This window comes from Ostrinia furnacalis, unplaced genomic scaffold (assembly GCF_004193835.3).
Source record: "Ostrinia furnacalis isolate ACB-3 unplaced genomic scaffold, ASM419383v2 OfSCF6825, whole genome shotgun sequence".
Taxonomy (NCBI): Eukaryota; Metazoa; Arthropoda; class Insecta; order Lepidoptera; family Crambidae; genus Ostrinia; species Ostrinia furnacalis.
Window position 1 is genome coordinate 1,258 of NW_021137064.1, and position 72,089 is coordinate 73,346.

The following is a 72,089-nucleotide window of genomic DNA, read 5'->3' on the forward strand; positions in this document are numbered from 1 at the left end:
CTTGCGCATACTGTACCTACTTACTTATCAATATGTACTCCATTTAAAAAAAATAGGTGGCAGTAGCGGCGCGGCGCCCCTATTGTCTTGGCGCCTGTGTGCGCCGCACACATCGCACACAGGGGCGGCGCGGCCCTGCATATCGGAAGCATGATCAGATAGTGCCAATAATAAAAAGTCTATTTTTTATTATCTAGTAGATATATTAACTACCTGACGGTATTTTTGATCTCAATTTTAATTAAATTTTTGGATGTTCAGAAAAAAGTACATATTACCAAATAACACCTTTGTTGATGAAACGAATTTAGTGTATTTTATTGTTAATCAATTTAAACTATTATGACATAAATTTAACTACATAAATATTATTATTTACAGTAAAAATGTAAAACTGTCACATCCGTGTCATGCAGTGTCACAGCCGTGTTTACGTAGGCTATTTTGTTTCCTTTCCGAGGGCTTTAAGGTTGTCCATATACATCAAAAGTAGAGATGAAACGGATAGTTGTTTGGCCGGATACCGGATACCGGATATCCGGCCAGCTGCTAGGCCGGATAGCCGGATATCCGGCGGCCGGATAGTTGGCCCATTGTCTCGTTGCATGTCGTGACGAGTTTAGCGCCGTACAGGTGCTTCGAACGCGATCAGTGGGTCTATTAATAGACTAGACTAGTCACACTTTTCGAAAATCGAATCAGTCTGAATATAATGTCAGATTTTGCCACTTGTGTAAGGGGCAGATCAATTCGGGCGATTTCGGGTGCCATCGTGAGTGTGTGATTGAACAGCGAAAATTAAATTACTTTACTTGCTGCGCAATGATATTATTATACAGGGTGACTGGAACTGAACCCGCCATAGCTAATACGCGTATAGAGGAGGTCATTTGCTAATTATTGAACCTTACTTTCTATGGCTAAAGTTTTATAGTTTAGGAGATAATAATATGTCAATTTTTATACTTTTTTCAGATTTTTCCGAAATTAGACCTAAAAACTGCTTTTATTTTTTGTCTCGCGTGATTTCAACAGTTTTTTTATTTGATATTAATATCGAATATGTCTTTATTCAAATAAAATAAATTTCTGATCCAGATAGTGATTGAATAGCTAGTTACGAGCCGTTAAAGTCTAACAAAAGTACAAACGACGATAAAAAATTATACTTCGAATTCGATTGAAACAAAAATTAATGGTGAAAATGGATTGCCAATAATCTTAAAAATATCTCTTGCTTCTCTTCTTTCCAATGATATATCACACGTTGTAATTAGATATTTAAATTTGTCAAAAAATCAAAGTATATGGAAGAAAATGGAGTAATAATACAAAAATTATCCATACAAAGTTGATTTTGAATTTTTTTAAACTCTTTTCTTCATAATTTGTGATTATTATTTCAAATTCATTTTTCAAAAAACACACAAAAATAGTTATGAAAAGGAGTATAGCAGAAAATATGAGATGTTTGAAGAAACTTTGTATGGATAATTTTCGTATTATTACTCCATTTTCTTCCATAAACTTTGAATTTTTAATAAATTTCAATATCTAATTACTACGTGTGATATATCATTGGAAAGAAGAGAAGCTAGAGATATTTTTAAGATCATTGGCAATCCATTATCACCATTAGTTTTTTTTTAAATCGAATTCGAACTTGAATTTTTTATCGTGGTTTGTACTTTTGTTGAACTTTGGCGGCTCGTAACTAGTTATTGAATCATTATCTAGACCTGAAATTTATTTTATTTAACTAAAGGTTTATTCGATATTAGTATCAAATAAAAAAATCGGTTAAAATCATGCGAGAAAAAAAAATAAGCAGTCTTTAGGTCAAATTTCGGAAAAATCTGAAAAAAGTATAAAAATTGACATATCTTCTGAACTATAAAACTTTAGCCATAGAAAGTAAGGTTCAATAATTAGCAAATGACCTCCTCTATACGCGTATTAGCTATGGCGGGTTCAGTTCCAGTCACCCTGTATAATATCATTGTTGCTGCGTAATCTGACTGAACTGCATCATGACATCAGACCAGGCCAGAGCCCCGATTACGGTAACTTTTAACGTCTACAATCCAGACACGCTTCTCGATTCTGCGATACGATTGGTCGTTCAACAGCGTACGTCAGCTGTTTTGACCAATCGTATCGCAGAATCAGAAACGCGTCTGGATTGTAGACGTTAATAAAAGTTACCGTAATCGGGGCTCTGTTCATCTCCGCGAGTTTACATCGAAAACAAAACACGCACGATGGCCCACCTACAGGATACTATTCGACATGGCCTCACATACGAGCGAACATTGACTCACGCACGCGTATTCTTGTGTATGATGGAAGAAAATAAAGAAAATGGTGTTCTAAATACTGTGCAGTATTTAACTGCCTAAATAATAATAAAAACACATAATGTACTTTTTTAAGTTGCCTCAAGACACTGAGAGNCCTTACTTATTATTATTCTGTGATCAGACCATCAGTGAAAAAAAAATCGCCTATTTTATTTGTCAAATTTCGACATTAACAGATATCTACTATTTATGTATTCGTCATTATAGTGAATAGCCCAGAAAAAGAAATTAGTTTTTTTAAAAGCCTTAATATGGCTTTTTTGTAACTTTTTGGACTTTAAATAAAAGCCGTCATTATTATAAGCCATTTTATTGATGTTTACCTCAAAGATTAATGTATTTCATTGTATTAATAGGAAATTGTCGTAGTTTTTTAATATCCGGTATCCGGCCGGATAGTGAGTTACTATCCGGTATTCGGCCGGATAGTAAATTTAGGCCGGATATCCGGCCTACCGGATAGTTACCGGATATCCGTTTCATCTCTAATCAAAAGTATGCTTTTGGTTTATACTTTCGATACACATCGCAAAAAGTAAAAAAAAAAATCTTTATTTTAAAAAAAAAAATGGCACAAATTTAAGAATGGCCCTTAAGGTACTTTAAGGTCTGCACCAAAGCTTGAATGCACAAAAAATTTAACATGTGTTTTTTCGTCATTTTTTTTTTTCAAAAATGTTCGCACCGACTTCTGCTGCTAGTCTATTATCTAACCAAGTGACCCCATAGAAGGTAGCAGAAGCCGCTTGACTTAGGCCGCTACCGGCCAATCTGGGAATCATGGTCTATGTTTAGCAGTGTTCGTCCTACAACTGAAACGCTGATGATGATGATGATGATCTAAGCCAGTGGTTCCCAAACTTTTTTAGTCTACTGCCCACTTAGAGAATGAATTATTTTTAGCGCCCCCCATTTTTGTAGTCAAGAGTCGAGCTCAGTCGATGTCTAAGAGTCCTCCTAGTAGATGACGCCTCCCAAGCCTCTACACAAAGTCCCGATTTTTTTTCAGGGTCTCTTACCGCCCCCCTTTAAGCCTGCAGCGCCCACAAGGGGGCGTTATCGCCCACTTTGGGAAAGACTGATCTAAGCATACTAACCTGCTGTAGGAGGCACGGACACAGCCGCTATGCTCTGGAACATTCGCACGAGTCCGTACGACGACGCGATGCGAGCGGTGCCGAACGCGTCGGCCAATAGCACTGGTACGAGGAGGAACCAGCAGCCGAGGCACAATCCGTATGCCGCTGGGAACACAAATAATATGTTTTTGACGCTATGAACCAATATGAGTACCTAATCTTTATGAGATCGAATCAGAGATGAGGAGATCCGTAAACGAACTAAAGTCGCTGACATAGCCCGACGGATTAGCAAGCTGAAGTGGCAGTGGGCAGGGCACATAGTACGCAGAACTGACGGCCGATGGGGCAGCAAGGTTCAGGAGTGGAGGCCACGTATTGGAAAGCGCAGCGTAGGACGTCCATCCACAAGGTGGACCGACGGCCTCATAAAGGTAGTAGGAAGGAGCTGGGTGTAGGCCGCTACCAACCGACTTTTGTGGAAATCATTAAGGGAGGCCTATGTTCAACAGTGGACGTCCTATGTCTGAAATGATGAAGATAATGAACCAATAATCCCCGGTTTCCACCAAAGCGGAGCGGTGCAGAGAAGTGTGTGGAATACATAACCAAGCGTCGCCGCCGCTGTCAAATTGTTTAAAGAAAAATTTTACGCCCCGTCACTTCTCCGCTCCGCTCCGCTCCACTTTGGTGGAAACCGGGCCTAATTCCAACTCGTTGACCAGACGATCTAGTGAAACTCGCGGGAAGCAACTATGTAAGTAAGTATTCGCATTTATGAAAATGTTATTGAAATTTTTGAATATTTAAATAACCAGAACTTATTTATTATTGGGGAACTATAGTTACCTGAAGCAATCGCAAGTGCCCACCAGGATGTGAAGCTAGGAAGAGTCAGAACTGCTATACCGGCCACTAGGATACTGGAAAAAACAAGACACATTACAAAACAATGCTAGAGCCTTCCTTGTTATGTAGGTACAGTATTTAAAAATCCTCTCTGTTTCAAAGGGAGTATATCATCATCAGAGGTGGAATTGTGTAAAGCAATCGTAATCATTTGACAGTTCATAACGTACGATAAAGTCAGTTAAACAAAGCGTTTGACAGAATATTCGTACGTTGCTTTACACAATTCCACCTCTGGTAATTTAGTCTCCAATGCAGTTGGGCGATTATACCACTGCACCGCGCTCCGCCGCGGTACGCGGGACGACAGATTTAATCATTATATTTTATGCAAGTACCTCAGTTTGTATAGAAAACACGCGCGGCACTTCACACTGACAACGCGTTTGCGCGCGGGATTTTTTATAAATGTCGCCACGCGGACCGCGGCGGAGCGCGGTGCAGTGTGATAATCGCTTTGCATGACCCTTTCTTCTCAACAATATTCAGTGTCAAATAGTTCGTTTCGTGACACCCAATGTAGCCAATAAGTTCGCAACACGTCTTTGTTGCAACAGGATTCAGGTCAAGTTTTGTCAACTTTTGGCCACTTTGGGTGTCCCAAATTATTTGACAATGACTGTACAAGCGGACTACAAACCCGGCGTTGGCCAGAGAGACCTGATGTTCGCATCGATTAGTCGCCTCTTACGATATCCACGGGAAGAGTCATTGTTTCGTACCGAAATATATTTATTAGTTTCTTAATTTTAGTTTAAGATAAAACAACACAAACTGGAAGGAATTTGCTCTTTTCTTAATTGCATTTTTTAATCACAAACTGGCAACATTCTTTCCAATCCTATGGAGCTAGGCTCGCGATTGCGATTGCGACGCCCCCCAGTGACGCAAGAGTTTTGAGTTCGGAAGGACGCCCGTGCGCAACAGCGGTGTGTTCTTTAATTCGGCAACCACATAAGCGTTTGTCAATTTCCAAAATCAAGTGAATCTAATGAGTGCGGGATCCAGCCCCTATGGAACTATGGTCTTTTTCATCAATATGTGCTAATACTTCACAAGCAAACTGCATTTCGGAGATACGCCGGGCCCGGCTAAGCACGCGGCTGGCACTGTGGAAAAGAGGTTTGTTCGCCGTTTGTTTGAAAATTTAGTATAGCTAACATATTATTTGTTGGTCCTTCGAGCCGAATTTTCATTTTCCTTCCAATTGTGTAGTTTTATCGTAATTTTAGCGTACATACGTACCACATTTTTCATTCCACGTGCGACCATCTTTGTAACGCAAAATGGCGCAATCGAAAGTGGAAAATGATTCCAAGACCTCATTAGATTACAATAGCGAGAGTAGTAGTTCATGTGTTCAGGATATTTTCGAGCGAGATTTAATTTTAGACGATTTAAAGAGAACATTACAGTTTGCAACTACAGATATTCAAAAATTCATTTCACGTACCAAAGATTTGTCAGCTCTTCAAAGAAAGTTTAGCAAATTGCAAACTAAAGTCGAAAAGTCTCTCATTAAATCTAAATCATTCAATAAAGAGGAACAAATCAAAATTAGAAACGACTTCGACGATTCGTATTATGCAATTGTCACTCAAGTAGATAAATTAAAACAATGTCAGGAGCAAAGCAGACGAATGAGTCGTCCCTTTGCTAATTCAGAATTTTCTAGTAATGCTAAATTACCTACTTTGCCTTTGCCCAGTTTCTCTGGCGAAAGCACAGAATGGAATTCATNAAAATTTAGTATAGCTAACAGTCATGTTCATCCAATTTAGCTTCTTCTTCTTCCTGTCGTGTCGACAAACCTACACAGCGTCGGCCCAAAACTCCACCACAAGAAAGGCGTTGTCAGATGCCTTATTAAATCTTCCTGCGTGCAGTTGTTTGGGCACGCAGGGCACGACATCATGTGCTTCATCGACTGGGGAACAAAACCACACTTGCACTCCAAGTTTGATCCATCCAAGAATCCCCACCTAACAGATTGTGATAACCTAACACCTTACTGGGCCGACTTGCGTCCGAAATCTATTTAAAGATTTCCAGGTAGGCCAGGGGAGCTCATGTCCAGGTGGAGGACTCTCAGACATATGGACAAAAGGGCAGGGGAGATCAGCACTCTCGCGCCATAACCTGCATCTTTCTTTTGACCGATCGTCATGAAGGAGAGGACACACTTACAAAATTGTTTAAAAGTAAAAGTAAAAAGTAAAAAATGTTTTATTTGACGAAACAGAGCGACATCACATTTACATAAATTACATAAAGAAGATAAACATTGTGCCCTGCTGTCAAATAGGGGCCCGCTCAGCATTAATCGGGGCATGCCATGGGCATGCCTCGACACCGATTTTCAGCGGGTCCCTTGACGTTGCTGCGCCCTACCGCCGAAGGAGAAGCACTCCGTAAAGTACCTGTCCGTCGGCGGGAACACGCAATAAGGGGGCGGCAAAAATGTACCCATAAAAAACAAACACAAAAATCAAATAAAAAATCAAATAAAAAATAATAAAAACAAAACAACAAATCAACAAAACCAACATTTATGCAATCTACGACAAATCAGGGTGGCCATGACCATAAGTTTCGAGTTTAATTAATCCAATTAAGCTGCCTGAACCCATCAAAAGAGAGGATACAATGACTTTTGCCAGCGTGGAATATGAAGGTCAAATTCTCCATTTACCTCTGGTTTAAAGGTTTGTGCTCCTGTAGTGGAGACTAAATGACCTGATGATGATGAAATAAACAAAACAATCAACTCACCTGACGATGTAAGCCTTCCGTCTGCAGAAGAGATGCAGGTCGCAGAGGTACCCGAGTCCCAGTCTGCCGCAGAGGTCAAGCACAGCACTTATGGCTACCAGGTGACCTGCAAACAACATCATGGCTGATGGGTACCTATACATTGGGTTACTTTGTAACCAGTGACCAAATATTTCTTGAGTAAAGTCCGGTCGCGAAGCAAATAGAATTTCGTACAATGACCCCAAGCTGCCCATCCTTATCGCTCGCGCGTAATTATATTGCTGTCGCGCTCGTACACTCACTGCGGCCGCCCGTCGCACAGTCACGACGACAGCATTACTTATATTAAGCGAGTGATAACGATGGGTAGCTTGGAGTCATTGTACGAAATTCTATCTGCTCGGCGACCGGACTTTAGAACACTCATGATTCTGGTTATTCTGGACAATTTTTACAGTGGGATAAGCTAGGCAGTCTAGTCGGTTGGAGGTAATTAATTTTAGATTTGGTCTTGCCCTTTGGAGGAAGAAGCGCTTATAAGCAAAATTGGTGATCGGTAAGCGCTGTCACTGCTAAAAAATGAATGAATCACGTCACTATTGAAGTTGGCAAATGTTTAAATCAAACGTGTCCTCGCCAAAAACTGCCGTCACCCATTGATCCATTCTTTTGTCTTTTGTTTATCTGGCATGGGGCGTGTAGGATTAACTCCTCCATTTGTCTCTGGTAAATTATGTCGTGATCCTACAGTGATGATGATGATGATAATGAATCAAGTATACCTGCAGCAGACTTGCTGTGTCCCTTAGCCACGGTGTACGCCGGCAGGTAGTATAAAGCATAGGGGGAACCACAGGACATAAGCGCCACGGAACCGCATAGGAGGCCGAACCGCCAGTCTTTGAGCAAGGAGACGTCCAGGTACCTGTGGGAGACAAGTTATTATTATTATTTGAAATTGAAATTGAAATTGAAAAAAAATATTGTCAGACCGGGATCCATAATAATTATTGATTTTTGGGCCTTCATTTGCGCCATCTCGACCAGATCTATTGTGGCAGCCCTTGTGTTTAGAGTTCACTGCTTAGTCCCGTTGAGTCTATAAACCAGATTCTTTGGAGCGTGATATCTGCTATCTCATCCGGGTGCATGACGTGTCGCCCGAGATGGATACTTCGTTTGCTCATAAGCTACATTTAATGAGCGATTAGATATTATCACTGGAAGACGTAATGTGGGCAGGCTTCCCACTAGGTGGACCATAGAGATACCATCTAAGTAATGCGCTGAGTTCGAAACACAGTGTCGCATTAGAAATGCACACACACAAAGTAATCAAAATTATATGCTCATTATCCATTGCGGTATCAGTACTCAACGTTCGAATATAGTACTAAAGCCTGGTCCGTGAGCGAGCACGTAGAATTTTGTCCAATGACCCCAAGCTACCCATCCTTATCGCTCGCGCGTAATTATATTGCTGTCGCGACTGTGCGACGGGCGCCCGCAGTGAGTGTGCGAGCGCGACAGCAATATAATTACGCGCGAGCGATAAGGATGGGTAGCTTGGGGTCATTGGACAAAATTCTACGTATTCACGGACCGGGCTTTAGTAACAATAACCCTTACCTGGATATTTTCTCAATGCAGCTTCTCTTTGCTTTCTTGGGTTGTACGACGTCCACCTTCTGCGCTTCCTGCTCCTGCTTGATGATGACTGGTTCTGCCAACTTGTTCTGGATGAGCCGGCTGGGCAGCGGCGGCCGGATGTAGAGGGACCTAAAACAAATAAATTGACACTAGACACTAAATAAAAAAAAGCGTTAATTTTAGTCCTGGCAGGGTCGCCATGTAATTTGTGACGACCAGTCCTGCGTTGCCTGCATTGTGCTGTTTCCCGAGATCTTCACCAGATCGTCGGTCCACCTAGTGAGGGGCATGCCCACGCAACGTCTTCCAGCCCGTGGTCATCACTCGAGAACTTTTCTGCCCCAAAGGCCATCATCTCTATGAGCTTTAAGAAATTTTCTTTCTCGTAGGGATACAGTAATACTAACCTGCTGAGTTTTCTCCTGCTCGCTTTGTAAACGCAGGTGCTGTCTGTTGACAGGTCTTCCACAGAGTGCAGGATGGACGAAGACCTGGTTGGTCGGAGACGAAGCTTGGCGACTTCCCTGGGCAGACCTGGGCATGAAAAAAACTATTTGTATTTCCGTTTAAATTATTTGAAGTTATGGCGTCACCACAATAATGTAGCGGTCTATGGGGATCGAACTAGCGTTCTCCGAATCGGCAGCGTGACGAGACCAATAAGGTTGGGCTATAATAGTCGTTAGTGTAGTAGTAGGGTTGCACCATCTTACTTTACTTTGACAAACGTCAAAATTCTGTCAAACTCCATACAAAAAACACCAGTTAAAACTAAAGTTACGGTCAAAGTTAATCAGCCTTAAAAACGCATAATATAGGTATTTCAAATTCTAATATTTTATTTCTAAAACTATTCTTACTTACCAACTACACCCAGGACATCCATAACTTCAGAGTCTTCTGAATCTGACAAGTTTGACTGCAAGGGTGGACGAGCGACCTGCGAAAAAGACAAAGTACTATAGTTAATTAATTCAAGGAAAAAAAACATCAAGCCTCGCTGATGTGTTCGTAGCCAACTTCACACAGCAGCAGCAGACTTCGTGTCATCGCGACACTGCTGGTTTCTTGTATGTCTATGAAAAAGCATCTGATGCTATCGATACGTCTGAAAGTACCTAAGTATTTCATAGAAAGATACAAATCTGGACCGACGATTTGGTGAAGTTCGCAAGAAGTATAGCCTGACCAGGAACATAAAAACCCTGGCATAGAGGCGCGTCAATTGCATTTGATAGCGCAACACTGAGTACAGTCGTACCTGTGTTAAATTAATAGGCTAACTTTATGTATCAGGATTCAGGATTACGGGCTAATTTGATATTTTCATAAATTAACGAAAAAATATTATTATAGGTAACCTGGTTTAAATAAATTAAATGAAACCATCAATCGAGCTAGTAGGATTTATTTTATTATTCATCAATAATCAAATTCATAACTTGAATATTCAACTGCAATGTTTGCTCATGAACGCTTCAAACTCGGTACTTCTTTCCCATGTCCATAAAATTCAACACTTAGAAAGTGACAAAAAATTTTAAAATAGGTAGTTGAAACAAACCACAGCTAATTTTCATAGTGGACTGTACTATGCGATAAACATGTCAGTCAATTTGACAACCTTTGTCGGAAACATTATTCAATGAAAATATTGTCCGAACCCTTAGTATTTCTCTTCGACAAATACTTTAACACATTGTAAACCACTTTTCTTTCACGAATAGAAGGATTATAGCAATTTAATTCACAAAATCAATTGCGCACATTTAAAATAAAGTTTGTTTACACTTTGACAGCAATAGACTGACATGCAAGGTGACATGCCAATGAAGTTTTCAGTTACTGTTGCCATTAAAAGAAATTAGTACCATTAGTTTTCCGCAACATGGCGAGGGTTTTTATGTTCCTGGTCAGGCTATACCTGGATGCGGGAAACGCAGGACCGGTCGCTGAAGAAATCCTTGGGCTTTGTCCAGCAGTGGACGTCAGAACATAGAAATTAGGGTCTAATGATGATGATGGATTGACTCACTTCAATAAGGCTAGGATGGATGATCTCAGTGATGAGGTTGGTTCGCTTGGCTTCCTCAGTGAGGAGGGCGTTTTTCTGGTTGAGGGCAGACTCAGGGTCCAGTTCGAAGAGGCGCTGCAGGCGGTAGTCTTTGGAATCCATTTTACCTGAAATGGAAAAAAACTATATGACACCAAATTCATCATCATTAGGTACTAGCGTTAGTCTGCAGATTCGCGTGAGTTAACTCTGGAATATCTAGTTTAATTTCTCCATTGTTTTATCCCAAATACCCTCGGTGGTCTAGTGGTAAGAAGACCACTTCCCTCATGGGAGCATGTGCTCGGTTCGGTTGGTTCCTAATTCTTCTTACCTAAGTATGTCGCTTTAACAATTTATCAGCAGTTGGATGTAAGTCACTTCTGTGGTGGAGGAAAATCGGCCTAAATATCACTATTCATCAGGTTAGGTGCAGGCCAAGAGTTTCCTTGTTGTGGATAAAAAAGTACTTGCGAAATAACACTATTACCACTGCACAAAGAGTCTTCTTGGCAGGAATGCCAAACTTATATGGTAGTGGGCGGGGCATATAGCTCGTATAGCTGATGGGCGCTGGGGCAGAAAAGTCGAGTGGCGACCACAGGCCGGAAGACGTAGTGTGGTCAGGCCTCCCACTAGGTGGACCGACGACCTCATAAAGGTAGCAGGAAGGCGCTGGATGCAGGCCGCCGCTACCAACCGGTCATGGATATCTTTGGGGGGGGGGGCTGTGTTCAGCAGTGGATATTCTGTGGCTCATATGATGATGATGCTGACTCACACTCCTGTATGTCCTGCAGCAGCGTGGTGTTCTCTGTGGTGTAATATAATAAGTTGCCATCTCTCTCACACAAAGCGAGATGACAGCATGAGCGACGGTGACAAATAGACCAGAAACTAGGTACCTACTACTTTCTGTGCCGTGACAGCCCCTATCACCGCTCCACAAGGTCTGCCATACTCACACTTCTAGAATGCCATAGGTACTCATCACACTCCTATAAAATGTTCTTGCAAAACAGCTCCTATCACCGCTCCACAAGGTCTACTCTGGTCTACTCACACTCCTGTATGTCCTGCAGCAGCGTGGTGTTCTCAGTGGAGGTGGTGGCGGGGGTGGGGCTGCGCTCGCGGGGGGCGGGCGGCGCGCGGTACAGCGTCGCCGACACACACACGTGCAGCATGCCTCCGCCTGTACAAGAAAATAATAAGGGTATTTCTCATCGCCACGGTTCTCATCGTCACCTTCGTGGCGAATTTTATTTCTAACTTATTTCAACTGTTTGTAAACAAAAATTGTAGCGCTTGATGTGAAGATTGTATTCTCAATAAATCAGTCAAATAGTGAGTCTCGTTTGGAAGCTTTAACGTTTTGAATTTTTTGATGCCACGAAAGTGATTCTGTACTTCACAGCAATAATTTTTTTGAACTTTACTACTGTAAATGACTCTTAAGTGTTTATAAAACATATATTTTGTCTTATTTTCATAGATAAATAGCAATAACATAATATAAATAGGTACCTACTTAAATACAAGATAAAATTTTACCGATTACGTCACCTACTAAGTTACAAGATTCTACGCAATTGGTTTTAAGGGTGGGTGGCATTCTGAAATGCTAAGGAAGCAAAAAACGGATTATCAGTACCTCAATAAAAAAAGAACTCTAACTGATTTATCAGTCCCTCAACAAAAATATATTTTTTATTTAGGCCAGAGGGCACAACTTTTAACTCAAATTTCAGATTAAATTTATCTTACAAACAGATACACAGTCACATATACAGACAAACATACAGGCATACAGACAGACAACAAAAATACGAGGCCCTTATTTATTTATTGATGTATTGATCTCTACTTACCACGTATAATTTATTAGTTATTAAAATATTGTAAAAACATAAACACCAGTCACTATATTTTAAAATAAACCAAAGCAAGAAATCACTTTCGTGGCCTAAAATCACTTTCGTGTATAAAACACCACGAAGGTGATGCCACGAAGGTGACGAAAATTTTGGTTTTTTATGAATTATCCTTAAATTTGAATTTAACGGTTCACGTCGAATACTACACAAATAAGTCTAACATGTTAAGTTTTCAATGGCAAAGTTTCAATTAAATTGTTTAAATTTTAGAGGTAGAAAATATTTTTCAAGCAAGCGACGGTAAGTCTATGGATAATCACAAAAAGTTACGTATTTTTTTCGCGGAGCGACGATCGACCTATCTCACCTCCCCAATGGTCGAAGCGCGACTGACGTTAACCGAATACAACGCTGTGATTGGTTGCTGGTGTTCGGTTTAACGGCAATCTTGTATTAATACTCAAAATTTTAGGTACCTAAAATCGTGTGACCAACGTATTTCGCTTTCTCAATTCAAAATAATTATAAGAAGATATTTTTTTGACTATTGTGTGGAAAGTATATTTAATAACGATGATTTTAGTATATGCTACACACAAATTGAATGAAAATTGTGAATGCAGTAAACAAATGTTTCATTGCAACCGAAGGTGTGACACGATGAGAACGCGAAAAATGACCCCGTTTTTGATCGTTTCATGTGATTTTTTCGTATTATTTTTGCTTCTATTACGATAAAATTTATTTTGTATGTAGCTAAATAGATATTTTATCATCTAATTTCAAAGTTATTGTTCTAACTTATACCGTTTATGAACTATTATTGTGTGACCATCAAATTTGAGTGTAAATGAGAAGTACCCATAATCATCTCCATAGATCGTTTCATTCACGAAGACTGGTCTGTGAGCACGTAGAATTTTGTCCAATGACCCCAAGCTACCCATCCTTATCGCTCGCGCGTAATTATGTTGCTAACGCGCTCGCACACTCACTGCGGTCGGCCGTCGCACAGTCGCGACAGCAATATAATTACGCGCGAGCGATAAGGATGGGTACCTTAGGGTCATTGGACAAAATTCTACGTGCTCCCGGACCAGACTATAGTACCAAACTAAGCAAAGCTTGTACTATGGGCACTATAGACAACAGATATAAACATACTTAAATACTTTTTTTTTTTGTAAATACATACATACATAATATACATAGTAGCACCCAGACCCATCACAGAAATTAAAATTCATTATTTCAATTTCTGCCCTGCCGGGAATTGAACACGGGACCTCTCGGCATAGTAGTCCGTTCTGAACCACTACACCAAACAGCCGACCGATCATCTCTATAGATAGTTTCATTCCCGAAGACGCCACCATTCTTCCACTAATGTTTGAGTGTTATCGGTACACGCTAATCATCCATGAGTGCACACGCACACTACAGTAATGCCTTACGGATTGCTCGGACCACACTCCCCGCACCCCGCGCGACCGAGACCAAACATTGCTGGGGCGCGGCCGAGTGGATAAAACGATCTATACTCCGCTCCGCTTTGGTGGAAATGAATCGAGCGGAGAAGAGAGGAAAAACGTAGGGCGGACGAATTTTTTATACAATTTGAAAATGGCGGCGGCGCGGATCGTATAGTTCCAAAATACTGAACTGTCCTATGCATGACATTGACAGTGGGGCGCCACCGTCAATACCGGATCGCTAGTTCCGATTTTTGCCATGTTGGAAACCATATAGTTGAACGATGGTAGCGCCCCCCTGTCATTGAGTTTGGCGGGACAGTTCACCGTGGGTCATCTATAGCTTCATAGACGGCAAATGGCAATAGACTGACAGCTGACAGCTACGCGTAGCTCACACACCACTCGTCTCGTCTCCTCTATGCTCTTCTCAGTTCCGCTTTGGTGGAAACCGCTTGGATGCCATCAGCGCAGAACCCGTCGTTGTATAAGAAATCTTGGGCGAGGTCTTTGTCCAGCAGTGAACGTCTTTGGATTGAAATGTTTTATTTTTGATTTTTAACTTTTTTTTTATGTGACAGGAGGCAAACGAGCAGACGGATCACCTGATGGTAAGTGATTACCGTCGCCCATAGACACCCGCAGACCCAGGGGCGTTACAGGTGCGTTGCCGGCCTTTAAGGTGAAGATACGCTCTCTTCTTGAAAGCTTGCAGGTCGTATCTGTCCGGAAACACCGCAGACGACAGTCCATTCCACAGTTTGGTTGTACGGGGCAGGAAGTTTCTGGAGAATCGTACTGTTGTGGACTGCCAACCATCTAAGTGATGAGGATGGAAGTGCTGTCAGGTAGATCGGTGGCGAAAAGTGGCGGTAGGGATAAGTCCAGACAATTCTTCGGAGCACTCCCCGTGATAAATGCGATAGAAGATGCACAGTGAGGATACATCTCTACGCAGCGCCAAGGGGTCAAGCCGATCCGAAATGTCCTGGCAGTCAACGATTCGAGCTGCTCTCCTATTCAAGTTATGTTAATTTGTGTTGTTTTTGTTTTTGGTACCAAATACATAAATGCTTTTTCTTTATTTCTTTCTAATTCAATCTCACCCAGAAGAAGTACAGTCCCATGCAGTCCATACATATCCACCAGCTTCTCAATCAGCATGGGAAACACGAAACTGCCCGCAGCCGTCCCGCTCACGCATATACCGTTGGCTAACGCTCTGAAAGAGACAAAAATATTACCTAAATAGATGGAAAGATATACTTGATGAAGTTGACAAAGAAATGCCGCTATCTTTGCATCAAAAGGGAGTAAAAAGTGTCACGTTTCTTGTTCAATGAACTAACATACTTTGATACTTGTACAACTATAAATTATTATGTTGATAAATTAATATTCCTACATTAACCTCAGAATACAGTAATTCTGAGATATTAACATAAAATTGACTTTACCTGTGCTTATCAAAGTACTGGGAAACGATGACTATTCCAGGTGTAGTTGATAAGCCACCACCGATTCCTGTGGGAAAAATTTACATAGTAAGTATTTAAAAGATAAAAATTGGTCAATTCCAAATTACTTAGTTCTGTTTCTTCAGATTCTGTTCGCTCCTATAACTATTGAATCATGTCAGGCGTGTATGGTGCCTTTACTCGTATGTACCATTTCTCGTCTCTAAGCCGTGTGGCTCCGGCAAAGTTGAATAGAACCACCTCCACTCTTCTCGTGGATGTGAAGAGTCGACTAAGGGATAAACATGAGAACATGTCGCCTCCCCAATCCGTCAGGCCATAGTGAAGTGTTAACCAAATCCTCCACTTGCCTCTGGTCATGTTTCCTGAAGTGGAGACTAAAAGACCTGATGACTACACAAATATATTATGCAAATGTCAAGCCGCTACCATCCGTCTGGCAAGTGTCGGGAGTGCCCATATTCCATAATTCCATAGCAGTGTGTACCTATGTGTTGTTTTATTATTTAGAGAACTGGTTAATACTCGTACCCAGTATCTAGTAAACCCTCAATAGGATTTAACACACTAATGTACGAAAAAAATACATAGTTCATAAGATTGTAATTAAAAACCTGCCTGAACCTGGTAATGATAATGATAATGAAGATTACCAGTCATAACTCCAAAGCTGAGCAGCAGATGGAGGAGTCCAGTGCTGAAGTAGGATAGCGCGAGACCAGTCGCACAGAACAGGCCTCCGATGAACACCACGAGCCGGCAGGAGTACTTCTCGCAGAGGGCCGACGAGAGAGGAGCTGGGGGGAAAATCTGTTGTTAATGGGCTAACGGTTAACTTCGAACTCCTCTTATGTTCTTCTGATTAATTTCGTTGCGGGTTCAATGACAGTTTAACTTTCCCCCGGGACAAACTTGGCCTTCACTGGTTGGGTTATTGCCGGTCAAGCTGTAGATCCTGGCTACACAGGAGTTGCAGTGGTGGGAAAGAGAGGTGGGAATAGTCCCGTTTTCAAATTCATTCTAGCCCTAAAACCCTTTTATTTTCAAGCAGCTGAATATAAATTGTTACTAGTTTTATAGACCGGTTAGAACTTGATGTAATCCTGCCACTTCGAAAATCTTTGCTCTCTGCGCACCACGCAAAAAACTCCGAAAGTTTGAGTACTTAACTAAAACTTTCTAACAACAGGCCTGTGAGGCCTCCCTAATCTGTCTAGCCAGCGTGGGAAGTATAAGCTAAATCCTCCATACGTCTTTATTATCAGAGAGGGTTGTCCTCCTGCACTTCCTGCAGTGAAGACCAAATGACCCAACAACTTTATCAAAATTTTCGCATATTACCCGTGGTTAATTTGTCAAAGATATTACCCTCCCTTTCCTGCAAAGCTAGATGAGCCACAGTGATTATAGACCCGAAACTACAAAAATAGCGTAATGAAGTAATTTAGCTCTATTTTGACTCTTATGTAGGCCTAAGATGCGCGCTGTGATAACTTTTATCGACGTCAAAATGTATGGGCAAAATCGATAAAATGGCGTGATAACCGCTTATCGCGGCGTGCATCTTAGGCCTACTGATCAATCTTTTTTGAGTCTTCAGATGTGATTTTATAATTGGCCGTAGACATTCAGACCTTGAGTTTAAATTCAGGTATTCCCACATCGGATTCCCTAACTTCTACCTTAATGAGCGAACGCAAGCGTCCTTGGATATACAGAAGAAAGAAAGAAGAATTCATGTGATTGGTCCAGTAAAACTCACCCAATGCCAAGCAAAGCGTGGACAGCGCAGCGGGAATCCACGACGCGACCGACTCAGACGAGTCGGGGAACGTCTCCATGATCTCCACGTACAGAACGCCGTAGGATTTGAACAGGCCGGCTACCCAGAACTGCACCATGAACGCGCCGAAGACCACCACCCAGCCGTAACCGCCGTCGGGAGGGCTGGTGCTACAGGTGCTGAAAGAAAGTAGGAAACATAGCTTATTTATAATGCGAACCGCTAAGAACTAAAATTCGCTGCCAGCTGCTGTCTTTCCCGAATACTATACTTTTTAAGGCGAGAGTGAATAGGCACTTCCATTCCCAGACTGCATCTCACTTAACACCAGGTGCGATTGCGGTAAAATACCTGCCTTGTTATCCATAAAAAAATACTTCAAAGGCTACTAAGCACAGAGCGCAGATTGTAAGGGAGAGGGTGCAGAAAAGACTTGTCTGACTAAAAGGGGTAAGCGTGACTGGCTTTTCCAGCAAGCATAATGTGGGACTCAGAAGACCTCATACTTTATTCAGCAGCAGTAAATGATGATGATGATGACTCTTTCGCTGCGTGTCCAGCTTCTGCCTTAACTTGCTGAGTGTCCTACATGAGCTACAGCATACGAGCTACTCACTCGGTGGTGTCTGTGGGACCGCGCAGCTGGCGCGAGGCGGCCAGCAGCGGGTGTAGCTAATACTCAATATGTTTAACTAGGGCGAGTAGATGATGATGATGATGACTCATTCGGTGATGGCTGGCAAGGCTCGCAGCGAGTCCAGCTTCTGCCTTAACTTGCTGTGGGTCCTACAGGATTCTCAGCAGGCTACTCACTCAGTGGTGTCTGACGGGCCTCGCAGCTACCTAAGTCCAGATTCTGCCTTAACTTGCTGTATGTCCTACAGGAGTCACAGCAGGCTACTCACTCGGTGGTGTCTGTGGGGCCGCGCAGCTGGCGCGAGGCGGCCAGCAGCGGCCGCGCCGTCACCGACGACAGCGTCAGCAGCGAGTCCTCCTCCTGCTCCGTCGACTTGCTATAGCTCCTGTACAGGAGTGAGCCTTAGCTTGCTGTAGATCCAAGTGGTGTCAGACGTAACTAGGGTGATGTAAGCAATGCCCAAGCACCATGCGAAGGTGCATAAAAGAGCTGACTGACTGTGGACAAGAGTCCAGCGACTTTTCTAGCAAGCGCAGCGTGGGACGTCAGATGTTACAAAGCCAAAGAGTCACTTTCAGCATTTGTCCTCCTTCTACATGACACGTTTTAGCTTTCTGTAGATCCTACAGGAGCTACAGTAGGCTACTCACTCACTCCGTGGACACGGGTGAGCCCGCACCTGACGATAGCGTCAGTAGATTCCTACTCCTCCATGGCACTGCATGCATTAATCCTAATTGTTGAATATTCAGCTTACTGTAGGAGCTGCAGCGGTCGGAATAGTTTCGTTGTAGATCCTACAGGAGCTGCAACAGGCTACTCACTCCGTGGTGTCAGCTGGGGCTTCAGCTGACGACAAGAGAGAATCCTGCTCCTAGAGCATATCGTCCCTTAGCTAACAACACCGCGTAAGTCATTTTTACCAACTTTACAGGAGACGAAAAAAACTGATTATTTTAAAAAATCGGTGGATTATTCCTATTGTTACGTATTAAATACTTTATTTAGCGGTTGAGAAATAATTATTTATACTTAATTTGACGATTTAATTTATTTTAACCTATATTTTATGACTTGAGCGGTATTGACTGATATTTTTGTAGAGTTAGGCGGTGTTGTTTGCCGAAATGTAAAGGAATAAGGTATTAATAGATGATTTACATAGAAAAATTTTATTAAGAATTATTTAAAAAATAATTAAACAATCATTATAACCTACGACCTATTCTATCTTTAACCTAAATCTTAAGAATCACAGTGTGTAGATCAAATATTGTGAGGGGGGGCCTTTAACGCGAAACTGGGCAAACGAAACGACAATGAGCTGGAAATGGGGCAATTTGGGTATGGAGAGAGAAACGCACGTGGCTAACTGCTGTGGTTGGCTTTATGGAGAGGGATGATGAACTCCTTCTTCAGAAAGCCAAAACAGCGAAAGTAGATTTCGCTGCATCCCAATGACGCTATGAAATATGAGATCAACTCCATCGTGTCGACGTAGAAGCATGTTGTCTGTGAGGTCAATTTGGTCAAAACAGGAAACAATCACCAAATGGTAAGGGGCACATTAAATATAAGTCCGAATCTCGATAGATGTCGACTGATAAAGTGTACACTCCGCCCAGCGTCCATCCAACCCCGAAAGCTCAACTCGAGTTGCAAAATCGTTTCCAATGCCAGGACATTGCAAAAATGTAAGAGTACAATGGTAGGTTCTTGGGAATTGTAAAAAAAACGGTCTTTAAAACCCGTTGTTTAAGAGAAACAAAAAAGATCTCTGATCTCATCAATAACCTTATAGAAGAGAGACGAAACATGGATCTGCAGTCATCTGAAGATGCTACTCAGTATCGGCGTCTTAACAGATAGATCTCTAAGTCTTTTGACTCGCGACCTACGCATAAAATACAGACGATTGAGCATAACAAGGGCTCTAAGGTGTTCGTAAGAGATTCGTCTGTCTGTTGGCCAAAGCCAACTGATCAAGCTGAAGACCGAGAAGAGCGTCGGGGCCTGAGATATTGAAAGAGGTTGATAAGTTCTACGGACAATTATACACGACTGTGTTCACACCTGTTACAAAAATCTAACCGAAGACCCAAGAGCTAGATTAACCCGACACAATACCTAAGATATCCCGAACGCCAGTCTACACGAGCTTGGAATAGCTCTGGAATAGCTCTAAACAACAAGGCCCGGGTGATGATAGAATTACGGCTCAGCTTTTGAAAGCAGGTGAAATGTCAATGCTAAAGGCTCTTTGGAAGCTGTTCTATTCCGTCATCCTCGGGGGAAAAACTCCTACGGCACGGCACAGAAGTGTGGTGATACTCTTCTTCAAAAAACGGCGATAAAACCTTGTTGAAGAATTATAGACCCATCTAACTTCTGAACCGTGTCTACAAGCTGTTTTCAAGTAATTATGAATCGTCTAACTCGCCGACTCGACGCCTTCCAGCCTCCTGATCAAGCTGGTTACCAGCCTGGCTAGCAGACTTTAGTGTCTTAGATCACAAACATACGCTGCGGCAGATTATACAGAAGACCGAGGAGTATAATCAGCCACTTTGCCTGGCGTTTGTGGATTATGAGATAGCCTTCGATTCGAATGAAACCTGGGCAGTTGTTTACGCCGTTTAAGTCCTGCTTCTTGTAATTGTGCACATAAAAATTCATCACATGAATTCGGAATACTTCAAGAATCAATTCCTTCTCCATCAATAGTATATTTCACTTGTATATCTTCCTAAAAGAATTAAAATACAGTTTGAAACACCGCCTAAGTTTGAAAAAAAAAATTGTAAACACCGCTTAAGTAAATGAAGATATTTTCTATTTATCATTTCCTTATATATTAATACGCGTAAATCATTAAAAAATACATTATTATATAGCTTACCTCTTAATCTTCTATTAAAACTTCTTTCATAGACCTTTTCGCGAGAAAACTCACTTAAAAATATAAAAATTACGGAGCGTGAAGGAACTTTACGAGAAATGTATGGCAGACTAACGACTTGAGCGGTGTTGCGAGGCAAACCGACTTGCGTGGTGTCACTAAAATTCAAATTACGGCTTCTTATTGGCTGAAATCTATAACAAATGACCAATGGTTAGACGCGCGATGAGCAGATCTATCGAATGGCATTAAAATGTCAAAACCGCCAAAAATCGACTTAGGCGGTGTTGTTAGCTAAGGGACGATATGGCTCTGGGTTTCTATGGATCCTACAGGGGCTACAGCAGGCTACTCACTCGGTGGTGTCTGTGGGGCCGCGCAGCTGGCGCGAGGCGGCCAGCAGCGGCCGCGCCGTCACCGACGACAGCGTCAGCCAGCAGCGAGTCCTCCTCCTGCTCCGTCGACTTGCTATAGCTCCTGTACAGGAGTTGCAGCGGTGGTACCAAGAGCTAGGAATAGTCCCATGTATAATTATACATTAATCGCAGCAGGATACTTGCTCGCCGCACTCCTCCTTCTCCTGGAGAAGCCTTAGCTTGCTGTGGATATTGCAGGAGCTACAATAGGCTACTCACTCTGTGGAATTGGGTGGGCCCGCACCTGACGATAGCATCAGTAGAGAGTCCTGCTCCTGGTCAATACACCCTGGGTTTCTGTGGATCCTACAGGAGCTACAGTAGGCAGTATAAGATAATGATGATGACTCACTCGGTGGTATCGGACGGGTTTTGCAGCGAGCCCAGCTCCTGCACAGGAGTGAGCCTTAGCTTGCTGTAGATCCAAGTGGTGACAGACGTAACTAGGGTGATGTAAGCAATGCCCAAGCACCATGTGAAGGTGCGTAAAAGAGCTGACTGACTGTGGACAAGAGTCCAGCGACTTTTCTAGCAAGCGCAGCGTGGGACGTCAGATGTTATAAAGCCAAAGAGTCACTTTCAGCATTTGTCCTCCTTCTACCTAGCTTTAGCTTTATGTGGATCCTACAGGAGCTACAGTAGGCTACTCACTCACTCCGTGGACACGGGTGAGCCCGCACTTGACGATAGCGTCAGTAGATTCCTACTCCTCCATGGCACTGCATGCAGTAAGTCCTAATTGCTGAATATTCAGCTTGCTGCAGGAGCTGCAGCGGTCGGAATAGTTTCGTTGTAGATCCTACAGGAGCTGCAACAGGCTACTCACTCGGTGGTGTCTGTCGGAGCTCGCAGCTAGCCCGAGAATTCGAGATCCTTGGGGGAGGCCTTGTCCAGTGCCATGCAGCAATTACTAATTGCTGAATACGCCTCGGCTTGCTGTAGAAGTGTAGATCCTACAGGAGCTGCAGCAGGCTACTCACTCGGTGGTGTCTAACGGGCCCCGCAGCTAATCCAGCTTCTGCCTCAACTTGCTGTGGGTCCTACAAGAGCTACAGCAGGCTACTCACTCGGTGGTGTCTGTAGGAGCTCGCAGCTAGCCCGAGAATTCGAGATCCTTGGGGGAGGCCTTGTCCAGTGCGATGCAGCAATTACTAATTACTGAATACGCTTCAGCTTGCTGTAGAAGTGTAGATCCTACAGGAGCTGCAGCAGGCTACTCACTCCGTGGTGTCAGGTGGGGCTTCAGCTGACGACAAGAGAGAATCCTGCTCCTAGAGCATATGGCTCTGGGTTTCTATGGATCCTACAGGGGCTACAGCAGGCTACTCACTCGGTGGTGTCTGTGGGGCCGCGCAGCTGGCGCGAGGCGGCCAGCAGCGGCCGCGCCGTCACCGACGACAGCGTCAGCAGCGAGTCCTCCTCCTGCTCCGTATACTTACTGTAGCTCCTGTACAGGAGTGAGCCTTAGCTTGCTGTAGATCCAAGTGGTGACAGACGTAACTAGGGTGATGTAAGCAATGCCCAAGCACCATGCGAAGGTGCATAAAAGAGCTGACTGACTGTGGACAAGAGTCCAGCGACTTTTCTAGCAAGCGCAGCGTGGGTCGTCAGATGTTATAAAGCCAAAGAGACACTTTCAGCATTTGTCCTCCTTCTACATGACACGTTTTAGCTTTCTGTAGATCCTACAGGAGCTACAGTAGGCTACTCACTTAGTCCGTGGAGTCGGGTGAGCCTGCACCTGACGATAGCGTCAGTAGATTCCTACTCCTCCATAGCACTGCATGCAGTAAGTCCTAACTGTTGAATACGCCTCAGCTTGCTGTAGGAGCTCCAGCGGTCGGAACAGTCTCGTTGCAGATCCTACAGAAGCTACAGCATGCTACTCACTCGGTGGTGTCCGGTGGGGCTTCAGCTGACGACAAGAGAGAATCCTGCTCCTAGAGCATATGGCTCTGGGTTTCTATGGATCCTACAGGGGCTACAGCAGGCTACTCACTCGGTGGTGTCTGTGGGGCCGCGCAGCTGGCGCGAGGCGGCCAGCAGCGGCCGCGCCGTCACCGACGACAGCGTCAGCAGCGAGTCCTCCTCCTGCTCCGTCGGCTTGCTATAGCTCCTGTACATGAGTTGCAGCGATGGTACCGAGAGCTAGGAATAGTCCCATGTATAATTCTACAGAAATCGCAGCAGGATACTTGCTCGCCGCACTCCTCCTTCTCCTGGAGAAGCCTTAGCTTGCTGTTGATCCTATAGGAGTACACTCCGTGGAGTCGAGTGAGCACATCTGACGATAGCGTCAGTAGATTCCTACTCCTCCATAGCACTGCATGCAGTAAGTCCTAACTGTTGAATACTGCTCGTTTGCCTCCTGTCACATAAAAAAAAATACGCCTCAGCTTGCTGTAGGAGTTGCAGCGGTCGGAACAGTCTCGTTGTAGATCCTACAGGAGCTACAGCATGCTACTCACTCGGTGGTGTTGGGTGGGGGGCTTCAGCTGACGACAGGAGAGAATCCTGCTTTTAGAGCATATGGCTCTGGGTTTCTATGGATCCTACAGGGGCTACAGCAGGCTACTCACTCAGTGGTGTCTGTGGGGCCGCGCAGCTGGCGCGAGGCGGCCAGCAGCGGCCGCGCCGTCACCGACGACAGCGTTAGCAGCGAGTCCTCCTCTTGCTCCGTCGACTTGCTATAGCTCCTGTACAGGAGTTGCAGAGGTGGGACCGAGAGCTAGGAATAGTCCCATGTATAATTCTACAGGAATCGCAGCAGGATACTTGCTCGCCGCACTCCTCTTTCTCCTGGAGAAGCCTTAGCTTGCTGTTGATCCTATAGGAGTACACTCCGTGGAGTCGAGTGAGCACATCTGACGATAGCGTCAGTAGATTCCTACTCCTCCATAGCACTGCATGCAGTAAGTCCTAACTGTTGAATACGCCTCAGCTTGTTGTAGGAGTTGCAGCGGTCGGTATAGTTTCGTTGTAGATCCTACAGGAGTCACAGCAGGCTACTCACTCGGTGGTGTCTGTCGGAGCTCGCAGCTAGCCCGAGAATTCGAGATCCTTGGGGGAGGCCTTGTCCAGTGCCATGCAGCAATTATTAATTACTGAATACGCTTCAGCTTGCTGTAGAAGTGTAGATCCTACAGGAGCTGCAACAGGCTACTCACTCCGTGGTGTCAGGTGGGGCTTCAGCTGACCACAAGAGAGAATCCTGCTCCTAGAGCATATGGCTCTGGGTTTCTATGGATCCTACAGGGGCTACAGCAGGCTACTCACTCGGTGGTGTCTGTGGGGCCGCGCAGCTGGCGCGAGGCGGCCAGCAGCGGCCGCGCCGTCACCGACGACAGCGTCAGCAGCGAAGTCCTCCTTCTGCTCCGTATACTTACTGTAGCTCCTGTACAGGAGTGAGCCTTAGCTTGCTGTAGATCCAAGTGGTGACAGACGTAACTAGGGTGATGAAAGCAATGCCCAAGCACCATGCGAAGGTGCATAAAAGAGCTGACTGACTGTGGACAAGAGTCCAGCGACTTTTCTAGCAAGCGCAGCGTGGGACGTCAGATGTTATAAAGCCAAAGAGTCACTTTCAGCATTTGTCCTCCTTCTACATGACACGTTTTAGCTTTCTGTAGATCCTACAGGAGCTACAGTAGGCTACTCACTTAGTCCGTGGAGTCGGGTGAGCCTGCACCTGACGATAGCGTCAGTAGATTCCTACTCCTCCATAGCACTGCATGCAGTAAGTCCTAACTGTTGAATACGCCTCAGCTTGTTGTAGGAGTTGCAGCGGTCGGAATAGTTTCGTTGTAGATCCTACAGGAGTCACAGCAGGCTACTCACTCGGTGGTGTCTGTCGGAGCTCGCAGCTAGCCCGAGAATTCGAGATCCTTGGGGGAGGCCTTGTCCAGTGCCATGCAGCAATTACTAATTACTGAATACGCTTCAGCTTGCTGTAGAAGTGTAGATCCTACAGGAGCTGCAGCAGGCTACTCACTCAGTGGTGTCTGTGGGGCCGCGCAGCTGACGCGAGGCGGCCAGCAGCGGCCGCGCCGTCACCGACGACAGCGTCAGCAGCGAGTCCTCCTCCTGCTCCGTCGACTTGCTATAGCTCCTGTACAGAAGTTGCAGCGATGGTACCGAGAGCTAGGAATAGTCCCATGTATAATTCTACAGGAATCGCAGCAGGATACTTGCTCGCCGCACTCCTCCTTCTCCTGGAGAAGCCTTAGCTTGCTGTTGATCCTATAGGAGTACACTCCGTGGAGTCGAGTGAGCACATCTGACGATAGCGTCAGTAGATTCCTACTCCTCCATAGCACTGCATGCAGTAAGTCCTAACTGTAGAATACGCCTCAGCTTGTTGTAGGAGTTGCAGCGGTCGGAATAGTTTCGTTGTAGATCCTACAGGAGCTGCAACAGGCTACTCACTCCGTGGTGGCGGGTGGGGGGCCGCAGCTGACGACAGGAGAGAATCCTGCTCCTAGAGCATATGGCTCTGGTTTCTATGGATCCTACAAGGGCTACAGCAGGCTACTCACTCGGTGGTGTCTGTGGGGCCGCGCAGCTGACGCGAGGCGGCCAGCAGCGGCCGCGCCGTCACCGACGACAGCGTCAGCAACGAGTCCTCCTCCTGCTCCGTCGGCGACATCGCCGACAAGTAAGCGCCGACTTGCTGTTGGGGAACACAAGAGTTAGAGTGTTGCAAGAGGAAGGAATAGTCCCGTATTTTGGGAGAATTACGGATTCGTTGAAAACATAAACACTAAAGCGTCTGCGAGCACGTAGAATTTTGTCCGATGACCCCAAGCTACCCATCCTTATCCCTCGCGCGTAATTATATTGCTGTCGCGACTGTGCGACAGGCGCCCCCAGTGAGTGTGCAAGCGCAACAGCAACATAATTACGCGCGAGCGACAAGGATGGGCAGCTCGGGGTCATTGGACAAAATTCTCTACGTGCTGACTATAGTGTTGAAAATAAGAAGATTTTTCACTTTAGTGCATCAAAAAATAATGCTGGTTCTAATCGAATGTTTTGCTTATTTTTCCATTAAAATTTTACAAGTGTAAGTAGGTAGATAGAGAGTTTAGTAGTTTAAAATAATGCTTTGCGCATTCCCACTGGCCACTGGTGGGTTATGTGGGCGAGGCCTACCCACTAAAACCTGACGGTGTCCACACTGTCCACCGGAGCGTCCGGAGCCCAATGAAACGGAGCCGCGAGTCTGTCTGCGGATCCATTTCAGGCTATAGCTTCGAGGAGCCCACCATCCCCCTCCTCCGGTTGTTTTTATAGAGGTTTTCTCCCAACACTTACGGTCAGAGAATCAGAAAGGAGGAGATCCGCTGAAAAACCAAAGTGACCGATGCTATATCGGTCACTGGCTACAGTAGAATTGCTAAAATCAAGTGGCAGTGGGCGGGGCACATAGCTCGTAAAGATGATGGCCACTGGTGCAGAAAGGTTCTCGAGTGGCGACCACGGGCCGGAAGATGTAGCGTGGGCAGGTCTCCCACTAGATGGACCGACGATTTGGTGAAGGTCGCGGGAAGAGCCTGGTAGCGGGCAGCGAAGGACCGGTCGTTATGGAAATCCTTGGGGAAGGCCTTTGCCCAGCATTCGACGTCACTCGCGCTGCTAGTGTCACACTAACAGATGATGATGATGATGATGATGAACACTCACGGTAGCGAGCGGCAGCTCTAGCAGCAAGCTGGTTGGCTCAGGTTCCCCCAATGCTTTCCATGTTGATCGATTGCTAGCGGCCAGCGTCCAGCGCTAGGTTCTGGAATGGAGGCCGCGTACCGGGAAACGCAGCGTGGAACGTCCACCCACAAGGTGGACCGACGACATCGTAAAGGTCCAAGCATATATTTATTTATTTATTTACTTACGGTAGCGAGCGGCAGCTCTAGCAGCAGGCTGGCGGGACGCTCACGCTGCTCCGGCGGAGCTGACTGCACTGACATGAGGGAGCCCGCCTTGTCCGGGGACAGGGCGGCCTGCGGACAACATCATATTATTATATTATTTATACCCACAAATAAATTATTATTCAAAAAAGCTGTCAGATCAGATTAGACCCAAGACCTAGCGTCTAATACAGGGTTCACCAACCTTAACTTGTTTGGTAACCTGTTACGCCCCTCACCCCCTACTGGGGGGCGTGCCCCCCTGGTTGGGAAGTCCTGGTCTAAGACCAGGGGGCGATGTCGAATGCGTTTGACGTAAACTCACAACACTACGCCCCCAGAGCACTTAGCAAGACATGAAAGTTACTTCGTACAAAGTTCCTATGGCCATCTTCTGGCTACATAATCAGACCAGTTTCATGACATCATTAGTTATTTTGGACTAAAACACGTCACACCCACACAAAATACACAGATGTCAAACTACAACACCCCTCTCTTTGACGGGTGAAAAAGGCACACTACCATCGATAGAATCACCCCCACTCTTCTCGTGGATGTCGTAAGAGTAAGACAATATATTATGAGGCATGCAAATGAATCACCTCCGCGATGGTCTCCGAAGGCAGGTCGATGGAGCATGATAACGGAGCTGACGATGGCGGTGCTGACGTACCGAGGATCTCGCCGTCAAGCTTTGACAGCTCCTGCAACAAGGACATTAAACATTTTAATAATAGGGCTGTTTCCTGTATAAAAAGGGAAAGGAAAGGGAAGCTTCGCGATATTCTCACGTCCGAAATACCGCAGTGTCTCAAGACAAAAATCTTTGACCAGTGTGTGTAGGTTTATGTTGGTCGGGAGGTACCTATGATAAAAAAAAACGAAAATCTGAAAACATGTCTTAAACGGTTCAGCCGACTAATACAATGCAATAGAAAAGTAGATTTAATAATCTTACACATACATGCGTTGACGCGTTATGTCGCAAAAATTCCGTTCCGTCCGTCCAACATTACGCCAAAATGCTATGTAATTTCAGCCGCTATGTCGCAAGTTGACTGAACTTTCAGCTGCGTAAAATGTAGAGACCTCAGAAGGCTTCTAAAACCCCTCTTATAATTTAAAGTAATGTATACGTTAGTATGTCCCATAAAAACATTGTGAGCATGTAACCTTAATTTTACACTTTCAGTAAAAATGGCGCTAACAGACAACGCCATTTTAACGTAAAGTATTTTTCGTTCAACGACCTTTCAGAACGATTTATCACGTGACTAGTCTATAGCAATAAACGTCAATATTTAATGGTGTCTTGTCTTCGGTCAATGACCTTTGGTACACGGTATTTTTTTGACTTGGAGCTTTGTCATTTGTTTTATTCCCAACGAAAAATAAGGGGTTTTAAAAGTCTAAACTTGAAGGAATTTAAAAGATACCTACATATACCTTGATTTTTTTGAATCCAGCAGAGATGTAAACAAACACTTTCATACACAATTACACCATAATAATCACTTACGTGTTCATAATATCATACACACTATTTAACAAGCCCATGAAACCAACTTTATTTTCACGTTTATACAAGTTTGAAATCAATCTTTGAAACAAATTATTTTAGCAAAATACGTGGACGATGAAAATTTGTGACATTGTCAAATTGACTTGACGTTTAAAATCATGTGTTATCTCCATATTGTCTATGACTTGTCTCTGACACATCAGTGCCGTAACCTGTGAGTCATAGACAATAATCTGTAAATTTAATCGATATTATTTTAAGTATTCACTTATTCCGATTACTGATTAATTTTAAATAAAAAATATACGATACTTTGCTTAGTTTTCCAGCGATAACTTCGACAATATTGGAGATAACGTAAATTTATTTTTCTACTTTTAGTGTTTACTTTTTCGGAGTCAGTTTAATTTTTAGTCGGTTTTATTTAAACGAAATTATTTTACTTTTTTATGCAATTATGCTTACGTATTGTTCCATTGTTTATTTTTAAGAAAATAAAAAACTTCTTTCAATGAGGGTTTTCGCGATTGAAAAATCCGCCAGATGGCAATACGTAGACGCGAGGTCCAAATGCTGCATGATTGGTTATTTTTGACATGACATTGACAGATATGTCAAAATCCACCAATCACGCAGCAAGCAACAGAAGTTTAATAACTTTACGGATATCATTGATTGTTTTACTGTCCAGTGTGCTTTTTGATTACATCTGTGCATACAGTTTGTTTCCTGTTCTCGAAAATTTCATAATCAGTTCACATTCAATGTTGCGACTTTGTTGCATATTTTTAGTATTTTGACGATCACCCGGCGATGATACGCAAGTACTACAACATTTCACTTCGCGATTAACGAGAGGTTTTGTCGCATCACTAGTTCACAGACTAAAAATATTTTTATGTCAGTTGGCCATATTTGATGACATTTCTGCTGATTTCTAAAAAATTAGACTTTATACCATACCATACCATATATGTAAAAGTTATTATTGTTCTGCAATAGGCTTTTAAAAAGCACTTTTACACGTCCCAGTATTAACCCTACCACTGCTTCGGGACAATAAATGGGCCAGTGCTGAGAAGAAGCAGCGCAAGAAACTCACGCCCGTATTCACAAATGATGCCAGCAAATCGAACGCACAGCGTTGAATCGAGGTCTGTGATTGGTGCGTATGTCACCCTGTGCGTTCACGCGCACTGGGAGACCTCATAGTAATGTTTGTGAATACGGGCGTCAGTAGGTATCTAAATAAGTAGGTAGAAGAAGAAAAATGGCAACAGAAATGCAACGCAAGCTCTACCTACCTACGCTCATCAAAGGTACCTATAGTTTGTAAAAGCAATACTAGATTACCTACTTAATTATTCTATTAATATAAGTATTGATTTCTTCCCGGAACGGTTGCAGCTGTGAACTTACGTCATAGCGTAACGATGACGTCACTATTGCCTCCCCGATCTGGTTTGCGTAACTAGAGCAAAAAAACATCAACCCCACGGCCCACGCGGGGCTTCACATAAGGGCAGAATTTATAGGATTATGGTTTATACTTGGCAGCGATTTACACTGTGATTGCAACCACATGGGTTTACATACAATGTAGAGTAACTATTTTACAAAAAAGTAGGTTTATTTCTCAAAAGAGAACCTGAAAGTTACCAGACTGTACCTATTATTCGCAATCTGAAAAAGTTACATCTCATGTAGAGCCAGACTACTAACTCTACACGCCCTTACTTATTATCTTTGTTCTTGTATTTTGTGTCAACTAGAGATTTTGAATTTCTATTCTATTTCTATAACTTCAAAAACTCTACGCCTGAGTCAAAATGACGAAAAGCTTCGAGAAAGGGTAGGGTCTATGTCTATCATGAAAGAACCTTTATGTATGTCACCAACACGGTACAATAAAGAATTTGAATTTGTATTTGAATTAGGTAGGTCGTCGTCTTAGTTATTAAGTTTCTTGATCTTCTTCTTTTTACACTAAGACTTATACATACTAACATGTAGGTCAAATCAACCAATGAAAAGCCCCAATTTATCCTTGAAATTTAATTAAATTCTGAGCTTTTGTAGAAACTGTAAAAGGGCTTTTTAAAAGCCTTTTCAACGGAAAGTAAATTACTTTTAAGACTGTTCGGTACCTACGAACCGTTAGACTTATGTAGTGTACTAGTGCTATATCACGAACTTATTGTCTGTTATTGGAATCAATCAACCAAAGTCCTCAACCTATCGATCCTCTATTTCAGTCACTATAGTTAAATTATTGAGTAGGTATTTCGTCCCATCGAAGGATTTAAGTCCAATCACTTTATCGTCACGCACGTATTGTTCAGCAAATATATACGAGTATTAGTACCAACTCGTACCTCATCATCATTTGAGCCATATGACGTCCACTGCTAAACATAGGCCTCCCCCAATGATTTCCACATCGCCCGGTTGGTAGCGGCCTGCATCCAGCGCCTTCCTGCTACCTTTATGAGGTCGTCGGTCCACGTTGTGGGTGGAAGTCCTACGCTGCGCTTTCCGGTACGTGGTCTCCGCTCCTACTTCCTAGCTTTCTACTCGTACTTAGTTATTCTAATTTCTTGTTTTAACCTAATGTCCAATGTTGGACAAAGGCCTCCCCATGGATTTCTACCAGCCCTGCACTGTCCTCACCCAGGTGCTTCCTTTAACAGATTATTATTCTTTATCTTAATTTTTGATTCATTATTTTTTTCACGTAGACTTTTGATAAGGTTTTTCGGCCATCCCAGCACAATCTACCTAAGTTACCGATTGAAAATCTTTTCGTCACTCAGGTTAAAGCCTCAGGCGAAAAGTTTCGAAACTTAATCCCTCATTAACTAATCTTTCGCTTTTTCACAAAACCTCTTCGCTCACCTTCAGCTTGGAAATCTGATTGGTTATTCAAGCACATCTCCTCTCCTCTCCATTTGTCTCCGCTTTGTTTTAACCGGGTTTACTTGCTTCCACTCTTCTATGTCAATCAATCGAACAAATACCGATTTTCTACTTCTAATAATAACAACTATCAGTACGGGAATCGATAGCAGCCTCGACCTATCGATTGGTTATTTTAGTCGCTGATAAACTATCGAGCAGTTAATCTGAACGATGGATTTGGTATCTTAACGACTCTGACGACCTTCTCTTAGAAGCCTAAAGATATTTGACAAAGTGATAACAATATGCAGTTTAGGTTAGTGTCCGTGACTTCCATCGCTTGCGACAGGGTAGCACTGCCACGGCACTGCTCAGTTCACTTTTTATTTCCTTGTAATATTTATATGTGCTATTTCTGTTTTTTTTCCGTAGGTATACCTTCTTTGTCCTGATGTTCATCGTAAATCGTAATAAATGTTTCTTTCTTTCTTTCTAATTTAGACATGAAGGTAAGCTAGAATGTGTCAAAGAGGCAGATGAAACGCCACTACTACACATTCTCACGGACGGACCTTTGATGCGCGAGGAGCTTACACCTGGGCAAACACATCCTAAGCCCATAAGATGTAAATATCGCCCTCCAAAAGATATAATGGATGCAGGACTCAGAGGCCCACTGTAAGGAAAACAGTGGCGATCACAATAGATCGGTACCAGTCGCAGTGATACTGGGGACTTCATAGAACCAGAATAGCCGCTCAACACAGAAAAAGTTACCCCAAATGTGATACCTAGTAATTTAGATGACAAAATGTGTAGAAGCTATAAGATTGTCTGTTGGTCTGTCGCCACAACAATGAGCATTGTTGTTCCGGCAGTTGGAGGTAAGATAGCCAGTTCCTCTGTGGTTGAGGATTCCGTGTGAAGCTTGCTTCCTTCAGCTTGATATTTCATCGGGTAAGTTGCAAGCCTAGTGATTCTCCGTTAAAAAAAGTTTCATCGAAATCTCTCTTGGATTTTCTTAGTGAAGAAACTTCACTTTTGTGCTTTCGTCCTCAAAATACTCATCTTTTTTATCGTAACTCGTTTTATAACGATTTAGTACGTGGCACGAGTAAGTAGGGGAACCTGTTGAACCTTGGACAGAGTTGTACCTAAAACAATTGTATATATTTTTTAAATTATGAGGTTTTATGAAAAGTTGTCTAGGGTATTACATACGTTATTTGTCAACATTAACGTGAAGTTAGCTAAGATTCGCCGACGCCGTGCAAGTACAAGAAAAAATGGTAATTTAATATTTTACACTGACACAGTGAGATTTTGGAGGTTTACTTCATGTCAATTTATGAAAAATGTTGCATGTTTGACAAAACGGTTATAGTTAGAACATAATCTTTAAATATCTAGCTACTGGACGATATGAGTTTCAGATCCTAAGCTCAAATGGAAGTGGGTTTATCATGCTTATTAAGTGAAGTAGTCGTAATGTTGTACCTTGACCACCCAACTAGCGATGTACCTTGGTCACTGATTTTCATTACGTTTTAATGAGAATTTTATTGTAATAAAAAAAACATATTATACTGTTATAGAAACAATGCCCCGAAGACCTCAAAATAGCAATTTAAAGTCTGTTTTTGATATATATATTTTTAATTTCTAATGTTTTTTTAAATTTACGTTTAATGTATCTTCATATGACTTTTTTAAGATTATTTTTGTTGATAAAGCGGTTTTAATGGATATTTTGCTAGAATTTAAGTTAAATGATAAGAAATAAAAAAATCTAGATTGAAAGTTAAAGCCACTCCAGCGCGTATTTTGTCCTACACGACATAACATATCAACATTCAACAAAATTTTCTAAAAAAAATTTTGAATATTGTCATATTTTTGTTGATTGTGTAAGGCTAAACATGGACTGGAGAGCCGGCTTAAACTTAAGTGATTTGTTGCCAAAAAAATGTGAAAAATAAATAGTACAAAAAATATGGATGAGGATCTTTTTTAAAAAATACTTTTACTTAGATATTGTTGCTAATAACTGTAATAATTGGTATTTCAAATAATAATTTAACAGAAAATTAACAAATTGAAGCGAATATAAGCATTTATTTAAATTTAAATAGGTACAACGTACACGGTCCAAGGTACATCTGGTTTGTTGTACCTAGGACAGTTTTCCCTTTTTTTTTCTAGCAGCTAGTATGCCCAAATTTTTAAAATTATACACAATTTTATGAATGAATTATGTAGTTAATTAAATGATCTTTAAATATAACTGCACTAGACAAGTTTAACTATCACCATTATTTTTCAAAAAATCAAAATTCGAAAAACTGGCCTAAGTACAACAGGTTCCCCTACAGCTTAATTTTTCAGATACCATTTGTAACTGAACTTGACATTTAAAACATGAAATCGATCTCATATCTAATTCAAGGACAGATGACATCAAATTATACCTAACAATGTAGATTGGTCTGCAGTAGACTCTCTATCAGCTGAAGTGGCAATGGGCAGAGCCCCGATTACGGTAATTTTTAACGTCAACAATCCAGACACGCTTCTCGATTCTGCGATACGATTGGTCGTTCAACAGCGTACGTCAGCTGTTTTGACCAATCGTATCGCAGAATCAGAAACGCGTCTGGATTGTAGACGTTATAAAAGTTACCGTAAATCGGGGCTCAGGGCACATATTACGCAGAACTGACGGCTGATGGGGCAGAAAGGTTCTGAAATGGAGGCCGCGTACCGGAAAACGCAGCGTGTGACGTCCACCTACAAGGTGGACCGACGACATCGTAAAGGTAGCAGGGAAGCGCTGGACGCAGGCCGCTACCAATCGATCAACATGGAAAGCATTGGGGGAGGAATATGTTCAGCAGTGACGTCCTATGGCTGAAAGGATGATGATGATGATGAGACTCTTTCAAATAAACGATGAAAAAATATTATTTTCTTCAAAAAAGCTTATGGCTAACGCTCCATCGTTTTTGAAAACCTTAGATTAATTTTAAAACTAACAATAACAATGCAGTCAGCTAGCAGTTAGCCCGACGAATAGTAAGCTGAAGTGGCAATGGGCAGGGCACATAGTTCGCAGAATTGACAGCCGATGGGGCAGCAAGATTCTGCAGGGGAAGCTACGTATCGGAAAGTGCATCGTGAGCTGAGACGTCCATCCGCCCACAAAGTGGATCGATGACCTCATTATAGGTAGCAGGAAGGCGCTGGATGCAGTCTGCTATCAATCGGTCAATATGGAAATCATTGAGGGAGGCCTATGTTCAGCCAGCAGTGCACGTCTTGTGGCTGAAATGATGATGATGGCAGACATGAAAGTCGATCCTTAGCTTCAAAATCCTATGTTCTTCTGATTAATTTCTTTGCGGGTCCTTTCCCCCGGGACAAACTGGACCTTCACTGGTTGGGTGATTGGCGGTCAAGCTGTAGATCCTGGCTACACAGGAGTTGCAGCGGTGGGAACGAAAGGTGGGAATAAAATTGAGTAAAATGGCAGTGACTTCGTTTCTATCCTCTATGACTATTGATGTGAGGTATCTCACTTGAACTCTATTGTATTCAGGTATACTTACCTACTTTAATGATGGTTGGTGGTTACTACCCATTTATTACGCTGTGATGGGCCGTGACAGACAGCGGCAATGCTTGGTATTCCAAGAGGCTATTTTTATTTGTCCTTCGATATCGTGGCGTTTGGCGTACCTTGATCAGGTCATGCTGGATTATTGATCAGGTCATGTTTTAGAACCTTTTACTGTGAGTTTTCGTCCCTATCATATTCATGATCTGAGGTCCCTACACATACATAATATATATGTGTAGGGACCTCAGAAGTATATAAAATATAAAAAACGAAGTCGCTTTTCGCTGTCTGTCCCTATGTACGATAAGATCTTTAAACTACGCAATGGATTTTGAGGCGGTTTTTTTTATTAGATAGAGTGATTCAGAAGGGAGGTTTTTAAGTATGTGCGAAGCAGGAGCGAGTCGCTAGTCCTACTAATATTATAAAAGTTTGTATGGATGTCTGGATGTTTGTTACTCTTTCACGAAAAAACTACTGACAGACAGCGGCAAAAAAAAATTAACAATGTGACATTTTCTAACTATTTAATATATGCTAATTCTTTGATTCCAATAAGTTTCTACCTACTGTGGTTTTGGTGGTGTACCTACATGACGCAATAAATGAAAATCTTTGTCAATAAGTAGGTACTAAGTACAAATAAAGTAAAATAGTTTTTGCAATGAAATTGTGTCTGGTATTTGAATCGGCCTAACCAGGTTATTGGGGTAATTGATTGAACCTTTCAACAACAAGTTAAATGTTTTATAACCTTGCCCTGGAATCCCTGGCATATTTTAATTAGAAAATCTTTTTTTGAACCGGCGCGGTGTGGACAGTGGTAACTGTGATTTGGGGCGCTTCTTCTCAGCACTTGCTATTCTTGCTAAATATTTGTCTCAAAGCTCGGTAGATACCTAAGTAGGTAATAGAATGTTAAACACAAAATAATAAGTATTAATATATAAAAAAAAACATTTAAAGATAGTATTATACATGGTGTTAGATCTTGTGACGGTGCCGCGGTGGTACGGAAACCCTCGTGGACTATTCCGGCTCGCACTTGGCCAGTTCAGTTAAAGTAATTAAAAACTAATTTGTTAGACTTAATTTATGATAACTGTTGGAACAGTGAATTGAAATGATGGTATCAATACATTATCCTTGAAAAGATCCTTGCTATGCTTTATAATTTGTATCTGACATTTTTTTATGTGACTAATTTCTAACATGTATAGGCCTTGGTACTATTACTTATTCTGTGGTATAGGTACCTATACAATGTATGTAATTTGCAATGCCCACGATAATCTCCATGATTTCAGCTCATTTCATAAAAAAACTCATATACCTACCTCATTATACAGTGTGAGTCACGTTAAAGTGTACATATGAAAATAGATGAAACTAGACCTATTTTTATCGACAAAAAAGAGGTCAAATTTTTTTTGAGATTTTTTTTTAATTTTTTATAGATTTTTTTTTCTTCCAATTACTTATTGTAAAGAAAACGTAATAACTTTTAAACTAAGCGGTATATTCTGATAAAATAAAAACAGTAATAATGCCAAATAACAGGCAATACTAAAAAATGCATAAAATACACAAAAAAGACCAACAAATAATAAAAAATGATACTTTTTGAAAAAAATCTGCTTGAAAATTCGTATTTTTTTGTTTATTTGATAAATTTCTCAAAAAAATGCCCTATAACAGGTGGTTTTTATTACTTGATATTATTTTCTATCGTATTATCTTTGTAAAACCAAAAATTGCATGTCTCTATCCCTATCACAATATTTGCTATGATCGTTTGAACAAAGGCCTGCCACCACATTATTCTCCGCTACAGGTAGAGACAATTTTGATTTTAACTAAAATGCTTATTTTACTTCGAAATCTTTTGTTTTTAATTGGAATCTAACTTGTCTTTATCAAAATTACAAATCTAGAGCCATTTTCAGTTTCGTTGTTAACGAAGCGTTGAATAACGCGCCCGGAGAGGGTTAGTTCAAACGATCATTGCAAACGTTGTGATAGGGATAGAGACATGCGATTTTTAGTTTTACGAAGGTAATACGATAGAGAATAATACAAAGTTATAAAAACAACCGGTTATAGGGGCTTTTTTTGTATAAATTTATCAAATAACCAAAAAAACACGAATTTTTAAGCAGGTTTTTGTTCAAAAAGTATCATTTTTTATTATTTGTTGGCCTTTTTTGTGTATTTTATGTATGTTTTTAGTATCGCCTGTTATTTAGCATTATTACTGTTTTTATTTTATCAGAATATACCGCTTAGTTTAAAAGTTATTACGTTTTCTTTACAATAAGTAATTGGAAGAAAAAAAACTCTATAAAAAATTAAAAAAAAGTCTAAAAAAAATTTTGACCTCTTTTTTGTCGATAAAAATAGGTCTAGTTTCATCTATTTTCATATGTACACTTTAACGTGACTCACACTGTATTTTTCAAGCAGGCTTTTAAAAAGCTGTTTCTTTTTATTTCAATCCAATTTGTATTATTATGGTAAATAAATGTCATAATCTTCCTAACGACAAGACCGCTGTATTGTGCCATCTAAAATCATGAGAGATAGCCCATCTTTAATTGGCCCCATATTCGTACTAAGTAGGTACACTGTTTTTTCAGCTAGATTTCCCGATAAAACGCTTATAAAACTCATTTATTTTTGCAAATAGGATTTTAAAAGCACTTTTACAGTACCTACCTCTAGCATGAAAAACTTTCGACTTCGAATCGCCATCAATAGATTTAAGTTCGAAAACTAAAACAGCGCCCTTGTAAACGTGTCGTAAAGTGAACGTATGAGAAATGGTTGCATGAAACTTATTTTGACAATCAAAATTGTCATATTATCGTTCAATTCGAAGGTTGAGTATCGAATTTTGTCGAATACGCAAACGATTCGAAGACGAAAGTTGTTCATGCTAAAGGTACAGAATGATGTCTAATTCTCAGTATTGAAAATCGTCTGCCTAGTCTAGACCAGACCAAACGGGACAGAATACAGCCGGAGTATTGATTTCCTTCCGTACCGGGCCGTGCGACGACCCCTGATACACCCGAGGCTGTGGCAGCAATTCAGCTAACATTGTGGTATCACGGATCTATGAATTTTTCCAACCGGGCCAAAAATGTTGCGGTAGATCGTTTCATCCACGAAAACGCGCCCCAACATTCTTCCGATAATGTTTGAGTGTTATCGGTACACGCTAAATCATCCATGAGTGCACACGCACACTACAATAATGACGCTCGGATTGCTCGGATCAAACTCCCCGCACCCCGCGCGACCGAGACCAAAAATTGGTAGGGCGCGTCTTCGTGGATGAAACGATTTATACCGCCTCCTCCCAGCGTTTAAGATGCCTAAAAAAGGTCTATTCCGCTTTGATCACATGGATTTTATCGTCCAGTACCTCTAGTAGGAAAAACTTTCGAGTTCGTTTCGTTGCGTATTCAAAGTGTCATCGAAAAATTTTGTATGAAAAATTAAACAGCGCCCCCTATATTATAGCCGCCCTAGGGGGCGCTGTTTAATTTTTCATACAAAATTTTTCGATGACACTTTGAATACGCAACGAAACGAACTCGAAAGTTTTTCGTACTAGAGGTACAGGTGATCAAAGTGACACTATGGGTTCCTTCGATCACCCATGGATAAGATCACCTAAGACTAAGTGATCAAAGTCTTTTTGAGATGGAGGCCAAACTTTGTCCCAGGGTAAAGTTGAAATGTCATTGCGGGTGTACGATCAATTGGCGTCGAATTTAATCAGAAGAATATACGAGAAGTCTTCGCGAGGAGAGGGGGAGTGGAAAGAAAAATGAAATTCAGCCAAGAAATGAAAATTAGGGAGCCCCCAATCCCAAGGGAAAGTTCTTCGACACCGACACCCGAGAAATCGATGGGAGATTTAAAAGTGTTTTTTATATACAGAGCTTCTGTATAGAAAATGAATGAATGTTTATAAAACAATGAAAACTTGATTAACAAACTTAATGGAGGCCTCGTCAAAAGTTACGAGGGCTTCTCGCACTTGCTATGATTCTTTCGCAGAGTTCATTAAGAAATGTTGATTACGCGATCTGATTGCCTTATACTAGCTAGTTCCTGCGAGTTCACTTGCGACAGAAATAATGCAGAAATGAATCAGCATGGGACTATTCCCACTTCTCGTTCCCACCGCTGCAACTCCTGTGTATCCAGGATCTACAGCTTGTCCGCCAATAACCCAATCAGTGAAGGTCAAGTTTGTCCCGGGGGAAAGTAACTGTCATTGGACCCGCAGGGAAATTAATCAGAAGAACATGAGTTGATGAATCATCAAACATCATAATTTTAGCCTGCTGAACATAGGCCTCCCCCAATGATTTCCATACTGACCGGTTAGTATGGTAGCGGCTTGCATCCAACACGCCTTGCTGTCTTTATGAGGTCGTCGGTCTATTATTCATCAATCAATTTAAATGGAATTGTAAATTAATGTAACATCCCCTTATTGTTCCAGACTTGATGGATGATCATTCATTAACGATATAAAATACACTATTAATTTATTTTCGCCGCTAACTTAAAAAGAATTCGATACTTAAGTAAAAATATAAATTTTCAAGCAAATTGTCACTTTCAAGCATTTTTACGACAAAGAAAACTAGGCATGTACCTAAGTCCTTTTCCGGGTTGAAATATACATTCATGCCCGTATTCACAAACGATGCTTGCTTAAGTGAAGCATCAAATCGAACACACAACGTTGAATAGAGCTGATTGGTGTCACCCTGTGCGTCCACGCGCACTGTGAGACCTCATAGTAATAAACTACGGGAGTCATTGTCGTAAAAAAAACACACATACCAATAACAAAAATAATCAGTTACTTTTGCGATAACATTCATGTCATAAATTCTTAATAGAAGAGTTTTCCTCCATAGAGGAAAGCATTTTCCATGAATGAATGAGCCAGAAGGGTGGGGTTCTCAAGGTCACCAGAGGCGTAGCTACCAAGGGGCTAGGCAGGGCAGGGCCCCGGGGCGCAAGCTCAGGGGGACCCTCAAATCCATACCAGAAAATCTCAATTAAGTAAATATCCTTGGACATTTTACACTGCACCGCTATCCCCAAACTAAGCAACATATATTAACATACTTAAATATGTACTTTTTTTGTAAATACATACTTAATATAGGTACATAGAAAACACCCAGACCAGTCCTGGATTTATAAATATGGGCGGCAGCATCCAATTTTCATTACTTCCGGAAAACTTTCCAGGTAAAACTACCAAATGACTGGACTAATGGGGCTGGCGGCGGAAATAAAGTGGCCTACACTCATAAAAAATATAAGTCCGGCACTGACCCAGACCCGTCACAGAAATTAAAATTCATCATTTCAATTTCTGCCCGGCCGGGAATCGAACCCGTGACCTCTCGGCATAGTAGTCCGTTCTGAACTAGGTACTACACCAAACGGCCGACAAAATTCGAAAGTTATACCTATGGAATTCCCCTAAATTCTTTCTGTACGTTAGCAGTGTTGTCAATTTGACGAATAGCAATATTTGCATTTTATTGTGAAGAGAAGAGAAGAGAACGGTTAAAAAATTAATGCTGTATCAGGAGTAGTAAGCTAATGTCTTAAATTTCATAAAACCTAACCAGTTTAGATAGCAGCTGGCCCCATTTTTTATTTGCCCCAGGGCCCTTGGTTACCTAACTACGCCACTGGCTAGACTGACTCATTCTATTTGTTATGACGGAGTGTGACGAATCATGACCTCGGGAAACCATTGTTTAGGACTTTAGTGAGTAATTACCTTCCCTAAAGTTTAATTAAGTTGAAGGAGAGATCCCACTAGCTTTTGAAGGCGAGAGTGAATAGGCACTTACAGGGCTGATAGTACCATCCTAGACAGCATCTCACTTAACATCAGGTGCGATTGCGGTTAAATACCTGCCTTGTTATGACATATTAATATTAAAATAAAACGGGACTCTTTTTTACAACAGCGCTAAGGACTCCGGTTTTCACCAAAGCGGAGAGATGTGTTGGATTCAAGCTCCTTTCGGTCTAACATGATTTGGGCTAGGTATACAGGGTGGAATTTTGTAATGCCACCTGGAGGGAAAGTGCTCTTAATATTGAAGATAGAATTTTTTTCTCTCGAAAATCTTTGAATGCAGTTCTCTTTCTTTAAAAAATAAAGGAATGTTTTCTTTCAGTAAAATTTTCTATCTACAGTATTAAGAGTACTTTCCCTCCAGGTGGCATTACAAAATTCCACCCTGTATAACGATTCCGATGAACGTGCGTTCGTATAAAATTAATTAATCTTACAATAATATCAATGATTAGGCATGTTTATAAGATAAGTAGCATACGAGCACATATACTTCCCAACATAACTATAAAAAATAACCTTACCAATGATTCGGGACAAATGTAGGCCAGTGCATTTTGTTTTAATGTTTCTACTAAACAATGACACACATTTCACCAGCCACTAAGTAGGTACGAGTATGTCTGCAGTAGGTAAACTGACCACGTGATTGTACAAACAGTTCACGCGCTTTTATTTCATGTGTTGACTGTTTTGTAAACGTAACAGTTAATTAAAAGCGTAAATAATAATTTTCTTCAATTATACAATCAATTGACATACTTTTTAAAGCTGTCAAAACGCATTTCCCTTTAATTTTTATAGAAATTGCGACGCATCCCGTGACGTCACTTACCTATTTGCCAACTCTGGAATTTAAACTGGGTGTTGGAGTTAAAATGAATTGGTTTTTAGATAAGTGACGTATTGGAAAAATGAATTGTATGTACCTACTCAGCTGTAAAAGACCCTACTAAATATAATTGTTTAAACAAAAATCTACCCTCGCGAAATTCGGAAATACTTTTCTAAGGTTTACAAGTCACCTCCATCTTTTGTAGTTAGGTAGACAGACAGACAACGCGTTTGATCATTAGATATCCCTCAGACCTAGCTCAGCCTCTCTAGAAAACGTTTTATAATCTACCTGACTATTTTAATTATATTTTAGGTTGTTTTAAAGTAAAGGTAGGTTTGCTCTGTAAAACGAATTAAAATTGTCACGATTTCCTTGTCATGGGGTAAAAGAGTTGTAAAATGAAGGTAATCGATCAAAAAAGCTTTGTTTTATGAGTTTTAATACACTTCATCATCATCATTTCAGTCACAGGACGTCCTCCACTGCTGAACATAGGCCTCCCCCAATGACATTGGTTGTAGCGGCCTGTATCCTGCGCCTTCCTGCTACCTTTATCAGGTCTTAGTAACAATCTTAGTGCACTTACCTGGTTAAAAATAAACTCTCTTGGCAAAGACATCGCTTCTCGATGTCTGGAGGAGCTGGTAGAGTTCTGGCGGAGTACGTAAAATGATCCTCGGATTCCGTTGATTCTAACTTAACGTCGTCTCTTTTCAAGATACATACGGCATCAGCCGTATAATGCATTTGTTTTTTATACTTAGAATCTCGTGTCGACGCCGTTGTAGTGTCTTTTATTATACTTTTACCAAAAAAATCCCTTGAAAACTTATGTACCACTGTTACAACGCGAAATACGCGATATATACAGAAAATTACGGATTGATTGCCACCAACATTGTAATGTTATAGTAAAAAAATACACAGTGTGCCCGCAATCGGGTTTTAGACGCTCAGGCCCGAGTTTTTAGTATAAAAGCTCAATAATCGCGGCGGTGTGAGCGAGCGCCTGGCACAACGTAACAGCAACGAATAACAGCGATGTGAAGTTGCTGATGTTGCGCAATGAGGAAAATCGATACGAGCGTATAGTCAGCGCCGCACAGTAGTTTGATTTTAAAAATAGGTGGACATACGATCGAAAGTCATAATTTCACCGAAACAAAAATTGTTTTGGATAGCATTTTGAATGCTGATCAACATTTGTCATTATGCATTTTTCGATAAAACGAGCCTTTCATGCTTAAAAAAAATATGACAAGAAAATTTGTATGGAGAAAAATCTTTTTTATTTTTTTTCTGGCTACTGTTGCAAACTGTAGCGGTCAAACCTTATGTAGTCGTAAGTACCTATGGTGCCTAACATTACTACATAAATACTTTTTGCGGGCACGCGCGGCGAAGCGAGTAATGGACATGCAAAATTTTAAATATTTTTATTTATTCATTATTGATTTTAATGCACTTAAAGTAATTATTAATAGATAAATATACTTAGTCTAACTTACTACAGCCCCCTATTACTTCATTTCACGCTAAAACCTTTCAAACTAGAACCTAAGTTTGTAGGTACTAGGTAGTCTAAGTTATTTTTATTGTCATTATAATATTCACTACTGGTCTACTGGTTATCGTGTAAGATAGATTAGGTAGATATCAACCCTTTACCTAGCGCGTGCCCGCAAAAAGTATTTATGTAGTAATGTTAGGCACCATAGGTACTTACGACTACATAAGGTTTGACCGCTACAGTTTGCAACAGTAGCCAGAAAAAAAATAAAAAAGGTTTTTGTCCATACAAATTTTCTTGTCATATTTTTTTTAAGCATGAAAGGCTCGTTTTATCGAAAAATGCATAATGACAAATGTTGATCAGCATTCAAAATGCTATCCAAAACAATTTTTGTTTCGGTGAAATTATGACTTTCGATCGTATGTCCACCTTTTTTTAAAATCAAACTACTGTGCGCCGTGGAATCGCAATGTTTGTAAAATTAAAAGCAAATTACGTGGACACCAAGCTGTTTATATATCCAGTGATTTCTTTCAAGCATTTTAATTGGAAATTGAAGTAATTTTGAGAATATTAATGACAGTTAAATCTCTGTTTATATCGATTTTATCATAACTAGAATTACAAAATTTCTAGTTTCTATCGGCGCTTACTGTACACGAAGGCAAGAGACTTGGAGCCTCTGTAGCAGCGATAAGCGTACAAAATCTGGAACGTAAGAGCTTCGTTCAGAACTGAATTTCATTTTATCCCTATTTCGAGAAGATTCGTTTACACACTGTTCCCGATGACACGGTTGTCCTACGTAGTGCCATTGCTTCGCAGTGTTGGTATGACTGATTCTTATGGGTCACAATGATCAGAATCAGAATCAGAATCAGAATCATCACAATCACATGATGCCAACAATATGCAGATTTCATTTGTTATTTTAATCTTTACTTACTACCTAATATAAAAATTCATAAAAATCAGAAGAAAGAAAGCGTATAACATTAATTTGGGATAGCGTACAATAATGGTCAAACCTCTTCAACTTTGTATGTCATCGACGTCAATTTTCTGGATGATATTGCTTCCAAACGATAAGACCGCCTGCATTTTGTCTTTCTTGTAGTTTTATAATAGTGATGACTGTGTTTCTTGCGCTGCTTCTTCCCAGCACTGGCCCATTTATTGTCCCGAAGTAGTGGTAGGGTTAATACTGGTGTAAAAGTGCGTTTTAAAAGCCTACTTGCAAAAATAAAATTAGTTTTATGAGTGTAGGCCAACAATATACATTTTCCTATTGTAAATTAGATGGGCCAATAAATGTAGTTGAGAATGACATGTTATACATCAAGTTAAGGAAAGCAATTCTAGTAAAATCTTACTTTTTTAGCAATTTAGCTTTTAAAAAGCGCTTTTAGACGTCCCATTTAACTCCAACTGCTTCAGGACAATAATGTGGCCAAAAGAATCGTGTTCCATGCCATCCATTGGAGAATATTGATCTAAATTTAAAAATACTGCGGCATGTTGCATAAGTCGGATTCGTGCTGTCACGAAGACATTGGAATAATGCCTTATTACCCACCGCACTACCAAACCACACTACCAGTAGTGTCGTGGGGAATATTTTTTCCCTTCTGCACTACCAAGCCAGTAGTGTCGTGGGTAACATACATCTTCATTCCCATCGACACTACTACCATAACTAAATGTAAAGGAGAACAACCATTTTGGGCCCAAGTTTGTACAGAGTTGTACATTGGTAGGTTTTTGATATTATATTACGCATACATTAGGGAGTATTTTACGGTAAAAATGATAATTTTAACTGATGTCGTAAGTCGTATACAATAATAAAAACGAATTAATGATTTAATCTAAGATAACGTAAAATGGAACGTTAAAAGTCAATCGATTAAAGACTCAATACACTATACTGTCCCACCAAACTCATTGACAGGGGGGCGCCACCATCGTTCAACTATATAGTTTCTAACATGGCAAAAATCGGAACCAGCGATCCGGTATTGACGGTGGCGCCCCCTGTCAATGTCACGGGTGGGACAATTCAGTGTATTTGATCTTTAAGAAGGTTTGTACTGACAGATGACAAAACTAAAATGATTGAATGAATTAATGAATGAAAATAATTCGTTTTGTCATCTGTCAATGCAGCAATGTCACTTGCGAATCACAGATGAGACCACAGATTAGAGAGTATGNTGGTCTCGAAGCGCTGGTAGGGTAAAAAGATTATGAGACATGTAGAGGCTCCTTAAGAGCAAAATGACGATTTGTAAGAACTATTTATTAGTCCAAACAAATAAAGAAATTTTGACTTTTGACTTTTTTGACTTTTAAAAGGTTAATGCCCATTTTCACCAACAATCCCTAATTTTTAAGTGACCCATATGGACTTATCAGGAATTTTGTTTTCATAGGGTCACTTAAAAATTAGGGATATATGGTGAAAACAGGCATAAGTCACATATTTTGACTAAAATGTAGAACTGTAAAATTAGGGCTTATAGAGTTAAGGCGCGTAGAGTAAGAAGCTTGGCTCTACATGAGATTTGATAAGTTACTTTTTGATATGGTAGCCAGTTATTATGGTACACGAAAATGTTTCGTTTGGGATTTATGATCTATTTAGAACTTTTCATATCTTATCTTTAGGTAAAGTTACTGATATGTATGATAATTAAACTTATTATATATTATTTGCACTCACCTTCAAAGTCATAATCATAGCCCCAAGTTCTTTTGAATGTAAGAGTATTTTGTCCCTCGTTTGTAAGGCTGAGGTCAATATAATAAAAACAAACATAATAACAAAAGGAAAGGTTTTCTTATAAACATTACGCTAGAACGAGGGTCGAAGCACTGCGCAATAGGGGCTAATACAATAACATAAAACATCTAAGTCGAAAACCTCGCCAAACAACGTAAGACATGAAGGCACAGTAGAACCACTTTGTCAGTTTTTATGTAAACGATCTGTCTTTACTAAAATACGTTCGTTCGTTCGTTTCAGCCAAATTTAATGACGTCCACTGCTGGATAAAGGCCTCCCCCAAGGATTTCCACAAAGACCGGTATTGCGCCGCACCAATCCAGGCACCTCTTTCTTTTTAAAAATAAAGGAATGTTTTCATTGAGTAAATCTTTCTATCTACATTACAAAATTCCACCCTGTGTATAAAATGCCCTCGAGATCATTGTAATGTAATTTTTAAAGGAGAACAACCATTTTGGGCCCAAGTTTGTACAGAGTTGTACATTGGTAGGTTTTTGATATTATATTACGCATACATTAGGGAGTATTTTACGGTAAAAATGATAATTTTAACTGATGTCGTAAGTCGTATACAATAATAAAAACGAATTAATGATTTAATCTAAGATAACGTAAAATGGAACGTTAAAAGTCAATCGATTAAAGACTCAATACACTATACTGTCCCACCAAACTCATTGACAGGGGGGCGCCACCATCGTTCAACTATATAGTTTCTAACATGGCAAAAATCGGAACCAGCGATCCGGTATTGACGGTGGCGCCCCCTGTCAATGTCACGGGTGGGACAATTCAGTGTATTTGATCTTTAAGAAGGTTTGTACTGACAGATGACAAAACTAAAATGATTGAATGAATTTAATGAATGAAAATAATTCGTTTTGTCATCTGTCAATGCAGCAATGTCACTTGCGAATCACAGATGAGACCACAGATTAGAGAGTATGACTAAAGGCTTAGATAGATTAAAAGGTGAGACTGTTGCGAATGCTTGTTGAATTGAATTAATAAAATAATAAATCTTTGGACAATTTCACACAGCGCCAGCTAGCCCCAAAGTAAGCAACTCAATGCTTGTGTTATGGGTGCTAGCTTAACGGATATACTACTTATATACTTTTTTTTTTTAAATACATAAATATTATACATAGTCACACCCAGACCCATCACAGAAATTAAAATTCATCATTTCAATTTCTGCCCGGCCGGGAATCGAACCCGGGACCTCTCGGCATAGTAGTCCGTTCTGAACCACTACACCAAACGGCCGACTGAATTAAAACGAANGGAACTGACGGCCTTCTTATGGCTAAAATGATCATGATGATGATGATGAAAGCGAATGAAGGGCTAATAGCTTGGGTAGTTCATCGTAGGTATAATCACAGAATAATAATAAGTACTATCCTTTCCTTTTCAATGTTTCTTTTAGTTATTAATAGATTCTAGTCATAGTACATACCTACTCGTATGTATGATTGTGTTATACTGTGATTTATAATAAGTACTTAGTGGAATTACTGCTTTCAAAACGTGAATTAGAACTGGCCCCATAGCAGAAATTTTCCTACATCTAAATGCCCTTTGAAATTGTATATTGGTTATGGCTATTGGAGCGGGTACCACTTTCCATACATTTGTGCCCATCATCCTTTGTCCCGGTATTCAAGTTTTTTTTTACTTAAATTTGTTTAGTTTTATTTTCTTTAAATAAAATCTTTCAATGTATTAACTGTAATTCATTTCTCATGACTGTACTCTGTCCAGTTGCTAATCCGTCCACCTGAGAATCTGTCCAGTTGCGAATCTGTCCACTTGCTATGGAGGGTTTTTTTTCCGTTGCAAATCTAGACTACGCGATGTTTCAAACTTTCAAATACCTAATCATATTTTATCATTTAATACCAGAATAGTACAAATAAAATCCTTGAGATCATTGAAAAAAATACTTTTATTTACAGGTTTCTCTTAAATCTACTCTAACCACTTTTAAGACTATTTATTGTACATCTTCATAGAAGGCAGGCTTACGATTACCTTATGCTACGACAATTACATAACTTATCCACGCTAGACGGTAGTGACGCGTTTATACTTGCCGTTCCAAATTTCAGACTGCACAAGATTGGTAATTCATTTATGGGGAAATGTATTAAACTTTTCAATAAATTACCACAAACTGTTGTAGAATTGCCCATTCATAAATTTAAAGCACATTATCAAAAGCACCTTAATGAAAAAGGGCTACTATAAAATTGATGATTATATCTATATATATANGGGGAATAATGAAAACTAATAATGGCTAAGGATGAACGGCAAACACTGAAGTCTTAGGCCGAGTTGCACCACCTAACTTTAACCGTTACTATAACAGTAACCGGTGTTTTTTGTGTGGAGTTTGACAGATTTTTGACGTTTGTTAAAGTTAAAGTAAGATGGTGCAACCCAGCCTTACAGTTAGGGGCGAATTTGCAATACAATCTGAAGTTTTGCCAATTTCATTTAAAACTGCGCAGTTTTTTCTCGTATAAAAAAGCAGTTATGGTGCCTCAATTGGAATTTAGTATTTATGTTTAGATTTAAAAGGCTACTGACAACGCCATTCTTGTGGAGTTTTGGGCTGACGCTAAATGTGTAGGTTTGTTGTCCTTTCGACACGAAAAGAAGATTATTTATGTAATGTATGTAATGCGCTGTAACTTCTTTACTACTACTCGTAATATTATAAATGCGAAAGTTTGTAAGGTGTATGTTTGTTACTCTTTCAGGCAAAAACTACTGAACAGTGAAGCTGTGGGCAAAAGCTAGTAGCGTATAACCGAGTAACTGAAGTAGGAACCTACTTAGTTATATCTCATATTTATTTTCTTCCTGCGTAAAAAATAAAACAACTGTATTGTGATTTTCTCATACCATAATTGTTTAATTTACTAAACATATTATTTCATTATTTTGTGATATAATATAAACCTCTAGCATACTATAACATGCGTCGCGTCGTTCTAACCTTTACAAGTAATATACACGTTGCCGTACGTTACCGTCCATATATTTATAAAAGCGTCCATTAGGTCGCCGAACCGAATTCGGTTCTCCGCCGTTCGCAGCGATTCGGCGAACGTGCTCGCGAGCATTTTAGTGCCCACTGAAATAATGTTCGATTCGGCGCCCTGATAGATGCTGGGATTTACACACTATTATTTATAACAATATTGCCTCTAATACGAAGTGTATGTATGTGCATTGCAATATATACATAACTATAATTATTTCCATCTATTTTTTACGATTCAACTATATTTTTTGTAAATATTTTACTTAATAAATTAAATCTACTATACTATGAATCTGTAACTATGTAATTACTGTTAGAAATATTAAAAATTGTCAAAAATGCGAATAATTGTTTTTTAAACAATTCAAAATTGCTTGAAACTTGAAAAAATCGACTGACCCATATGGGATTCGAACCTCTGACTGACACACTAGCAACCTGTCGAGTTTTTCAAGTGTTCTTCACACAGTGAGCTTGCAATTTACTTGTCTATGCTCTCCAAAAGCGACACATCTATTACTATAAAAAATTACACCAGTGTCCATAACTATACACTACGTATAATCCTACGTCGAGTTCATATACAATGGTTGTATAAAACAAGATGGCGGACCGTATACACCCTTGTCTACACCTAAAATTAACTCACAATAACATTTTCTTATCTAAAACAAAAAAACACGTAACAACAAATCGAAATAATCTGTAATTACTAATTATCTTTAATTGTATCGGTCCGCCATCTTGTTCTGACATACACGGTGGGGGTGGGGGGTTATATAATATAATATGGACGGTACTGTACAGTATAAATTTATACAACTAGTTATACTAACGCTATTTATACTATGTCATATTTTAAAAGCCGGGAAACAGAATCAATAGCTTTTTTTTAATTTATTTTTACTTTTAGGCACTTCAGGAAAGGTGTAGTCATGTGGTCTAAAGGTGTATTTACACTGCAGCGGGGCGTTCGCGGAGCTTTCGTGGGGCTTACGCGGGGCTTTTGTGAAATGTATGTTGCAATGTAAATACACCTTTTATATAGGGTCGGCAGTGACGTAAAGCAATGTACATAAAGAATTTTGAACGAAACAACATAACTATATATGCTAAATATACATAAAATGCTTTCAAGTAAATATTTACATTTCTATGTAGCACAATTAAAAATCAAAGTATAGTTTTTTCAATTATCATACTAAAATACTTCGTTTTTATGTAAAAGCATGCTTCAATAATGTTCTGAAAATGCTTTTTATACACGAATAATTAAAAATTTTGGAATACTATCATGATAAAATCAAAATAATGTTAAAATACTTCAAAAAATTTCACTATTTACCTTATTATTTACATAATACGAACAATTTAAACCAAAAATGATGAGAAAATTATGAAAGATACTGCCAACGCGTGCCAAATGACTTCCACACCAAAAATACAGAGAATACAAGAGAAAAATTATCCTAAATATACGCCAAATTTTATATGAGGTCTACCAGTTGTTTGCAATTTGTACTATACGGACAAAACCAAAGGCCCAGTTTGTGTATTGTGAAACTCATAAAATTGATGCTCATAGTGCCCACAGAAACCAGTATTATAAAGCTAAATTAGTTTGAATGATTAATTTTAATCTCAGGAAGTACCGGTTGGAATTAAAATATTATTTTTGTGATAACGATATTATTGTATCAACACCGCACTGATTTAAGTGACAATCTTGACAGTTATGACAAATCAATAAATGTACAGTCAAAATTACTTTGAGATATTTGCGTAAGGAAAATTAAGCACATACTACCAAATGATGCTCAATTTTAATCCTACAATTTATAATAGAATGTAATCAGTCGAAATACTGCTCGAGTTTGAGTGTATTTTAGAGTACGGAAGTGTAAGCTGTCAAATTTAGAGTTTCACAACTTTATTTAAAATACTTTTTAGTTTCTGATGTTGGTAAAACCCTTTAGAACCTTCGACAAGGAAATTACATGTTTTGAACCATATTACCTTGTGTTAAGGTCTGAAAACGAACAATGAACTTAACGCCTGTATGGTTAAAATAATTGAATAGTTAAAATGATCACTTAAATATTATTGAGTAAAGACCTCACAAGCGATTATAGTGTGCAATTGGCAAACCTATTTTGCTTTTAAAAATGTCAAATTCAACGTGACACTTTGTACACATGTATGTACAAATCTTTTGGCAAAGTTTTACACTTTGCAAATAAGATTCTCCATGCCTAGGCCTATTCGTTCATCTTTGCAAACATCTTCACAAATATTTTCAAGGCGAGAGTAGGTAAATAAGCACTTACATGGCAGGTATGTACTAGACAGCATCTCACTTAACACCAGGTGCGATTGCGGTCAAATACCTGCCTTGTTCAGCATAAAAAAAACATGCATATGACCTGCATTACATTATTTTCACTTATTACAAAATGTCACGTTAAATTTGACAGAGCCGTAATAAAATTTGAGCTAACACATAGCTTGTAACTACCGCATAAAATTGTGACTAAAATACGTTATAATTTAACAGTATTGGGGATATTATGAGCAAAACTTTCGCTGGTGTTGCCATGTTTTATTAATTTATTGATAACTATCCGCCCCTGCTTCGTACAGGTACAATACTTAAAAACCATAGAGATTTAGAGAGATGCCAACTAGAAATTCACACACAAGTAATCAAAATATGTGCTCATTATCCACTGCGGTATCAGTCCTCAACGTTCGAATAATCTTTAGTACTACGCAAGCAATGTAAACTGTTCACATTATGACGTCGCTGCTGTCATCATTGCTGTCACGAGCAATGTGTTCTGTTTTTGGGCATATTGCTGCGACACCGGCCCCGCCCCCTTGTCACATCTCCCTTTAGTTTCTGTGATCTGTTAAAAACCTTCCTCTTGAATCACTATCTATTAAAAAAACCGCAACAAAATCCGTTGCGTACTTTTAAAGATTAAACATACATAGGGACAGACAGCGAATTTGTTTTATACTGAGCAGTTTCATATACTAAAAAATATATTTTGATATACTTTAATACAGCAGAAGAAATGGGATTATAGTGCCCATTGATGTACTGATTTGAAGACAAAATTATATTTGTTTGCTATATTTTTAGATTCTCCTAAGACTCGAACCAAGTGGTGATAGGGCCAGCTATATTTGGGACGTGTATAAATGCCCTTAAAAGGGCTTACATGCTTATAAAGACTTTAGATTCTTAATTGTTAGAGGGGGAAATGCTAATAATTCGAATTTTAATGATTTTAATAGTATATGGCAACACCAACGACACCTAAGAATTTATTAAAAACTAAAAAATAAAACGTATACATCCTACATGACATTAAAAGGTTGTCTACATCTTAAACTATATAAAATCACTAAAATAAGACCGATACACGAGTTATGATATTAATAATAATAAAAAACAAACAATTTTATACCAAAAAGGTATTAATTTTTCACTCCTGGCAACCCTGATCGTCTGACGAAAATAAAAACAACACACTATATTTATGTTTATATTATATACCGTTGGTGGCGTGTGAAAATTATGTATACTTTCCTTTTGTATGTATATTTCTTTAATTTTATTGTGTGAAAGAGATAGCCGCGCTCGAGTTTTTCTCGAGTGATAGAGAAAACTATATTATACACAGTGCCCGCACTGTTTTGAATCGAATTGACATTATTCATATTGTATTTTAGGCAATTTTTAAATTTCTTCTAAATGTCAAAGTGACACGTCAACATTTTGACAGCTGACATTGTGTGTCAGAACCAAATCCTATCACATTCCATACACCTTCCATCTGCTGTTAAACTAAATGCAATAATAGGAATCCTGTCAACATTTGACAGCGACCCCTAAAATTGTAAAACACTCCATCTCCTTCTGTCATTGCTGAATTGACATGCGCCAGAAAGAGACGGCCTACCCTGCAAAGTTTCCACACACTATACCCGCCTCTCTCAGTCTCTATTAGAGTGAGAGAGACAGATATACATACTTTTCACACACCACTAACATTCTGCTATTACACCTAAGGAATACCCATAATATGTGCATTTTTTTTAATGTACATTTTTTAGTAGACCATAAATGTACAATACTTTTTTTTTTCATTTATTCATTTAATAATTAATTAAAACTAGGATAGGATAAATGGACAGCCTTACTGGTTAGGCTAGATATTAGATACAGGGTGATATTATTTTTTGTAACCTTCTTAAGGCATTTGAACCTTGTCTTAAGGTTCAATATTTAAAGTAAAACTACTTGAATGAGAAAAAATTCACCATTTTGAACTTATTGAGTTCCATCTTATTACTGTTTAAAGTAAAAATTTAATACCACCCTATGTTTCCTAAAGTGTGCAAGGTTTTTCCCACTGACGTTCCAAAATGAATTCTTAATTAAAGGCCGTAAGGTTTATATTACAACAAGTAAATTTAAACCGATCCTGAATTGATCAAATTTGAACTCTATGGATCAGTAAAGAGGTACAAACTTCAGTGGAGAAAAACTATTTTTATATTTAAAATATTTAACTTACAATTCACATAACATTAAAATGTAGTTACCGTTTTTTTTTTGTTATATTATGTAATATTTTTTTTATTTATAATACACAATTTTTAATCATTACAATTATTTAAATTTTACTCGAGAAAGAATTTAAAAAAATCAGTATGAATGTTATTACATACTATTTTGTATATTTATACATCCCAGACGCTCGTATCACACTCGCTATGAATCTACACTCTATTGTGATTGGTTTAAGTATTGAAATTGCTTGAATTTGAATCTGAAATAAAATATGGCTGACAATAGTGACTGAGTTTCTTGCGCTGCTTCTTCTCAGCACTGGCCCATTTATTGTCCTGAAGCAGTGGTAGGGTTAATACTGGGACGTGTAAAAGCGCTTTCTTATGACTTTTCAACCAATAAATATCCCTACTAATATTATAAATCAAATAAAATAAAAATAAAGGATAGTTTTTATCCCGATTTTTGAAACAGGGACGCAGGCCCTAAAGTTTTTCTGACAGACAAAATGAATTGATGTTCGTTAGTCTGATTAAAACTCGAGAACGGCTGGGCCGATTGAGCTGATTTTGGTTTTAAAATGTTTGTCGTAGTCCAGGGTAGGTCTAAACGGTGAGCAAATACGCGCGCGATATTGTTTTTCTGTGACAGACAAAATTCCACGCGAGCGAAGCCGCGGGCGGAAAGCTAGTTTTGTAATAAACGTATCTTTTTTTCTTTTCTTTCAATATTTATACCAATCACATAGAAATATCGTGTAGAATCATCAACGAGGTTTCAACAAAGGTCTGAAGGATCTTACTCACTTGGTAGAGTTTTTTCTCTGCACAGTTTTCTCTGGTTTCGGCGCTGGCTTCTCCGATTTCGCCTTTTCTTTCCTGTCTAGTTTGTCTGTGGGTTTCTTCTCTGCCTTAGGGGGGGCAGAGGTGGGGGCAGGAGGGGCTGCAGTGGGGGCTGAAGGCTTCTTGGGTTTGGTAGCGCGCGCTGCTGCGGCGTAGTTGATAGGTTTGGGGCCAGTTGGCGTTGATTCTTCCACTGATGGTGCTTGAGGCTGGAATAGAAAGGTACATTGAATATTTTGGAATAGAATCGTTACAAAATCACCCCTTATTTAAAGGATATAAGAAGCCAGTGTTTAGCTTAACGTGCCTTGGACCAGGGATGTTATGGATATCCGTAACCGTAACCGAAACTTTCGGATATCCGAAATAAAAAAATATCCGTAACCGTAACCGGTATAATATTATTCCTATATCCGTAACCGTATCCATAACCGAAACTACATATCCATAACATCCCTACCTTGGCCATTTTATAACGTTATTTGGACCATGAGTACTAGACAACGGAGTTTTATGTATGTATGTCGACGCTGTAGTGACTGTAGGCGTTGTAGGATACAGGACTCCGTCACTGAACCCTATACTTTGTGTATTTTTTCTGAAGTTCACTGATTCTGTAGACACTGTAGGCGTTGTAGGCCCATTATAGACAAGTGTTTCCTACCTTAGTTGCTTCCGCGGGCGCTGGTGGTACCGCAGACACTGTAGGCACTGTGGTCACGTTAGCTGTGACTGTCGGCGTGGTAGGCGCTGTAGGCACTGTAGTCGCATTTCAAATAAGTTACCTTAGGTGCTTCCGCAGGCGCTGTAGGCACCGCAGACATTAGGCACTGATGGCGTTGTTTTCTGTCGGCACTGTAGGCTTTGTAGGCCCATTTTAAAGAAATATTGCTCACTTTAGGCGTTTCCGCGGGCGCTGGCGGTACCGCAGGCACTGTAGGCACTGTGGTCGCGTTAGCTGTGACTGTCGGCGTTGTAGGCACTGTAGGCGTTCTAATCTTATTTTTAGTCACCTTAGGTACTTCCGCGGGCGCTGGCGGCACCGCAGACACTGTAGGCACTGTGGTCGCGTTAGCTGTGACTGTCGGCGTTGTAGGCACTGTAGGCGTTCTAATCTTATTTTTAGTCACCTTAGGTACTTCCGCGGGCGCTGTAGGCACCGCAGACATTAGGCACTGATGGCGTTGTTTTCTGTCGGCACTGTAGGCTTTGTAGGCCCATTTTAGACAAGTGTTTCCTACCTTAGGTACTTCCGCGGGCGCTGGCGGCACCGCAGACACTGTAGGCACTGTGGTCGCGTTAGCTGTGACTGTCGGCGTTGTCGGCGCTGTAGGTACTGTAGGCCCATTGTAGACAAGTTATTCCTACCTTAAGTGCTTCTGGAAGCACTGTAGGCACTGATGGCGGTCTTTTCTGTCGGCTACAATGCCGACATATGCACTGTAGGCGTTCTAATCTTATTTTTAGTCACCTTGGGTGCTTCCGCGGGCGCTGGCGGTACCGCAGACACTGTAGGCACTGTGGTCGCGTTAGCTGTGACTGTCGGCGTGGTAGGCGCTGTAGGCACTGTAGTCGCGAGACTAGACAAGTGTTTCCTACCTTAGTTGCTTCCGCGGGCGCTGTAGGCACCGCAGACACTGTCATTGCGTTTGTTGTCGGCATTGTAGGCGTTGTAGGCCCATTTTAGACAAATTTCTCCTACCTTAGGTGCTTCCGCGGGCGCTGGCGGCACCGCAGACACTGTAGGCACTGTGGTCGCGTTAGCTGTGACTGTCGGCGTTGTCGGCGCTGTAGGCACTGTGGCGTCGAGGGCAGGCTCGCTCCGCGCTGGGCGTGCGTCCTTCTTCTTGGCGGCTACTTTGGGCTCCGACTTGACGGGCGCTGGTTTTGCCTACACAGAAAAATCTTAAGGTTACACACAGAAGTATTATAGGGATATTTCCTGGGTAAAAAAGCAAGAGTTTTAATTAGTCCGTCAGTTAGGTTATCAAAAAATACTCGATACTTATTTTTCACTTTTTGAAACTAATGAAAATGTAAAGAGAAGAAAAGGCCCGTGACGTAAATGAGTGCTCAAAAGTGCAGCACTTTGTGACGTCGCGCAGAACTTCAACGCACCATAACTTTGTATTGACAATGAAAAATATACGTGTCCAATATTTTTCGATATTCAAATTGACGGACTAAAAAAATTCTTTACGATACTAAAGTCTGGTCTGCGAGCACGTAGAATTTTGTCCAATGACCCCAAGCTACCCATCCTTATCGCTCGCGCGTAATTATGTTGACAAAATTCTACGTGCTCACAGACCGGGCTTTAGCCTATTATAGAGATTTTCAATCACAAGTTCTTGTTTTAAAGATTACTGTCATTTAAAGTCCCGTCGCTAATAGTCCCGTTAGGCCCTCGTACTAAACTATACTTGTGTCACGAGTGAGCTCACCACAATAGTCGAGCGGCGGCGGGATTCGAACCCGCGTTCCCCGGATCACGAGTCGGCCAGTCCGACCCCTTCACCGTTCGGCTATCGTGGCTATTGATATTATTCAAGTAATAAACTGTTGCTCACATTTTGTTGCAGTTTTCAGTTTAGTAGATCATCATTTTTTATCTCGCTCTAACTTGTAGCAAAAGCAGGATAAGCTTATTCCATAAAGAACCATTGCCCACGGACGAAGTCCAGGGCAAAAATATGTGATGGTGGGACTATTCCCACCTTTCGACCACTGCAACTCCTGTGTAGCCAGGATCTACAGCTTGACCGCCAATAACCCAACCAGTGAAGGTCAAGTTTGTCCCGGGGGAAAGTTAACTGCAATTGGACCCGCAACGGAATTAATCAGAAGAACATAGGAGTTCGAAGTTAAGGTTCGACTTCCCTCCATTGCAAAGCGGATGACAGCATGACAGGTGACAAAGGTTTATGCGATGTGATGGTGTCATAGACTGCATACCTTGGGCTTGACTTCGACCTTGGCGGCGGGTTTCTTGGCTTCCTTCTTGGCGTCTTTTTTGACTTCCTTCGGCCTTTTGTCGTCCGGACTTTCCTCTGTAACGGCTGTGGGCGTTGGCGGCGTTGTGGGCTCTGCAACTGGGAGAAAAAGTTGGGCAAAAATTAAAACATTGAACTTCGGTGTCAACATCTAAATAACTCAAACAAAGGTGACTGACTGACTAACTGACATAGTGATCTATCAACGCACAGCCCAAACCACTGGACGGCTCGGGCGAAATTTGGCATGCAGGTAGATGTTATGACGAAGGCATCCGCTATTAAAGGATTTCCACGCCTAAGGGGGTAAAACGGGATCCACGCGTACGAGTCGCAGGCGGCCGCTAGTCTTGGCATAAAGTAAAATGAGTTGACCAGACCATATGGATCTTTTGTGCTTCATCATCAGGTCATTTGGTCTCCACTGCAGGAGCAATCTCCAATTTACCAGAGGCAAATAATTTGGTCTATACTCCAGACGGGTTAGGGAGGCCTTATTCCTTACTAGCGGCCGCCCGCGACTTCGTACGCGTGGACCTCGTTTTACCCCCGTTAGATATCATATTGATAAATGGCGTTTCACGGTATGAATATTTACGAATGTCAAAAACAGTAGTTTGTCCAGCGCTGTAGATTTTAACCAATGACGATAGATGGCGCTTTTTAGACGTCTTATTTATTTACTGAAAGAAGAACGGTCACGCCCCATACAAAAAAAAACCCAGACCCGACAGAAACGAGACATACCTCAGTTTTTTTGTCATGTCTTAATTAGTTAAATTATATATTTTTTATATTCGAAATCCATGTATAACACCAAATTATTACCCTTTGTTTTTGTTCAGGCGTCATACAAAAACTAATACAAAATGCCTATTTATCACCAAAATTGGTAAATGTATGTACCTAAATGTCTATTACAGCTGCTATGGAATGTATCTAGGTGACCTGGAGATACAGCCGGATTATACAGGATGGTTATACATATGGAACGATAAGTGATCTCACTCGATTATTTCTAAACTATACAAGATATCGAAAAACTAGTTACTGATTCTGAAAGTGCTTCACGAGCTCTTTCAAATGGTACCAATAATAGGTTACAGATTATGGAAGCTGGTAACATTGAATTTTTGGATTTTGTAACTTCTCGTTTCCACCCTGTATAATCCGGCTGTATCTCCAGGTCACCTAGATACATTCCATAGCAGCTATTTAGGTACATACATTTACCAATTTTGGTGATAAATAGGCATTTTGTATTAGTTTTTGTATGACGCCTGAACAAAAACAAAGGGTAATAATTTGGTGTTATACATAGATTTCGAATATAAAAAATATATAATTTAACTAATTAAGACATGACAAAAAAACTGAGGCATGTCTCGTTTCTGTCGGGCCTGGGTCACAGATGACCGTTCTTCTTTATTTGTCACAATATCGTCATAAATTATAGCATATATGTTAATCTGGGTTACAAACAATAATACTGTAAAGTTTCAACAAAATCCGTTCAGTAGTTTTTGCGTGAAAGAGTAACAAACATCCAGACATCCAAACTTTCGCCTTTATAATATTAAGTAGGATAGAATTATCCACAAATTCTATCAAGTTAACCATGTTCCTGGATAGAAGAAACTGTATAGTCTTACAGTGCCAGATTTCACATTCAGAACTGTCAGAAACATTTGTACGAGTGATAGGAAAGTTGTCTGTGCATGGTGCACGACACCATAGGGTCACTCGGTGTAATGTAGCGCAGATTTAACACTAACAACTTATTGGAAGTTGCTAGCCTTCGTGCTAGCGCTATAAAATTATGTTAAGAATACATTATCGTGATTTACACCCGAATTCAAACATTACTATGAGGTCTCACAGTGCGCGTGGACGCACAGGGTCTCAAAAACCTATTCATAGACTATACTTGAGTGACGGAGTAACACACACGAATCAATCTGAGCTCTATTCGTGCTGTGCGTTTGACTTCGCATAGCGTTGCTGCTTCGCTGAAGTAAACATCGTTTGTGAATACGGGTGTATAGATGACCCACGCTGAACTGTCCCACCAAACTCAATGACAGGGGGGGCTACCATCGTTCAACTATATGGTTTCCAACATGGCAAAAATCTGAACCAGCGATCCGGTATTGACGGTGGCGCCCCACTGTCAATGTCATCGATAGGACAGTTCAGTATTTTGGAACTATAAAGCATTTGTCATACTGAATGCGTTCTGTCAGTTTGACAAGGGAATGAAGTTCAAAATATGGTGGGAATTATATTCCCACTACTGTATAAAGGGTTAACCCTGTAACAGTCATTAAAATCAAAATTTTAATTGTTTTTGGACCTTAAGACAAGCGATTAAGGTTTAAAATAGGTGGGAACTATCTTCCCACCTCTGTAAAAGGGTTTAAGCCACAGATTAGACACCAACCTTCAGTCTTAACATCTGTGTGTGTTTCTGTGTTCTCCTCCGCGCTCTGTGTGTGTTCCGTTGTGTCCTCCGTGACCGCCGGACTGGCTTCTGTGGACGGAGCGGCCTCAGGCGGCGTCTCTGGTTTGTCTTCGGCTGTAATTATATTTTTCTTTGTGATTTCTTGATTAAAATTAAAAGTTTCACCACTCATTTCATGTTTTAAATAAACAACTTGAAAAAATCGAACTGCCTCAGGCGGGAATTGAACCCACGACCTTTCGCTTGCCGTTTATTTAATGTTTTCTAGAAGAAACGGACTATCTGAGGGTGGAACCACAGTCACTGTCGAATAAGATTATATTGCTCAGCAGTGTTGCCAACTCATAAACGCAATTAAGGACACTTAATAATTACTTTTTTTTGAGCTTGGACAACTGATCAAGCAACTAGAATTCCAGATTTTTTTTATTGATTGAAAACTGAGATTTTAAACCAGAATTATTTTTTTATACAAAAGTTGTGCTCTGCTGTTACCACTGAGAATTGAACTCCATCGAAGCTGGTCTTTTCTATTTTAGTTCATTGAAATAAAATTAAAACTAATTAATGTTTTACATTTTTAACTTTCGCGTTACATTTCAACTAAAATAGAGAAGTCTGCTTGTCACCACGTCACACGTCAAACGTCAAGCCGTGAATTCAATGTAGCTCATATAAAAATGACCGTGTTGAGACCCGTGTTCATCTTTTTTAGTTTTAATTAATGTTTATTTGTGTTGTACTGTCACTACCGGGCATCGAATCTGGTACTGACCTGGCGGCGGTTCCCTCCGCCCAAACGTGGGCACAAACTCGGCCGCCAACGGGTTGAGTGTTGATCGGGACACTGTTTCTTCCAGGGATAACGCTTGGCCGTTGCTGCTTCTGAAATAAGGGGATTTAAGTTAGTAAATTAATAAATATCCTTGGACATTTTACACTGCGCCTCTAAAGCTCGGTCCGTGAGCACGTAGAATTTTGTCCAATGACCCCAAGCTACCCATCCTTATCGCTCGCGCGTAATTATATTGCCGTCGCGACTGTGCGACGCGCGCCCGCAGTGAGTGTGCGAGCGCGACAGCAACATAATTACGCGCGAGCGATAAGGATGGGTAGCTTGGGGTCATTGGACAAAATTCTAGGTGTTCGCAGACCAGACTATAGACATATAATAGTGACCAATTGTTATCAATTGGTAATTTTTTGGTCTTTGTTGACATCCATAAAGTGGATAGACGACTTTATAAAGCAGGAAGGCGCTGGATGCAGGCCGCTACCAACCGGGCGATGTGGAAACCATTGGGAGAGACCTATTTTCAGCAGCGGACGTCCTGTGGCTGAGATGATGACGATGAACTAATGAAAAAAGGTGACTGAGTCTCGTCCGTCACTTCTCAGCACCAGCCCATATGTTGTCCCGAAGTGGTGGTAGGGCAAGCTATATTTGGGGTGTGTATAAATGTCCTGGAAAGAACTGTACTGAATAAACTACACTCAACATCAAATAAATCGGACCTTCCGCGACGCGAACTTTAAAGATTTTCTTCTGACACAATCATGGTGACCCAACAATATTGATGTTATTTGAAAGCCCAATAAATAAACTTAAAGAAAAACACATTAAAATATATAAATAAATAAAAACACATAAATGTGTCATGAAAAAAGGCCTCACTTGGGGCTCACCTCTGGGACCAAGTAGAGTAGCAGTTTTGTGGTTTTAAAACCAAATAATGATCTTACGTGTCCTTTTTAACAAATGGATAGCAGTTAATCCCAACTTAACAGTTTTATAGCCATAAAAGTTGGCTCAAGCGTAACTACCTATTTTTTGAAGAAGTGACTCTGGATCCTTCTAAAGACACATTTTTGGGGTTAAAAATATTTCCTTTAATGAAATGAAGTTTAGAACTACACTCGCGAGCAAAACTATGGAATCACTCACATGAAGTTGTTTCCACGCGAACTTGTGTACTAACGAATTTGTTAGTAACAAAAAAAGTGGCACCATTTTAAATATTAAACTTTTATCTTTAAATTGATATCAAATTCATTTAAATCACACCAGCATTTAAAAAGATATCCCGGCTGATGTGAAGAAGTAACGAAAAAGACATGTATGAACTGTTTGATGCGTCGCGAGTTGCAGCGTATTTACCCCCTATAAAAGCACGCGTTTTCGGATTTTTGCTTTCACACGTTGATTCATACACATCTCAGCTTCTTTTGACACTTTACCTGGGATTCTACACCTTCAGAAGCAGCACAAATCGTTGCACTATTGCAAGAAAGGCTCAGCCAGCGGGCTGTCGCACGTCAGTGCCACATAAGCCAGTCCTGGGTTTCGAAAGTTTCAAGACGCTTTCGGGAGACTAGTGGCTTTATCCCGAGACCAAGCTCTGAACAGCGCCGGTGCACATCGCAGAGGGAAGACCGTTTTTTCATGTCAACCTCTCTATGAAATCGTAATTTGACTGGAATCGATGTCCATCAAGAGTTCAGAAATGTTCGTAAGATAGCTGTTAGCGAGTGGACAGTTCGTCTAAGATATAAGCAATAGAATTTGACTCCATAAAGGCCTGCCACAGGCTCGAAACTGACGGCAGGTCACCGATAAGCACCCTTTCAATTTGCTCGTACACATCTCGATGGGAAGGCGAGTAATGGAGGCGAGTTCTGTTCTCCGATGAATGCAAACTGTGTTTGCAGGGCAGCAGTTGAAGAGGTCGGGTTTATAGGCGGCCTGAGGAGCGATTTGTGCAGTGCTGGTTGGCTGAAACAGTGGCTTATGGGGGTGGCTTGCTCGACTTAACATCGAGATGTGTACGAGCAAATTGAAAGCGTGCTTATCGGTGACCTGCCGTCAGTTTCGAGCCTGTGGCAGGCCTTTTTGGAGTTAAATTCTATTGATTATGTCTTAGACAAACTGTCTACTCGCTAACAGCTATCCTACGAACATTTCTGAGCTCTTACTGGACGTCGATTCCAGTCAAATGACGATTTCATAGAGATGTTGACATGAAAAAACGGTCTTCCCTCTGCGATGTGCGCCGGCGCTGTTCAGAACTTGGTCCCGGGGTAAAGCCACCAGTCTCCCGAAAGCGTCTTAAAACTTTCGAAACCCAGGACTGGCTTATGTGGCGCTGACGTGCGACAGCCCGCTAGCTGAGGCCTTCTTGCAATAGTGCAACGATTTGTGCTGCTTCTGAAGGTGTAGAATCCCAGGTAAAGTGTCAAAAGAAGCGGAGATGTGTATGAATCAACTTGTGAAAGCAAAAATCCGAAAACGCGTGCTTTTATAGGGGATAAATAGGCCGCAACTCGCGACGTATCAAACAGTTCATACATGTCTTTTTCGTTACTTCTTCACATCAGCCGGGATATCTTTTTAAATACTGGTGTGATTTAAATGAATTTGGTATCAATTTAAAGATAAAAGTTTAATCTTTAAAATGGTGCCACTTTTTTTGTTCCTAACAAATTCGTTAGTACACAAGATCGCGTGGAAACAACTTCATGTAAGTGATTCCATACTTTTGCTCGCGAGTGTAGGCTTTCAAATGATACCAATGTTAGTGAGAAGTGGGGATGCATACGTTTGATAAGCAGTTTTGCCAACTTAGCTACTTTATAGCTAGATTTAGCAACTTTTTGATGTCAGGCAGCTACAATTTTTTTTAATTTGTAGCTAAACTTTTTAGCTACTTTTTCTAGCAACTATTGATTATGATATATTTTTATAAAGTATTTGAAGACATAAGTGCATGAACTCGCTATAGCATGTCTTTTACTTCCGCATTGAAATGCTGAGGTAGAAAGATTGTTCTCCCAAATGAATTTAATAAAAAATAAACAGAGGAATATAATGAGTTTAATAACTCTGAATTCTTTTTATGCATAAAAGATTCGCTCAGGAAAAGCGGCCAGTGCTGTCACAATTACGTTTTTCCTAAAGCCGTACTTGACAAAATGGGTGCTATGGAAAAATATTCCAAATCATGTGCAGCTGAACCTTCTACATCTTCTTTTCGTACATAATTAGATAATTATAATATTCGGTAGATAATCAAAATATTGTCTTCTTTTATTTGTTAATTAAGTAGTCACAGTATTAAAGTTAAGTTGGTTAAAGTTTATAGCTGATTTATTAACTGCAGTGTTTTATTTCTTTAGTATTTTATTTATTTCGGAATTTAGCTACTTCTAGCTACTTTTTAGGGAGAAAAAAATACTCAATCTAGCAACTTTCTGTTAAATTCCTAGCTACGAGCCTTTGGTAGCTGTTGGCAACACTGTTGATAAGTGCTTGTCGCGGGAGGTGCGATTTATTTGATGCAGTGTATTAGATTAGTACTAACGTGTGCGGCGCTGGTCGCGCGTGGTTGTGCCTCGCGTGCGGCGCTCGCGCGCGCTCCCTTTGCTCGTCTTCTAACATCGCCTCGATGCACTGCTCCATTAGGGCTTCCTCTTCCAACTGCTGCATGACCTGCAAACAATGATTAAATAAATAAATAAAATAAATAAATCGTTGGACAAATTCACACAGCGCCAGCTAGCCCCAAAGTAAGCAACTTAATGCTTGTGTTATGGGTGCTAGCTTAACGGATATACTACTTATATACTTTTTTTTAAATACATAAATATTATACATAGTCACACCCAGACCCGTCACAGAAATTAAAATTCATCATTTCAATTTCTGCCCGGCCGGGAATCGAACCCGGGACCTCTCGGCATAGTAGTCCGTTCTGAACCACTACACCAGACGGCCGATTATCATCAAATATCACCGACATTCAGGCTCAGGAGAAAGCGAATAGCATCAATATGAAGAGTTAGGCCCAGAACAGACGGTGAACGCAACTGCAACGAAACTGCAACTGCTAGTTACTTTTGAGTTGCATCTAAGTTTCTGCCATAGCGACCGTTGAGAGATCTCACATGACGCGACCAGTTTGAAACTTTCAGTTTCAGTTTCATTCATCAGAATCATCAGAAAGTTGCAGTTGCGTTTCACCGTCTGTTCTGGGCCTTATTGTAAAAGAATCGAGGTGACATATCATGGGATGGGATGTGCAGAGCCGGAACTATCATTATTACCAATTCAAACAAATCTGAGAAAAGCTGATGGCTGATCGCTGAATGATAATGACAAAAAATATCACCGACAAAAAAAACAACTTTTTTTTACTGCAGTGGGAATATAGTTCCCACCACCATTTTTCAATTTATAATACGGTCCAAAACCAATGAAAAATTTGGACTTGTTATGTCTATTATTAAAAAAAAAAATAACTCGAACATTATGCCCTATTGATGCACTACATCTGGGCTTCAGCTTGACAATATTTTCAGGACAGCCTGTGCCTGCATTCGCGTCCCATTCTTGTTATTAGTTACGAATGAAACTTACAACTGAACACATCTTTTTTACTCGTACGTATCCCGAAAAGTACAGATTTTATTTCATAACCTTTTTGCCCTAACAGCGCTTCGAGCCCAACATTTAGCAAATGCTGAGAAGAAACGCCGCAACAAACTCAGTCACCACTCTCTACCGGTATGCCTGCCATAGAAAACTTCTCAGGAAAGAAAAAGAGCAGGGATGACACATCACAGGACGTGCACCCCCCAAAAGTCGAATGTCAATCAACATTAAATCTGATTAAGCGCTTCTACACACGACGCCGCTACCGTTTTACTCGGTGCGTATGAACAGTGTAGCGGCGCGGCGACGGCGCGGCGGCGGCGCGGTAGCGGCGTCGTGTGCAGGACCCCTAAATCCGCTGGGCTGATTGCAGATATTTAATTTAAAAAAAAACTGCCGGTAAAATAAGTAGAGTAACGTTAGTAGGTATGTACAGTCGCGGAATGAAAAGGTTCGTCACCTTAGTATCGGTTTTCGCTTGCACTAGGTACTGTAAGAGTCAAACCTGCCAACATAACAGTGCAAGAAACATTGCTGCTAACATTTAAATAAATATGACGTTTGCTAACGAATAAGGTTTTGCTTGTTTATTTTTCTATCCCATCAGTGCAATGCAATGATGACATTGACCAATTCACAATAGTTTTTTTTATTTAATAGAAATAATAGTGGCAGGTTGAACCAACAAGAAGGTTTTAGTTTATCAATCATAATAATCTTCTTGACAAGATAAATCGTCAAACAACTTTGATCTGAATAATTTTGAACTTTACTGACGAACAGTTAAAGATTATTTTCTCTAACTCGAGATTATTCTGTAACATAGTTTCAAAAGGTAATATGTGCTCGCGATTCGTTGAAGGAATCAATTTAAAGACTGACGAACCTTTTCATTCCATGACTGTACATACATACATAGCCTGTCAAAATCATAACCCTCCTTTTGCTTTGCCGTAGTCGGGTAAAAAAAACTGCCGGTAAAATAAGTAGAGTAACGTTAGTAGGTATGTACATATTAATTCAGGAGCATTTCTCTGAACTTGCTACACATTCTTATTTTATAATTTGTATATTTTAAAGACTGTAAACCCTTGAAAAGGAGGCTGACAATAGTGTCTGAGTTTCTTGCGCTGCTTCTTCTCAGCACTGGCCCATTTATTGTCCCGAAGCAGTGGTAGGGTTAATATTGGGACGTGTAAAAGTGCTTTTTAAAAGCCTATTTGCAAAAATAAATCAGTTTTATTTAAATAAACGCACCTGCTTATCGAACTCTTCCTCATTTTCCATCCACATGTAGTCCTCGAAGTCGTCCTGCGGCGCCGCTACTGGAAAGGGCGCGGGCGGGTAGAAGGCGCCCGCCATCACGTAGCCAGCTGCCGACAAAATTAAATCCATTCTTACTCCCATAAAATGTATGAAACTTATTTTTGTTTTCTACTTCTACTAAAAGATAATTTTATTGGCTATCGCATGATATAAAATATTTGCTTATTAATGTTAAGCTACCAACGCTTTCACTTGTTTTTGAAGGAAGAGGTGAAAACTAAAAATTAAAACTTAAAGCCTTGTAATTTTGCTATAAATGGGTCAAGCCCCAAATTTGAAGTATTTTTATCGATAAAATTGTCCCTAGATTTCGCCCTTAAAGTTTGATCACTACATGCCCGGACACACCGTATAAGTAAATTAATCTATACTTAATATTATAAAGCTGAAGAGTTTGTTTATTTACTTGAACGCGCTAATCTCAGGAACTACTGGTCCGATTTGAAAAATTCTTTCAGTGTTAGATAGCCCATTTATCGAGTAAGGCTATAGGCTATACAACATCACGCTACGATCAATAGGAGCAGAGCAACAATGAAAAATGTTGCTTAAACGGGTTTTCACGCGTACGAAGTCGCGGGCACAGCTAGTAGTTTATAAAACTAAAAACACGCTTTTGATTCCTGCACTAAAAGGCCATCATCAGAACCCTGGACATCGTCTATTGCTGTCGCGACTGTGCGACGGGCGCCCGCAGTGAGTGTGCGAGCGCGACAGCAACATAATTACGCGCGAGCGATAGGGATGGGTAGCTTGGGGTCATTGGACGGGATTCTACGTGCTCACGGACCAGGCTTTAGCTAGCTTTCCGCCCGCGGCTTCGCCCGCGTGGAATTTTTCGATTTTTTACAATACATAAATAACCTATGACACTCAGCAATAATGTGACTTTCTATTGGTGAAAGAATTTTTAAAATCGGTTCAGTAGATCCCGAGATTACCCCTTACAATTTAACAATATACAAACTATTACAAACACAAACTTTCCCTCTTTATATTAGTATAGAAAAAGACCGCCTGCTTCAGACCCGGATTCAATTTTCAGTGAGGGAAGATTTTAGTTTGGTTTTTGGTGGTTTAAACAAAATATATCCTTCGACTTTTGAGTGGGTTGTACGAGTGATAGGAAAGTTGTCTATGCATGGTGCACGACACCATAGGGTCACTCGATGTAATGTAGCGCAGATTTAACACTAACAACTTATTGGAAGTTGCTAGCCTTCGTGCTAGCGCTATAAAAGTTGTAAATAGATACATAAAAAATACCAGCGAAAATACAATTAGATTTCATACACATAAAATGTCTGTGCGGGAATCGAACCCGCGACCTTTTGCATAGTAAGTCCGAAAATAACATTGTGCGAAACAGATTTTTTACGAATAGGTTTTTCTGATAAAATAATGAAATGAAAATTATTTTAAGAGTTAAATAAAAACTGAGATCAATATTTTTAATGAAGATTTCGAATTTTATAAGAAAAGAGTGGAGGGAAATTATTTCCCACCTCAAAACCCCCAGTTTTTGGTGGGAAATAATTTCCCACCATTCACAATCTTATCTAGAAACTCACCCGGGATATGCGGGCGCGGCATGTGCATGGGATAGACGGGCGGGCGGTGCACGCCGGCGTCGCCGCTTCCCACCACGCCGCCGCCGACGCCGCTGTCGATTATCACGCCGTTTGGCTGCGGATAATAAGTGGGAAGTTTTAGAAACAACGCCTATTTATACAAATAAATAAATCTTTGGACAATTTCACACAGCGCCAGCGAGCCCCAAAGTAAGTAACTTAATGCTTGTGTTATGGGTGCTAGCTTAACGGATACATACTATACTCATAACTATGAGTTGTTTTCTGTGTGTAAGCTGAGGACACGTGTCCCCAGCTGACACATCTGTATCTTCGTAAATATTTATGCTACGATAATGTATTATACCTCGAAAATTACAGTCGAATCCAAATAGTAGGCTTTCGAATTTTCAAGACTTTAGCTCAAATACTGTTAAAATCACGATCAAAAAACTATGTGCGAGCTGGAGTACGATGTCTCCAGCTGACACATCTGTATCTTCGTAAATATTTAAGCTACATCAATGTTTTATATCTCATAAATTAAATTATACATAGTAACACCCAGATCCGTCACAGATATTAAAATTCATCATTTCAATTTCTGCCCGGCCGGGAATCGAACCCGGTACCTCTCAGCATAGTAGTCCGTTCTGAACCACTACACCAAACGGCCGACAAAATTATGATAACAATGTTGTAATTTGGCAGTTGGAGGTATATCTGCCAGTCCTTGGTTGTACCAAATTGCCCTCACCCTTCTATCTAATTTGCCCTGGACCAAACACGAAAAAACCTGGACTTCTGATCCAGAATGCTCCCCTTCTGAATAAGAAGGCTCCCCTTCTGAATAAGGCTCCCTCTCTCAACTAGAATGGTCCCCCTCTGAACCAGAATGTTCCTCTTCTGAATAAGAAGGCTCCCCTTCTGAATAAGAAGGCTCCTCTTCTGAATAAGAAGGCTCCCCTTCTGAAGAAGAAGGCTCCCCTTCTGAATAAGAAGGCTCCCCTTCTGAATAAGAAGGCTCACCTTCTGAATAATGCTCACTCTCTCAACTGGAATGGTCCCCCTCTGAACCAGAATGCTCCCTTTCTGAATAAGAAGGCTCCCCTTATGAATAAGAAGGCTGACCTTCTGAATAATGCTCCCTCTCTTAACTAGAATGGTCCCCCTCTGAACCAGAATGTTCCTCTTCTGAATAAGAAGGCACCTCTTCTGAATAAGAAGGCTCCCCTTCTGAATAAGAAGGCTCCCCTTCTGAATAAGAAGGCTCACTTTCTGAATAATGCTCCCTCTTTGAACCAGAATTCACCCTCGCTGAACCAAAATACCCCCTGGACAAGTTATGGTGTTGGTGTGGTCGGTCAACCGTTGGACAAATCATTATTGTGCTGTACCATATTAATGATTCTCTTTTTCCACATTTTAAATTTGATTGCTCAAGTACAATGGTGGACTAAATGCCATACATACACATACAAATTAACCATATAATATTTTAAACGATTATGTTGCATTTTTACTATAAAATTGTCGGTCAGTCTGCCCGCGATCATGACTCGTGCAACAGAGCCGAAACGTCGGTAAGGTAAATATTTTATTTACCGTTAAAATAGATATTGTTGCAATAAATCCCGTGAAGTGATAATTTTAAATTAACCATAGCAGTTATAACCTGTTCACTTTCCCTATAATCGATAAAATCTACATTATATTTACCTGCCACTGTCCATTTTCCTCATTTCCATAATATGCTCCAACGTTAGCCGATGTCTCCGGTATTTTCATGGTTCCACTGACTTTGTCCTTATTGCACTAATGTTAGTCAAGATTTTTGAGGTTACTTTCAAACTCAACGCGAAGTGTTGTCAGAAATATGCACTCTTGTAATATTATTTTGTGTCGTGTGTGAATTGGTGTCTATCTTCATTTCTGGTGTTCACGGCTGCTGGAATAGAAATTTTAAATCGTTAATTATTTTTAAATAAACAACTTGAAAAATCTAACTGCCTAAGGCGGGAATTGAACCCACAAACTTTCGCTTGCCGGGCGACTACTCTTCCAACTAAGCAACTTAATTATTGCAAAATTTCTTGATTTGAAAGAACTAATCCGCAAAATATAAGTTTATAATGTACGAGTGATAGGAAAGTTGTCTATGCATGGTGCACGACACCATAGGGTCACTCGGTGTAATGTAGTGCAGATTTAACACTAACAACTTATTGGAAGTTGCTAGCCTTCGTGCTAGCGCTATAAAAGCTGTCAATCTATTGAATCTACTCTTCAAATAGGCTCTGAAACTACTTGACCGATTAGAAACAATCAATCACTCTTCGAATTCTAGATTATCCATAGAATAAAGATGGATATACGTTTTGTGGTAGACCGAAATTAACACAAGCAAATCCTGGGTCAAAAGCTAGTGTACAATAAAAATACCTTGGAATAATTTTCTTCACTATAAAATTATGGTTAAATTACTTTTGCTGATTTGCAATTTGAGCCTTAAAAAACCACAAAAAACATGAGTACAAATGTTAATATCGCAAGAATGCATGAATTTTTACCAGTTTACACAATCGTTTTGGATTAATATGCGAATATTTCTAAACTATGTCACTCTGCACAACCAGATCACAAATCAGTATCGCAACAAATTGTATGTCTTCCTAGTTATTTCTACTTTCAACTTGCATTTTGGGAAATATGTGGAGAATTAAGTAATTTTGGGCCAATATTTGCCAGTGTCATTAGTGATTATCTATAATGGTCATGATTATAGGTAGCTACATTAAATTGTGAATAATCTAATGATCAAACATCACTAATTTCATAAAAACAAGACTGACTATGAATGTAAAATGCAGAAATAACCATGATCTAACCCGAAAAATACCACGATTCACCTCAAAAACACGTCAACACACCAAAAACTGATTATTATGAAATCTAATGTCAACAAAATATTACCCCAAATACATTTCAATTTCGTCAACTTTCTATTTTGCAGGCTCACTTTCCACGTATGGTTATTTTTAAACGAATCCAACGCGGCAAACGCAAAAAACTTATTTTCGAAATTTGAATAAGAACAAGTGCATAGGCCAAGCATAAAAATAGATCACCTAGAATCGAAATAATAATGCACTGAGCGACATTTCAACCACGCAGACCACCGGATATTCCAGGATATGTAATAGACATAAAGTACCACGCAAAAGGCAATCGCCAGCGAGGACAGGAGCTATGAAATCGTGCTAAAAATTAAAATAAATCTAGCACGTGTCCAGAGTTCCCCGAGAAATCCTGGCACAGTACAAACTTATGCAAAATGTACTTACTCATTTGACGCGCTCTCCGCGCTTTTAGGGCATAAAACGATACTTTGTCGTGCCCTATGCCTTTACAGGCGGTATTGACGCACTTATATTTTCTTAAATTAGCACTCTAACCTATAATTCCA

The 72,089-nt window shown here is 40.5% G+C and overlaps 2 protein-coding genes across 6 annotated transcripts in view; both read right to left on the reverse strand.

Annotated features, from left to right (window-relative positions):
• Positions 1 to 3,452: 3,452 nt before the first annotated feature.
• Sln (monocarboxylic acid transporter silnoon) lies at positions 3,453 to 43,063 on the reverse strand. Its single transcript, XM_028318420.1, has 17 exons — positions 42,648 to 43,063; positions 27,879 to 27,980; positions 27,256 to 27,363; positions 25,900 to 26,033; positions 17,392 to 17,582; positions 16,283 to 16,426; positions 15,609 to 15,675; positions 15,258 to 15,373; positions 11,869 to 11,997; positions 10,788 to 10,933; positions 9,617 to 9,692; positions 9,160 to 9,286; positions 8,732 to 8,881; positions 7,885 to 8,027; positions 7,121 to 7,226; positions 4,289 to 4,362; positions 3,453 to 3,604 (listed from the first exon to the last, which is right to left on the reverse strand). The coding sequence occupies exons 1-17, from the start codon at positions 42,678 to 42,680 to the stop codon at positions 3,453 to 3,455; spliced, it is 1,998 nt and encodes a 665-aa protein (XP_028174221.1). The 5' UTR covers positions 42,681 to 43,063.
• An 11,578-nt stretch (positions 43,064 to 54,641) lies between these two features.
• Paip2 (polyA-binding protein interacting protein 2) overlaps positions 54,642 to 72,089 on the reverse strand; it is a 17,740-nt gene continuing 292 nt past the window's right edge. The window contains exons 1-10 of one of the 5 annotated variants that reach the window (XM_028318415.1): positions 71,968 to 72,089; positions 70,343 to 70,568; positions 68,624 to 68,738; positions 66,984 to 67,099; positions 64,657 to 64,784; positions 61,074 to 61,183; positions 60,278 to 60,412; positions 57,800 to 57,936; positions 56,547 to 56,735; positions 54,642 to 55,053 (exon numbers count right to left, since the gene is read on the reverse strand). The exon at positions 71,968 to 72,089 is cut by the window's right edge and continues 77 nt beyond it. In XM_028318415.1, coding sequence (XP_028174216.1) covers positions 54,805 to 55,053; positions 56,547 to 56,735; positions 57,800 to 57,936; positions 60,278 to 60,412; positions 61,074 to 61,183; positions 64,657 to 64,784; positions 66,984 to 67,099; positions 68,624 to 68,738; positions 70,343 to 70,411 — 1,248 coding nt within the window. In that variant the 5' untranslated portion in view covers positions 70,412 to 70,568; positions 71,968 to 72,089 and the 3' untranslated portion in view covers positions 54,642 to 54,804. Of the gene's footprint in view, positions 55,054 to 56,546; positions 56,736 to 57,799; positions 57,937 to 60,277; positions 60,413 to 61,073; positions 61,184 to 64,656; positions 64,785 to 66,983; positions 67,100 to 68,623; positions 68,739 to 70,342; positions 70,572 to 71,193; positions 71,292 to 71,967 lie in introns of those variants that run through there. The other 4 variants (XM_028318413.1, XM_028318417.1, XM_028318418.1 and 1 more) reach the window with 4 other exon arrangements.

Excerpts from the sequence above, each read along its gene's own strand:
- Sln (XM_028318420.1), bottom strand. The coding sequence starts at position 42,680 with ATGTCTTTGCCAAGAGAGTTTATTTTTAACCAG. Across the intron at positions 11,998-15,257 it reads TGGGACTGTACTTCTTCTGG|GCGGAGGCATGCTGCACGTG; the intron begins GTGAGATTGAAT and ends TTTCTTGTACAG. Across the intron at positions 9,693-10,787 it reads TCCATCCTAGCCTTATTGAA|GTCGCTCGTCCACCCTTGCA; the intron begins GTGAGTCAATCC and ends TCTTTTTCGCAG.